This window comes from Elaeis guineensis, chromosome 15 (assembly GCF_000442705.2).
Source record: "Elaeis guineensis isolate ETL-2024a chromosome 15, EG11, whole genome shotgun sequence".
Classification (NCBI taxonomy): domain Eukaryota; kingdom Viridiplantae; phylum Streptophyta; class Magnoliopsida; order Arecales; family Arecaceae; genus Elaeis; species Elaeis guineensis.
This window is the reverse complement of record NC_026007.2, coordinates 57866536-57938624: the sequence shown is the minus strand read 5'-3', so window position 1 is coordinate 57938624 and position 72089 is coordinate 57866536. Positions and strand designations below refer to the sequence as shown.

At 40.4% G+C, this 72089-nt stretch overlaps 3 protein-coding genes and 1 pseudogene across 6 annotated transcripts; all 4 read left to right on the top strand.

Annotated features, from left to right (window-relative positions):
• Positions 1 to 26013: 26013 nt before the first annotated feature.
• On the top strand, positions 26014 to 39838 carry LOC105032239 (uncharacterized). Of its 4 annotated transcripts, XM_019846228.3 has the most exons (6): positions 26015 to 26472; positions 27216 to 27269; positions 30280 to 30464; positions 32190 to 32416; positions 32782 to 33592; positions 37542 to 39838. In XM_019846228.3, the coding sequence occupies exons 4-6, from the start codon at positions 32192 to 32194 to the stop codon at positions 39650 to 39652; spliced, it is 3147 nt and encodes a 1048-aa protein (XP_019701787.1). In that variant the 5' UTR covers positions 26015 to 26472; positions 27216 to 27269; positions 30280 to 30464; positions 32190 to 32191; the 3' UTR covers positions 39653 to 39838. The 4 variants fall into 4 exon arrangements, with proteins under 4 accessions (XP_010904923.1, XP_019701787.1, XP_010904924.1 ...); XM_010906622.4 differs by lacking the exon at positions 27216 to 27269; XM_073249142.1 differs by lacking the exons at positions 26015 to 26472; positions 27216 to 27269 and adding an exon at positions 27362 to 27382.
• Positions 39839 to 42666: 2828 nt separating this feature from the next.
• LOC105032238 (uncharacterized) lies at positions 42667 to 43485 on the top strand. The gene has a single exon (XM_010906619.4). It carries the CDS (start codon positions 42695 to 42697, stop codon positions 43208 to 43210), a length of 516 nt encoding a protein of 171 aa, XP_010904921.1. The 5' UTR covers positions 42667 to 42694; the 3' UTR covers positions 43211 to 43485.
• Positions 43392 to 45334, top strand: LOC109504894 (pentatricopeptide repeat-containing protein At1g11290, chloroplastic-like; annotated as a pseudogene).
• Positions 45335 to 67093: 21759 nt separating this feature from the next.
• On the top strand, positions 67094 to 71173 carry LOC140854085 (probable mitochondrial saccharopine dehydrogenase-like oxidoreductase At5g39410). Its single transcript, XM_073249507.1, is given in 3 exon segments — positions 67094 to 67801; positions 70261 to 70585; positions 70588 to 71173. Coding segments are annotated over 3 exon segments (1359 nt in total). The 5' UTR covers positions 67094 to 67132; the 3' UTR covers positions 70953 to 71173.
• Positions 71174 to 72089: the final 916 nt, after the last annotated feature.

The following is a 72089-nucleotide window of genomic DNA, read 5'->3' as shown; positions in this document are numbered from 1 at the left end:
CATGCATGAGAAGAAGGACGTAACGTGCAGATTCTATAAAAAAAAGAAAAGGGTTTGTCTACGAAGAGCACGTTCGCATGTGCGAATGTGCCTTTCCACCATCGAATCATCCTGACATTCGGGCTTTGGTGGAAATATGATCCGACCCTCCGCCATAAATAGATTTGGATTTAAGCTAAATGGATTTGAGTCATAAATGGATCAATCCATTTAACTCGTTTAATAAGTTGGTTGAATTTGGATTTTAGATATCTGATATGTTTAAACTATTTAACCTATTTAATATTCAAATCGAATTGAGTCAGATAATCTATTTAACCTGTTTAACATGTTTAATCTATTTCTGACCCATTTAATCCGACCTATTTAACCTGTTTAACTTATTTAAAATCCGTTTAACCTGTTCAAAACCTGTTTAACCTGTTTTTGACCCATTTAACCCGACCTGTTTAACATGTTTAATCCATTTAATTGGTTTAACCTATTTAACCTAATTTGATCTATTTAATAAATGGGTTAGATCAGATTATCTGTTTAATAAATAGGTCGGATTCAGATTTGAATTTTTGACCTATTTAATAAATAAATTAGATTTGGGTTGATGATTTTCTGATCCGATCAATTTATAACCCGACCCGCTTATGACTTGATCCGATCTGATTGCCACCCCTAAATACACGACCGATTTGATGGCAAAAGGTTCCATTCGCATATGCGAATGGGCTTTTTGAAGTCCAACCCTAAAAAAATGTCAAGATTCTTTTCTTATGAAATAAGTTTTAGGTGAAGCTAATAATTGCCATATGTTTTGGCACTATATCAAGGTTCCTATTTGGCAAAGTAATGGATTCATCACTAGTGCACCCATTGCCTTCACGAGAAGAAGTGTTGCGGCCTTTGGAGGCTCCGAGGAGCCCAGTCCAATTCGTGTTAAGAATGAGGCTCCACCTCTCTGACTAAGCTAGAAGCCCAAAAACTTCGTGGGCAGATATGACTCTTACACCTCTCTGACTGCTTCTCGATCGCAGATTCTAATGGAGATAGAAGGAGAAAGCTTCCTTCGTCGACCTCCATCAATGAAGATGAAATCTCGTGATCGGAAGCACTACTGCCACTTCCATCACAACCATAGACATGATACAGAGGAGTGCTACCAGCTGAAAAATGAAATCGAGAATCTGATAAGATCGGGATGTCTTGGGAAGTACATGCAGGAGCACCTTGCACAGCTGCCTTTTGATCTACCTCGTCCAAAATCCGAAGAGTAGACTCACGTCCAACCAACAGCAGGCATGATCAATATGATCTCGATGAGACCACGACTCTAGGGGGCAGACGACTACGAAAACACTTCTAAGTGCCAGCGTGTCGATAACGATATCATTTTTACTGAAGCAGATCTGCGAGGAGTCCAGACTTCTCATAATGATGCTATAGTCGTGTCAATGACAATTGTCAATTGTCAATTATGATGTAAAGAGATGTTTTGTCGATAATGAAAGTTTTGTTGATGTGATTTTTTTATGATTGTTTCTCCCACATGCGATAGCTTTCTGCTAAATTTCTTAAATCTATTAATGTTCCTCTAGTTGGGTTTATAGGTGACTCGATCAAAATGGATGGCGAGATCGAACTTCTCATCACGATCGAGCAACCACCTTGGCAATTGATCGTTCACCTCAATTGTTTCATATTTCGGATCCCATCCACCTACAATATCATCCTGGGGTGGCCCGGATTAAATGCATTTCGAGCGGTCGCCTCAACTTATCACCTGCTCGTACGCTTTTCGATAAAGAATGGATCCGATGAGATGCGAGGAGACCAACAGTTGGTCCGACAATACTACTTAACCACTATCAATGAAAAAAGATCAGTTGAAACTCTTCTCATCGATGATGGGCTGGATCAGAGAGAAATTAAAAATTGAAGAGAACCTATAGAACAGCTCATCTCAGTTCCGTTATTCGATGGAGACCCGGCTAAAACCAATCAAATCAGATCTTCACTGAGAAAATAATTGTAAGAGGAGCTGATTGATTTTCTAAGAAAAAATGCCAACATCTTTATCTGGTCTGCCTCCGATATATCAGGCATCCCTCTAGATGTTATTATTCACCGACTAAACATTGATCTCAACCACAAGTCAGTGAGACAAAAGAAGAGAAGCTTTGTTCCAGAGTGATAAAAGGCCATTAATAAAGAGGTTGATAAGCTATTGACAGCCGACTTCATTCATGAAGCAACTTACCTAGATTGGCTCACGAATATGGTTATGGTCAAGAAAGCAAATGATAAATGGTGCATCTGCATTGACTACACTGATTTAAACAAAGTCTATCTCAAGGATAGCTTTTCTCTCCTCCGAATAGATCAGCTGTTGATGCGATGGCCAGATATCAGCTACTCAGCTTTATGGATATTTTCTCTGACTTCAATCAGATCCGGATGGCATCTGAGAATGAGGAGAAGACAACGTTTATCATCAAAAAGGGTTTATACTACTACAAAGTTATGCCCTTTGGCCTCAAGAATGTTAAAGCAACATATCAGAGACTAGTCAATAAAGTCTTCAAAGGCCAAATCGGATGCAATATAGAGGTTTACATTGATGATATGCTCATGAAAAGTATTGAAGCTACCCTCCACACTAGCGACTGGGCCGAGGCTTTCGACGTCCTAAGAGAGCACCAGATGAAGCTAAACTCGATAAAGTGTGCCTTTGACATCATGTCGGAAAAGTTTCTCAATTTTATGGTGACAAAGAGAGGCATCAAGGTTAATTCTAAGAAGATCGAGGTGGTTCTCGACATGAAACCTCTGAATTCTCGAAAGGACATTCGGAGATTGATGGGATGAATTGCATCCTTAAGTCGATTTATCTCCAAATCTATGGAATGATGCCTCCCTTTCTTTAAAACCCTCAGGCAAATGAAAAATTTCACCTGGACGAAGGAGTGTCAAAAGTCCTTTGATGAGTTGAAGTAATACCTTAGCTCTCCTCCACTCTGATAAAGCCCAGCATTGGTGTTGAATTACTCATGTATGTGGCAATCGCTTCTGAAGCCATCAGCTCGGTATTGGTCCGAGAAGAAGACAAAGTGCAAAGGCCCGTCTACTATATTAGCCGGATGCTGTGTGACACTGAAATAAGATATTCTAGGATTGAGAAGGTTATCTTGACAATCGTGACTACTATTCGGCGGTTACGACCCTACTTCCAGGCCCATTCAATAAAAGTTCTCGCCAACCTCCCCTTAAGGTCTATATTTTACAAACCGAACATCTCGAGGAGAATGACAAAGTGGGCAGTCGAGCTCATCGGGTTTGATCTTTCTTTTGTCTCAAGAACATCAATGAAATCCCATATTCTTACCGACTTCATCATCGAGTGTATCCCAATACATAATGATCAAGTCGAAGGTAACTCCTCGGAGAGCACTCGAGAGCTCGTCTGAATTTTGCATATTGATGGAGCTTCAAATGCTCAAAGATGCGGCATGGGCCTGATCTTGACTAATATTGATGAGATGGTGACCGAATATGCTCTTTGCTTCGGCTTTAAGGCTTCAAACAATCAAATGGAATATGAGGACTTGATAGCCGGACTCAAGATTGCTAAGGATCTTGGTGTCAAGTGCCTATGGGTATTCATCGATTCACAACTCGTCGTCAGACAGTCCCGAGGAAAATATGCAATCCGAGATCCTGTTCTCTCCAGATATCTACATAGGCTTAAGCCTCTACAGTCATATTTTGATCACTTCAAAATTTCTCACATCCCTTACTTTAAGAATACCCGAGTTGACTCTCTGTCCCATCTCGCCACCTCTGGTTGTAGAGATCTTAGAAAAATCTTCATCGAGCATCTCGAGAGCCCGAACATTGACTCAGAAAAAAAAATCCATCAAATTGAAGTCGGACAAGAGCCGAGTTGGATTGACCCGTTCATCAATTTCTTAACGAACGGAGCCTTGCCAACTGATCCTACCGAGACACGCCGAGTAAAAAGATTGGCAACTCAGTACGTAATCATTGATAATCAACTTTATAGAAGGTCTGTGTCTCTACCCCTGCTCAAGTGTCTCCGACCTTCCGAGGCCGACTACACCCTCCGGGAGATGCACGAAGGCATTTGCGGCAACCACTTGGGGAGCAAGTCACTATCCTACAAAATTCTCCGTCAAAGATTTTACTGGCCAACCATGCAGAAAGATACGTATGATTTGGTATAGAAGTGTGACGAACGTCAAAGGTTCACCAACATTCAAAATCTCCCATATAGTCATCTTACGACCATCTCGGCACCCTGGCCATTTGATCAATGGGGTGTGGACCTATTCGGTCCATTCTCACCTACTAGCGGATAAAGAAAATTTCTCATAATGACCGTCGACTACTTTACTAAGTGGGTTGAAGCTGAACCGTTGGCACAAATAATGGAATAAAAGACTATCCGCTTTCTATGAAAATCCATCATCGCTCTTCGTCTTGATCTTGACTGTATGTACCTTCTCCGATGATGATACCTCATTTATCGGCAATTCCATCGTCAATTGATAGGTGCAACTCCTAGTCGACTTCTGACTGACTACCAACTATCCATCGGAGCAAGGTCGCAACAAGAAGTAATGGTGATAAACCACTGCCTCTCCTAACCCAATGACTTGGATCACTTTATGCCATGCTTTGTTGTTCTCAAAGATAATACTAATGCAACTCAAATTGGGCCGACTTACTAGGCTCCTATTGCAGTAAAAGAAAAGGATACCAAGACTAAATTGGGTCTCCCATGAGATTGCTGTAACCTGGCACTTAATACAAAAAATCAATTGAGTTGTCTATAAGGAGCTCAAGCATCACTCAGGAGAAGTTTGTTGAAGCATTCTCTTTTGATAAAAAAAAAAAAAATTAAACATCCTATTGCATTACAAAACATAGTTCAAAAATAGACCAAGCCTGACTTGCAATGGTAAGCATGTTTCAGAAATACTTACTACCTACATCTCATAATCCAAGATCGAGCAACTATGTTGGACCATGGCTCGAAAGAAGCCAAGAGCTTGAGCAATCTTGTCATATGATCAAGCTAGATAAATATTTGAACGCTTGCTTGGTTAGCTCAATCGCAACACTAACTTATAAGTAACTTGAATTAATATCGTTAGCGGTCTTTATTACCTCAGTCATTAGCTTTAGTATAGAAATTGTTATATATAAAACAATTTGGAGGACCCCTCGATATGTTGGATGTAAAAGCCAATATATCTCTATTATTTAATCATTAAATAATGACAACAATAGTAATTAATTGATTTTTTTATTATTCTATTTAATTAGCATAATATTATTTTAACTTACCACCAACCGACATTGTTCGGCGTTTCTCATCATTTAGAAGATCATATTTTTCAAAAACATATAATAAACAATTTATTTTCCTATCCATCTTAAATATCTTTGTTACTCTAATTATTGTTTATATTCTAGCCAAAAAAAAATTTAAAATAATTTATCTCATATCATTCAAAAATTTATTATAGTGATTGCAACAAATTTTTATCTCTTATTTTACGTTATCATTGTTGTCAAAGCAGCTACTATTTTTAGTATAGCAGGTTAACCTGTTCAAACTTGGGTCTTGAAAGGAAAAGTGCTTTTCCCCTGTGCGAGGGTACTTGTCACGTGATCCAATAGATTTTGCAGGCGCAGGAACATCCACAAGCGGACAAAACGTCGGAGCATTTTGATCAATTCCAGGGCTCGTAATTTCGAACGCAGACCGAGGGCTATTTAGGGAATGGACAAATGTTTGGACAGCCCAAGGATCATCGAGTGCTTTGCCTAATTAATTTAAAAAAAAATTATTTATAAAAATAACTTAATTTTTAATTTATTTATCGAATTGATACAAAAAAGATAAAACATCATTTTGAACGGCGTTTTATCATCGCCACATCACCCACCTTTTTCTCTATTTTTCATGTAGACGATGTCAAAAAAAAAAATTAAAATCACCAAATCAAATAATGTTTTTTAAAACGCCATATTATTTAGCGATTTTAATTTTTTTTCAAAAAAAATAAAAAAAATAAAAATTTTAAATTTATAAAAAAATAAAAAATTATAATTTTGATAAAATAAAAATTATTATTTCAAATTAGTATCCCTATTTCAAATTATCTTTTTAAAAAAATATCTGAAAAAAATTGGTGTAAAAAAAATTAAAAATATCATAAAAAATTTAGAAAAGAAATAGAAATTATAATTCTAAATTTTAAGGAAATAAAAATTTTAATTTTAATTCAAATAAAAATTATCATTTCAAATTACAATCTCCATTTCAAATTAATTTTTTTAAAAAAATATCATAAAAAATAAGAGAAAAATGAGAAAAAAATAAAAATTATAATTTTGAATGAATTTTAAAGAATAAAAATTTTAATTTTAATTCAAATAAAAAAGATAATTTTAAATTATTTTGTTTATTTAAAATTAATTTTTTTTAAAAAATCTAAAAAAGAAATCTTAAAAAATTAAAAAATTGAAAATACCATAAAAAAAGAAAAAATGAGAAAGAAATGAGAAAAAATAAAAATTATAATTTTAAATTTAAAAAAATAAAAACTTTAATTTTAATTCGAATAAAAAACATCATTTCAAATTACTTTCTCCATTTCAAATTAATTTTTTTAAAAAAATATGTCAAAAAAAATAAAAATTAAAAAAGAAGTGCCATAAAAAAGAAAAAAATAAAAAAAAATAAAAATTACAATTTTAAATTTAAAAAATAAAATTTTTAATTTTAATTAAAATAAAAATATAATTTCAAATTACTTTTCCCATTTCAAATTAATTTATTTAAAAAATATTTTAAACAAATAAAAAAAATATATAAAAATTTCATAAAAACAAAAAATTGTAAAAATAGGAAAAAATTAAAATTAAAATTTTAAATTATAAAAAAATTAAAATTTGAATTTGAATTCAAAAAAAATAAAAGAAAAAAATGCCATAAAAAAGTGAGAAAAAGGGAAAAAATGTGAAAAAAAATAAAAATTATAAATTAAAATTATAAAAAAAATAAAAATTTTAACTTTAATTCAAATAAAAAATATCATTTCAAATTACTTTCTTCATTTCAAATTATTTTTTTAAAAAATATCTGAAAAAAGAAAAAAAATGGTGTAAAAAAAATAAAAAATATCATAAAAAAAGAAAAAGAATTAAATTGAAAAAAATAGAAATTCTAATTCTAATTCAAAAATAAAAATTATAATTTTGAATTTAAAAAAATAAAAATTTTAATTATAATTCAAATAAAAAACATCATTTCAAATTACTAAATTAATTTAAATTTAATTTTTTAAAAAATATTTCAAATGCAGGAGAAAAATACCTAAAAAATGCCAAAAAGGGTAAAAATGGTAGAAAATTAAAATTATAATTTTAAAATATAAAAATTTTAATTTGAATTCCAAAAAATAAAAGAAAAATACCATAAAAGAAGTGAATAAAAGGAGAAAAATGGTAAAAAAATAAAAATTATAATTATAATTTTTTTAAAAAATTTAACTTTAATTTAAATAAAAATTATCATTTCAAATTACTATTCCTATTTTAAATTAATTTTATTTATTAAAAAATTATATAAAAATAACTAAAGAAAATTTAAAAATTTAAAAATACCATAAAAAAGAGAAAAAAGAAAAAAAATTGAAAGAAAATACCAAAGGGAATGGCATTTTTAAAAATGCCATTCTTTTTGGTATTTTTGAAACATAAAATCCAAAAAAAAAACCCCTCTCTCCCTCTTCTCCCACTTCTCCGGTATTTCTCCGATGTTTTCTCCTCTCTGATGGCATGGCGGCGAGCTCCCGACGGCGGCGAGCTCCCTCCTTTCTCTTCTCCCTCTTTCTCTCTCTCTCTTCCTCTTTTTCTTTGGCCCGCCAACGACAGACGACCGGCGGCGGGCCTGCACAGCCTCGTCGGTTGGTCCGTCGGTGGGCCGCCGGTGGCCGCCCCTCCCCTTCCCTTGGTCGGCCCCCTCTTCTCTCCCTCTTCCTCTTCCTCTCTACCTCTTCCTCTCTCTCTCTCCCTCTTTTTCCTTGGCCCGCCAGCGACAAACGGCCGGCGACAGGCCCGCGCACCCCCGTCGGTTGGTTCGCTAGTGGGCGCCCCACCCCTCCCCTTCCCTTGGCCGGCCCCCTCTTCTCTCCCTCTTCCTCTCTATCTCCCTCTTCTCTCCCTCTTCCTCTCTCTCTCTCCCTCTTTTTCCTTGGCCCGCCGGTGACAGACGACCGGCGGCGGGCCCGCGCGCCGTGGCAGCAGCCCCCCATGACGGGCCCCGACGGTGGCCCCCCTGCGGCAGGCCCCGGCGGCAGCCCCACAGCGGCCCCCCGCGGCGGGCCTCGACGGCGGCCCTGCGGTGATGGACCGTGGTGGGCCCCAGCGGCGGCCCCCCCGGTGACGGGCCGCGGCGGGCCCCGACGGCGGCCCCCCGACGGCGGGCCCCGGCAGCGGCCCCGTGGCTGCCCCCCGATGGCGGCCTCGTGACGGCCCTCCGGTGGCGGGCCCGTGCAGTCCTGCGGTGCCTTTCTATTTCGATCTTTTTTTTTTATCTCATTATTTTTTATTTTTTATTTTTATCTCATTAGATTCAGATTAGATTCAGATTTATTTTAAAATTTGATTCATCCTAACTTAAAAATTTTAAAATATATTGTATTTCATAAAAATATAGATCTATCAGTTGACCAATATAGGATATTCTACGATATCCATATAAAATATATATTTGATTATATATTTTTGTACGAGTACCATAAAATATATACATTGATCAATTGATTGTCCAGTTTGGACAGTTTGGGAATTACATTTAATTCTATAGGTAATTACATTATTCAATGATATGCGGAGGGTTCGAGAGAAATTTCGGACAGTATTTTTCCTTAGTTCTCCTCACACATTTTTAGTCGTGTGGAGAGAACTAAGGAAAAATGCTGCCAAAATTTTTTTTGATCCCTTTTGCGTATCGTTTGATTAATGTAATTAACCTATAGAATTAATACAATTTCTGAATGGGATAGGACCTATCTGTACCTATTTGTTGATGATATGATGCATTTATCATGTAAATCTTTTGAAACGATAAAATAATTAGTAATACTAAATATTTTGATTTTGATTTTGTTATAGATTTCTCTGAGAAAATGACCAGTACTCGAATTCGTGTACTATTGTATTATGATAGCATGATACAGAATAATGAAACTGGTGTGCAGTACAGTCACCCTGCAAATCGGATGATTAGAGTATCTTCATCATTATCACGTCAAGAATTATTGAACCATATATACAGCAGTATTCCTGTAGACAAAAAAAAATATGAAATAAAATTGAAATAAAAATCTCTTAATCTGTCGGGACAGTTAATGCAAAGTAATTATATCTTAATTCCAATTGATGACGATGAAGATGTTGAAGAAATGCTGATCTTTCCTTTGAAATATTCAGAATGTCGATTTTTAGAATTATATATTAAAAAAGAAGATATACCGAGCTTTGGATACTATAGTCGGCTTTTAACTCAAGCGGACAATAATGTTGGGCCTTCTTCACCTTTCGTTACTCCTATGGTGCAAACCGATAATGTTGAGGCCGTATTTACAGAATAATATTCCACTGCTACCGGCCCTAGTTGTCTAATTATTCAGAGTCCTATGGTGACTTCGCCTGTGTCTTTTGCTATGGTGACTTCTCCTTTGCTAGAAGTAGTGGTAAGTGCGAGAGACGACACTCATATAGGGAACGATGACTGGGTAGTCAGTGAAATAAATTCTGATAATCTAGGTTTTGAGTCAGATGAAAGCGGAGATGAAGACTATTGGATGGATGAGGACAGTAGCGATAATGATAATGATGGTGAAGATGAGAATAATGATGAAGATGTTCAGGCTAATATTAATGTGGGAGAACCTCAATCTCGTTTGCATGAACCTCCATAATTTTTTAACGATATAAATTTAGATGATGGTGGTTGTGTTAGTGCTGGTCGAAGATTGAACTCTGACTATCAATTTTGGGATTCTTCGATAACTGAATTTTTTAAAGGTCTAATGTTTGAGAGTAAAGATTATGTAAGAAGAGCTGTTGATCTTTATCACATTATGAAGCATCGGACATACAATGTAGTTCAGTCACATTCGAAATTATGATCCGTACGATGCGCATCATCAGATAATATTCAAAATTGTAAATAGAGGCTTCGTGCTGCATTATTGAAAAAATATGGATATTTTCAAATCATAAAATATGAGGGTCCTCATACTTGTTTGTTTATGGGATTGAGTTGAGACTATAAACATATCAGTGGAAGGATGATTGGCACACTAGTCCGACATATTGTTGAAAAAAATTTTGTTGTTAAAGTTGAAGCTATTGTGGCAACCGTTAATAATCAATTTCAATATACAGTATCATATAGAAAAGTATGGTGTGAAAAGTAGAAGGCATTAGTTGATATTTATGAAAAATAGGAGCCGTCTTATGCTAAATTATCCTATTATATGGCTGCACTTCAACATGCAAATTTTGGTACAGTTGTTTCATAGAATTTTTTTTAAATTATGAATTCCAATGTCCGAGTTTTAAATTATATTTTCTGAGCTTTCAAACCATCTATCCAGGGTTTTACGTACTGTCGTTCTGTAATCAGCATTGATGGCATGCACTTGTATGGAAAGTTTAAAGGTAAGATGTTAATTGCAACAGAAATTGATGTAGAGAATGGGATATTTTTATTAGCATATGTAATTATGGATGAGGAGACGACTGCAAGTTGGAGTTAGTTTCTTTTCAGCTCAAAACACATATCGTTAAAGATAGAAATGAAATATGCTTAATTTCTGACAGGTATCCAGATATATTAAATGCCATCGCAGATGAGTCTATTGGATGGAGTCTATCACGTGCCTATCACCGATACTGCTTAAGACATATCTGCAGTAATTTCAACATTCATTTTAAAAATGTGCAGTTGAAAAGAACAGTATAGCAAGCAGGAAGCACTCATCAAGTTCGCAAGTTCAACTTTATCATGGGTAGGAACAGAACAATGAATGAAGAGGCTTGGAGTTAGTTGTCCAAGATAGAAAAGGAGAAGTGGACGTTGGTACATGATGATGGCCTGCGCTATGGTGTCTTAACTATAAATTTGTCAGAGATTTTTAATAGTGTTTTATGAGGAGCTAGAAATGTGCCAATTATAGCTTGTGTTCAAATGACATTTTATCATCTTGTGAAATACTTCAATACGAGGCATGCCCAAGCCTTGAGATATGTAGAGAAGAATTCAAATAATCTTTTTACTCCTCATGTTGCAATTAAGATTGCTGAAGATCAAGTTAAAGCTAACCAGCACCGAGTAACAGCATTCAACCTTCAAAGAGGCATATATGAAGTGCTTACGAGGAGAGCAAGAGCAGGGTTATGAGGTGGAAGAAATCTCATACTGTTACTTTAGCTGAAAGAAAATATTTTTGTGAAAAATGAAGCATGTACAAATATCCATGTTCACACGTTTTAGCTGTGTGTCAAGAAATTACTATGTATTTTAGTGATTTTGTGGATGATGCATATACAATTACGACATATATGAATGCTTGGAGCGGTGACTTTAATCCATTACCACATGAAAATTATTGGATGCATACACGTATGTTCAAATATATTCCTGATCATCATCGTTTGAGATCCAAGCAAAAAAGAAGATCAAAGTCAACAAGACTACGAAATGAGATAGATGATAGGCAAATAAGAAGTAAGAATCACTATGGCATTTGTAAGGAACAGGGTCATGATCGTCGCCGCTATCCTAGGATACTTCAACACACTTCAACTTCAAGTAGTAGAAGAAATTAAAGGCTTCGAAGATATATTTTTGTCATTGTTTTATATATTTCTATGAGATTATATTTGAATATATGTGTTTAATATCCAGAAATGAACTGAATTTTGTGTTTAAGTTGTATTGTATGACAATATTGTGTTTAAAATATATTTTTCATAAAATGAATGGCTATCATATTTCTTATTTTTTAATACACTTGTGATAATATCATTATTTTAGATTCATTAGCGTATTATGGCTTACGATCTGCGGTATTTCGGTCCTCGAGACAGTAGTATTCTTACGTTGCAGGAGCACCATCGATCACAGACTATTTTAGATGGCGACGTAAGCATTCCAATCCTATTTACTATTTAAATTTTTTTTTAAAAAGTCATATACATTATCTAATTATTATATTTTATTGCATGAGCCCAGATACCTTCATCTACGACGATCCGATGCTGACTTCTGGAGGACAGAGGACATCCCATATTGAATGCTGGATTATTTACGATATCTTGAATTTTATGGAGTATATTGGATTGGTCATATACAGATGGACATTGGTCTTATTACTGCTTTGCTTAAGAGATGGCGTCCAGAGACACATATTTTATTTTTCATTTGGTGAGGCGACCATCACTTTACAGGATGTCAGCATCCTCACTGGACTACCAGTTGATGGTGATCCAGTTACCGGAGTTGATCTCATGCTTACCATTCCGGAGTGGCAGGCTTTGTGCTTGCGATTGCTAGGGTTTGAGCTCGACGCATACTTTTTCGATCATTCACAACTCAGAATTGAGTGTTTGGATGATCGTTATCGATATTTTTATATTGCGGATGATGCATTAGAGGAGATGGTGCAGCAGTATGTTAGGGGTCAGGTGCTGCGGTTGTTAGGTGGTATCCTATTACCCGATACTTCATCGAATAAGATGAAGTTGATATTTTTGCCATTATTAGAAGATTTAGACTTCGCTCGTAGACTCAGTTGGGGCAGTACAGTACTAGCTTGTCTGTACAGAGCTATGTGTCAGGGTTCTTATGCTGATCAGAGCGAGATTGATGGTTATCTTGTATTATTACAGGTATATGAATTAAAAATTTTTATTTTTAATATTCAATTATATTTCACATTGGGTATATCATGTATGATTTTTTTGAAATTTGCAGATTTGGATATGGGAGCGTATGCCGACTATCAGTCAATTACGACGATAGTTGCTCGAGATGCCATCTGAGCAGCATGATCCTGATGTTCTATTCAGACTAGATGGACCATTGGGATATAGGTATAAAAATATTACTTTTTTTATTTGAAACTTACTGTTTTAAATCTGATAAAATTTATTTAACATGAGTAGATTGTGAAACAGATGGAACGTTGCATTCAACGTTCATCACGTATCGACGAGAGTGGCACGGGTTTATAGGTGCCAGTTGGATACATTAGTTGATACATATAGACGGATAAATTTTAAATTTTTTACAAATATTATTTTACAGTATTCATAATCTATTAAAATTTTAGCTTACTAATTTTTTTTTATTTTAACTCTATCAATTTTTGTGGGAGCCATATACAGATGAGATATTGGCTATATTGCCGCAGATGTGTACAGTTGGACATGACATATGGACTGCTAGGGTGCCACTTATTTATTTTGATATGGTAGAGTGGCATCTTTCCGATCGTGTCTTGCAGCAGTTTGGTCAGATTCAGAGCATCCCAGAGCAGTTTGATACCAGCTAGGAACTTCATCGTATTGATCGACGAGGGAGAGCTCGTATTGACTGACGTATCAGACATGCAGAGTACATCAATATTTGGAATACACGACGAGATCACATTATTCATGGTGATCTCATTTTGAGAGGTCGTTCATATATCGAAGACTACATGACTTGATTTTTTAGCATTACAGTGCGAGTCATTGGACAGCCTCGGTATGCAGTTTTCGGATACGAGGGCGAGAGTTCTGCTGTGCGTCTTTTGGTAAGACTATGAAAATTAGTTTATGTTGTTTGTGTTATATTTTTATTTTATATTTTACAGTATATTGATTATTTTATTTTTATTTTGTAGATTGATTCTATGTCGGGTCTTGTGTTGAACGCTCGTCGTGCTGTATCTACGACTGATGAGGACGAACGGATTTGGATACTGCGTGAGACAGAGAGAACAAGTTTCAAAACATTGGTGGCGATTGGTGTTGATCCATATAGCTGTGTGCCTTGGTATGGAGCAGCCGATGCGTCAGATATAAGATATACGCCGTCACCATATATTCCATATATGCCATCACTACATATTCCGCAGATGTCATTACTAGATGCTGCACAGATGCCACTGCCTTTTGATCCACAGATGGCAGTGTCTTCTTCTTCCTACATCCCCCAGATGACATCATCGGGTATCAGTTGGCTATATGAGTATGATACTTTCTTTTCAGGCCCATCCGTGTATCTAAATCAGAGGGTTGAGCGGGTCGCTCAGTCTGTAGATGATCCGACAGCATCAGTTATTCCTGAGCAGCATGACCAACAGACCTCCTCCACTGATATAGGGGAGGAGCCATCACAGCAGGAGTAGGAGCAGCCATTGAGGACCTTTCTGAGAAGGTCCAAGCGACCACGGGCAACACGACGTCCTTGTGGGACTTAATCTTTTTTAGATTTGTACTTAGTATTTTTAAAATTTTTATTATACTATTTTTTGTATGCTTGATATTTTTATTCTATTTAATATTATTAATTATTAATTTTATTTTATATTATTTAATTTCAAGTGATCGGATATTATACTTTGTGGATATGGATACACATACTCTAATGTGTCTCAGAATATTAGGAGAGAAAAAGTTATGCTAAAAGGGCTATAGAAATTATAACGTAAATAATAATAATAATATATCGAATAATTTAATTATGAGATGAATCGGACCGTACTGGTACATCTCGATCTAGTACGGGTACGAACAGCTACGTACGGTGCGGTATGGAAAAAAAATTAATTAATTTGAAATAAAAAAAATAATTTGAAATGATGTTTCATATTTGAATTAAAATTAAAATTTTTATTTTTTAAATTTTAAATTATAATTTTTATTTTTTTCTCATTTTTTTCTCTTTTTTTATGGTATTTTTTATTTTTTTTAATTCTTTAAGATTTTTTGGGATATTTATTTAAAAAAATTAATTTTAAATAGAGAAAATAATTTAAAATTATATTTTTTATTTGAACTAACATTTGAATTTTTATTTTTTAAAATTTAAAATTATAATTTTTATTTTTTTCATTTTTTTTATTTTTTTCTTCTTTGTTTGGAATATTTTTTTAAAAAAATAATTTGAAATGGAGAAAATAATTTGAAATGATATTTTTTATTTTAATTAAAATTAAAAATTTTAATTCTTCTAAATTTAAAATTATAATTTTTATTTTTTCTCATTTTTTTAAATTTTTTGCTTCTTTATGGCACTTTTTAATTTTTTTAATTTTTTATTTTTTTGACATATTTTTAAAAAAAAATTAATTTTAAATGGGGAAAGTAATTGAAATGATGTTCTTATTTGAATTAAAATCAAAATTTTTATTTTTTTAAATTTAAAATTATAACTTTTATTTTTTTCTCATTTCTTTCTCATTTTTTCTTTTTTTATGGTATACTTTATTTTTTTAATTTTTTAAGATTTTCTTTTTAATTTTTTTAAAAAAATTAATTTTAAATGGAGAAAATAATTTTAAATTATCTTTTTTATTTTAATTAAAATTAAAATTTTTATTTTTTAAAATTTAAAATTATAATTTTTTATTTTTTCTCATTTTTTTCTTTTTTGTTTGGAATATTTTTAAAAAAAACAATTTAAAATGAGGAAAGTAATTTGAAATGATATTTTTTATTTTAATTAAAATTAAAAGTTTTATTTTTTTAAATTTAAAATTATAATTTTTATTTTTTCTCATTTCTTTAAATTTTTTTCTTCTTTATGGCACTTTTTATTTTTTTGACATATTTTTTTAAAAAAATTAATTTTAAATAGATAAAGTAATTTGAAATAATATTTTTTATTTGAATGAAAATTAAAATTTTTATTTTTTTTTAAATTCAAAATTGTAACATTTATTTTTTTTCATTTCTTTCTCAATTTTTTAAGATTTTCTTTGGGATATTTTTTTAAAAAAATTAATTTTAAATAGAAAAAATAATTTAAAATTATATCTTTTATTTAAATTAAAATTAAAATTTTGATTTTTAAAAATTTAAAATTATAATTTTTATTTTTTTCATTTTTTTCTTCTTTATTTGAAATATTTTTTTTAAAAAATAATTTGAAATGGAAAAATTAATTTGAAATGGTATTTTTTATTTTAATTAAAATTAAAAATTTTATTTTTTTAAAAATTAAAATTAAAATTTTTAATTTTTTTCTCATTTTTATCATTTTTTGCTTTTTTATATCATTTTTTTTAAATTTTTTATTTTTTTTACATATTTTTTTAAAAAAATTTATTTGAAATGAGGAAAGTAATTTGAAATGATATTTTTTATTTGAATTAAAATTAAAATTTTTATGTTTTTAAATTTAAAATTATAATTTTTATTTTTTTCTCATTTCTTTCTCATTTTTTTATTGTATTTTTTATTTTTTTAAGTTTTTTTTGAGATTTTTTTAAAAAATTTAATTTTAAATGGATAAAATAATTTAAAATTATATTTTTTATTTGAATTAAAATTAAAATTTTTATTCTTTAAAATTCATTCAAAATTATAATTTTAATTTTTTTCTCATTTTTTTAAGATATTTTTTTAAAAAAATTAATTTGAAAAAGAGATTGTAATTTGAAATGATGATTTTTATTTGAATTAAAATTAAAATTTTTATTTTTTTAAAATTTAGAATTATAATTTTTATTTTTTTTTAATTTTTTTTATGGTATTTTTATTTTTTTTTCATCAAGTTTTTTTCAGATATTTTTTTAAAAAGATAATTTGAAATGAGGATACTAATTTGAAATGATATTTTTTATTTTTATCAAAATTATAATTTTTATTTTTTTAAAAATTTAAAATTTTTATTTTTATTTTTTTATTTATTATTTTTTTTTTATTTTTTTGAAAAAAAAATTAAAATCGTCAAAATAAATGATGTTTTAAAAAATATCATTTGTTTTGATGATTTTAATTTTTTTTTTAACGCCGTCTATGTGAAAAATGGAGGATGATGTGGCGATGATAAAACATCATTTAATAAGTTAAAAATTGACGTTTTATCTTTTTACATTGATCTGATAAATAAGTTAAAAATTATATTATTTTTATAAATAATTTTTTTTAAAATTAATTAGGTAAGGTACTCAAGATTCATAGGCACAGATCGACCTCGGGATGAGGAGAGAGAAAGGAGGAATTTCTCGCAGCCAAGGCTCCGGTATCCTACCGTACGGACAACCAAAACATTGCACTTGTTATCTCTCAAAACTACAAAAGTGGCCTCCTCTATTACCGCGATAATTTAATTACCTTGTGGAATCTATTACAAAGCTGCCGCCGGGGAAGGGAATCTGATAGAGGATTGACCATTGTGTTTGGAACCCTCCAATACATTTTATTTATTTATTTAACGAGATTGGCAAGTGAATATTAGAGAAATTATGCTTCACATAATATATATCACATGATTATACACCATATCAATCATCTCTTTTTTTTTCATAAATTTTATTCATCATATACTCATTTCAATGATTGACCCTCAGCAAGAAAATGAGGTAATTGACATAATGCACGGTCATATTAGTGCATATGGTATAGGATAATTTTTTTGAAATGGTGGTACCAAATCTACGGTGTGTATGGAACCAAGATTTTTTTTCTCCTAAAAAATCATAAGGCAGGAAAGGGGTCAAAATCTTGAGAGATAATATTATTTCAAGACTTTAACTCTACTTAGGCAGGAAAGTGTACCATTGAATTCATGCTAAGATCTGACTAGTAAAATTTTGATTATATAAAACATAAAAATACTCAAATTTTAACTCAAGTACAGTCCTGAGTTTGGACCATGATCCAATATAATTTAGATCAATATATGGACCGTGCTAAATATTTGTGGCTTTTGATCAATTCTGAAACAAGAGTGGGTGAAGTGGTTCCTTGTGGAAATAAAAAGTGTTGTTAGGATAGTTTACATTGTTCCCTACCCTGGCACTAGAGATGAGATAAGTATCCAAAGCCCACGGTAGTATGCTTATTGGCCAACATGTGTCAGGGTACGTAGTGCGCCTGCATCAAGTGCCTTTTATTATCGGTTAGATATCTTTTGTTATTTATCTGCAACTTGGTCATGGAACTCAAAATGCCGTCGCATCTATTGGATCCTTGTTAAGGTTGCATGGAATGAATATTTTATATAACAATAGATTTATAATCTCATCTATGTTAAACATAGCTCCTTTTATAATCCATCTAATAAGGATATTGATAGAATTTTGTGTCTAAACTTATTTCATATAACAATCATACCTTCATAGGTCCTTACTAAGATGGACGGCTAGGTCATCTTGTAACCAAAACCTAAATTCTGTGGCCTAACTGAAAAAGTTAGAATTTTTGGAGTGCTGCTACAAATTAATCAAAAAAATTAAATAAGTGTCACTGTAATTTTTTATAAATAAAATTATAAATTGAGTGAAAAATTTTGCAAAAAAATTTATTTATTTTTTTCATGCTAGATTATTTTCTTTCATGGTTTCATAAATTGTTATGGTGTAGCATCATGGATGGCAAATGTTCAACTCTATCATTTACGTTCCCAACATAAACAAATAAATTGGTGAACTAGCAATCCTAATGGGTTTTTTCTATCATTTTCATCAAAAGAAAAATAGTGAACTAGTATGAAATCTTTCTAAAGCATTAATTATATATTATAGAAACAAAAGATTGAGTATGTTCCCAAAAGTAAATTTTGACAAAATATCATACTATCAATATTGTTATTTATGGCTTCATGTGATTATATTATTAGCAAAGAATACCTAAACAATATTTTTGGAAACTTAGTGAAGCTAAATAAGGTATTCCCAAGATCTCAAAATAGATATTTTATGATTGATCATCAAGGATAAGTACAATTAAATAATTGCTTCAATGAAAACTTATCAATTCTAAGCTATATATGGTGATTAGCAACTTAGACTACTAAATCATGCATCAAGTTCATCAATGCAAATCCTTGACCTATGTAAGGGGAGGGAGGACAATAGATATATAATTTACATCCATTTACAAAAGAAGACACCCAAGCTATTAAATAATCAAACTCTGAGAAGGGTATGGCATATCTTATAGATTTAAATGCATGAAATGAATTAGGAGTACTGAAATTGATTTTCTCAACCTATGCATTTTCTATGCATGCAGGCAAATTCAAATATGCATTTGGCAAAGCGAGTTATATTACACGCATGAGATGTATATTGGTAATTGTAACTATGTGAAGCATCAAATATGATTAGGTGTGTATCCTCCATTTCAATAACAGTATGGAATTTGATTAGGCAAGAGGCTGCTAATTTGATAGCACACAAAATGACTAATCATGTGTTAGACTTCCGATTAAATAGTATCTTGTATACATAGTTTTTTTTGGGTCTTATAATGATGCAATCTAGACTTACCTAGGCTCCAAACTAGGAAAACAACTTCGAATGAACTTATCCCTTCTTCTTCAAAAGATGGTGTGCCATCAATCTTAGAAAAATTGAAAGAATTATCCATATCAAATACTTGGAGAAATACGTGAGACTAGAACTTGACATCAATGGAAAAGAGATGCAACCAGTAGGCTATATATTGCCGTGCTTATGGAATAATGAATCATGTTAAAACATGAGTTGGACAAGAAATCAGGTATGATATCAATCCAAACAAGGCACATGATATTGGCTTAAAACCTAATCATAGAGAATATAATATTTTGAAGAAAAAGTTTGTGAGATGATAAACAAGTTAGGTCTGAATGGATGGGACAAACTTACAAACAGTAGTCTACTGTTACTTGTATTACATGTAGCACAAGATGTGAATATGGGCAAAGGAGATAGAGGCTCTTAAAAAACATAGAAACTTAATCAAGATTGCACTGAATGATAATTTGATGGTCACTGAAGATGCAGGAGTTGGGTAATGAATTTGATGCACGGATAATAATTCTAAATGAATAGTAAATAAAGAGAAAATCTCTAGATTATAAATGATGGATCTAATTGCCATTATGTATTTCAAAGTTGATATGCAATTTCATTTATTTTATTAATTTTTAAATAAAATAATATATATTATATAGAATTCTCTGCTTGCAATGTATAGGGCACTTCCAACAAGATGCAGAATTTTCTTGTTAACTGAAACAGCACAAAGGGTGCCAGGACAGAGTTTGGTTGCTTTCACTGCAAGGGTACTAGAGATACACCTCATGATCTAATAGGCCCTAGTGTACGAAAAGGAATCATAAATAGAGCTTTTTTCCCTGGCCCGTGTAATCAATACATAGTGACTCTACTTTGCTTTCTGCTTCCCATGGAGTCAAATCTATTGAAGTTCTGCATTCTTCTTACAGGTAAATTATGACAAATCCTTGCTCATATGCTCGTACCCATCCATGTGACAAACACAACAAATATGGCATCATCTAGCCATCCCCAGCCCCAACCACGAACTCCCTTAACCCCCACATTGGCTTCAAGGCCTCATGTCTCATGCGTTCTTCACCAGCATGGCTGAGCCATGGATCCTCTTCAAGGCCTTATTGGCCAAGTAATCTGGCGTGTGTTTAGTTGGTGTTCCTATCGGGGATTCGATCCGGCTCGGATTGATAAGATCTTTCGATGCTGTGAAAGCAAATAAAAAAATCTAAGATTTTAGAGCAGATTATGCAGGGAGATCGAGTATACAGTGGAATAAGTTATTATGAGAGAATAGAGAGTGGTAGCTTAGAAGATGCCATATGGAAAGCGGAGTTCAAAGACAGAGTCAGAATTGCTCGGAGTTATATGGAGGAGATGATTTCAGTTCATATGAGATCTATCTTAGAGAGAAGGCAGGTAGAGTAAGTGTTCACTTACCTCTCTCTTATCTGGAGGGTTTTAAAGAGTTAAATTTTATAGATAGAGGTCGGTATTTGCCGTCTTCGAGAATGCGCCCCATTTACTTGAGAGTAGAGGTCATGGGCATGTGCTCTGGTTGTTTATAAAGGCTTCGCATGTTTCAAAGTATGTTGAGATTACAGATTCACTAATGTTGCACAGGATCCGGTACCACAAGATGCAGCAGAAAGAAAAAAGAAACAAAACAAAAAACACAATACAAATACGTGGATTGGCCTCAAGCCTATCTCCATGGGGCGTGCAAGCTTCCCTATGAGAGAATAAAACAAAATTAATATAAGAAGAACTCACCATTCAACCCTTATACAAGAGTCTCTCAATAAAAAAATCTCAAAATCCTCACAAAAGCTTTCTGAAATCTCTTTTGAAGCCTTTCTACACCTTCAGGACGTCACCAGCTCTACAATACAACTGACGGCTCGTCAATCAGAGTTATATAGACTCTAGAAACTCTAAAACACTGTTACACTAAGAAACAGAGTCCCAATCAAGTCTAGAACCATCCGTGGCTGTCTGATTATGGTCGGCTCGTACCAGAGCCATCCGATCGTGCATATCAGGACCATCGATCATCTGATCAAATCTGAAATCAACCTTAGTTATTCGATCATGATTGGCCACGATCTGGATCATCGGATCGTGCAAAAAATCTCCTGGATCACGTGTGGACCGCGTGTTCGGTCCATGCAGCCCCATGGACTGCCTAGTGCCTCGCGGTCCACGATGGACCACGCAGAGGCGTTGGGCCTGGGCGCTTGCGTGTGCTGGGTCGGTCCGCACGCATGCCTGTGCTAGGCCCGCCTACGCACTGGGCTGCGTGTGCGCGTCTCCGTCGAATCCGGCTATACTGTCGTTGGCCTCCACCAACCCACCATCAACCGCCACCGCCTCGTGCGCCATGCCACCGCTTTGAGCCTTCTTTCGCGCATATCTTCACCGTCTGAACTCTGTTTGGATTATTTTTAGACTCGTTGGACTCCGTTCGTCGTTCTGGACCTCGTTGTGGGCTCAATGTGGATCGAATTTTAAAAAATTTTTCTAACAATCTCTATCTCGACTCAATATTCGACCTTCATCTATCTCTGAGAGCCTGTGATCCATCTCACCCCCATCTCCTGGGGCATGCCTGCTGTCTCATGGATGGGCAAATGTGGGAGTCGAGTCAGGCCGCTCAATCCCATCTCCATCATAGACTGTGTCCACTCTGACGAAAAATCTATTCGAGGTATCATCCTACGGCAATAGAAATCTCACCTTGTGATGTCATCTCTCGTCCTTTCGAGTCTCCCGTCTCGTGCTCGATCCATCTTTATCTGGAGCTCCATCTCGCTTTGAGCTCCTTCTGGCTTCTAAAGCTCCACCTCGCACCGGACTCCCCGCTCGATAGTAATGTCCTTTCGTCCTCTTCTTCCCCTCTAGAATAATCCTATCACCGTGCAACACCTTCAGAATTCCTCCACTAACTACCATCCTTAGCCTCTCGAATCCAGTCTGCTTAGTGAGATAAGATTCCGTCTGAAATCGAGTATGTATCGGACCTTTCTCAATTTTTTCACTGCACCATCATGTGTCCTCCAGCTAACCATTCCGATGCCTCTAATCGCATAGCTCGATCTATCCGAAAGATAAACAGTATCCTCACTGCTCTCTAGAGAGTCAAACTGCTCCTCTCTGCAACATACATGATAGGTGCATGTAAAATCTAAAATCTACTATTGGGAAGAAGTAAATACCTTATCAGATATCTTCAGGGTATCACCCTTTGAGTTACTATTGGCCGTTGCTGCAGTAGCCCTTGTCCAATCACTGAGTTGAGGGCAATCTCTGGCTAGGTGCCCCAACTCGTCACACCGATAATATCTGGTCTTGCTCAAGTCTCTAATCCTAGACTTAGACTGCCTTCGTCGCGATCTCCTGTCATTCTGTTTGCCGCCTCCTACTCCTTTAGAAACTACCAAAACTGAGCTATCACCATTTGAGCTCGAAGCTAGATTCTCCCTCTTGAGAACCTCATTTTGAAGAATCACCATGGTAACCTCGTTCATCTTGATGGTGCTCTTCCCCACTAGAATAGCAATCATCAAGGACTCATACGAAGGAAAAAGCGATGCTAGCAAGACCAATGCCCTGATCTTCTCTTCAACTTTTTCGCCAACATTGAGGAGGTCGGTGAGGATCTTCTGGAAGTGGCTGAGATGCTCCTGTATGCTCTGTCCCTCAGTTATCCACAGCTGGTAGAACTGCCTTCAGAGAAAGAGGATGTTGGTAAGAGACTTTGCCATATACAACTCCTCGAGCTTCGACTACGGCATTGTCGGAGAAATCTCGTCAAGCACATGGATCACCACCTCATCCACTAGGTACAAGCGGATCATACTCACCGCCTGCATATGGAGCTGCCTCCAATCCTACACCTCCATGGTGGTTGACTTCTCTTCGTACAAGAAAGCATCGATTAACCCTTGCTGGATAAGCACGTCCTTCACCTTTGCCTGTTACAAAAAAAAATTACTCTTTTCATCAAATCTTTTGATCTCCATATTGATTGTGCTTATCTTCTCCATCTGCTATCTCGATCACCACCACTGCAACTTATGCTCTGGTACCACCTTGCTCTGATACCAATTATTATGCAGGATCCGATACCACACGGTGCAGTAGAAAGAAAAAAAAACACCATACAAATACGTGGATCGGCCTCAAGCCTATCTCTACGGGATATGCAAGCTTCACTATGAGAGAATAAAACAAAATCAATACAAGAGGAACTCACCACTCAACTCTTGTATAAGAGTCTCTCAACAAAAAATTTTAAAATCCTCACAAAAGCTCTCTAAAACTTCTTTTGAAGCTTTTTTGTACCTTCAGGACGTTACCAGCTCTCTAATACAACTGACGGCTCGTCAATCAGAGTTATATAGACTCCAGAAATTCTAAAATACTATTACACTAGGAAACAGAGTCCCAATCAAGCTTAGAACCATCCGTGACCATCCGATCGTGACTGGCTCACACCAGAGCCATCCGATCGCACATATCAGTGCCATCGATCACCTGATTAAATTCGAAATCAACATCAATTGTCTGATTGCGACCGACTGTGATTTGGACCATTGGATCGTGCAAAAAACCCCCCTGGACCGCACGTACCGCGTGTTCGGTCCACGCAACCCCATGGACTGCCCAGTGCCTCACGGTCCATAGTGGACCACGCAGGGGCACTGGGCCTGGGCGCCCAAGCATGCTGGGGCTGGCCCATGCACACGCTCGCACTAGGCCTGCCTGCGTGCTGGGCCACGTGCGCCTACGCGCGCATGCATCTCTGCCGGGCTCGACCGTGCTGTCGCTGGCCTCCACCGGCCGTCGCCGCCTCATGTGCTGTGTTACCGCTTCGAATCTTCTTTCGTACATATCTTCATTGTCTGGACTCCGTTTGAGCTGTTCTTGGACTCATTGGACTCCGTTCGTCATCCTGAACCTCACGTGGGCTCAATGTGGATCAAATCTTGAGATATATTTTCTAACAACTAAATAGAGGAAGAAGTAGAGCAGCAGAATGGTTGGCCACTTGTCATCTAGTGAGTGAAAGATTCTGGAGCTCTCTAGTATGGTTGTAAAAGTTTGCGTAGCAGAGGTTAAATCGACACTTCGTCACCTTCTACCAAAGACATGTGTCGGATTGTGATTAGGTCGCCAATGCCATGATAGATAGTCCACTTCAAGGTATATTAGTTAGAATCGGAATGAATTAGAATATAAATTGAAATAGCCATATCCTCTGGGTTTGTGGACAAAATCGGAATTGAAATGAAAATAAAATTTGAATCATAAAAGAGAGTAGAAATTAGATTTTTGAGGATTGACGTATCCTCATCTCTCTTAGAATCAGAATAAATATAGGCTTCTCTAACCAAATAATTAGAATGAGAGTTACTTACTTCTATTTTCATTCTAAAGTCCAACTATTACTAATAAAATAAGCCCTTGATTTCGAAATGAAGTTTGGAAAGCAAAATCTAAACCACATGAGATACGATCAAGTTCCTTTGATCAATTCAACCTTTCGTGTGCACCTACTTTTGAGAAATAACTAGACAGTTTACTTCCGAGAGGAACCAAATTTTATTGTTATGCAACATTGATATGTCATTATCTATGGAAAGCCCACTCAACAACAAATTTCTTCTCTTTGATTAAGCAATCTCCTCTCTCAAGCACACCTAATCTTTCTCACCAATTCAAACTTAACAACGAGACTTCTTCACGAGTTGTCTAATATTTCGCCGAATCTTGGTGATAAATCTAAGATCTGTGGAAGGATAGCACAAAGGCATAGGTCACATACCATTCCTAATCTAGTAATAATGCCCAAATACAGTGGCATTCGGACCAACTTCCTTTCAACATCTTAAATGCACTATATCTCCTCGGTGGACCCCACACCTGCCTACTATTCTAATCCGTCCAAACTCCACACACCCCACTATTTTTCACATGTAAAATTGTAAATAATATAAATTAAAATTATTTATTCATCAAAACAAAATAAGATACAGTAAAAATAAAAAAGAAAAGCCTGCTGGTATTGTGGAATTGGGGAATCTGTTGCTGCCCTTGCACTGCAGTGGGCAAAGTAGTCGTCTTTTTTTATTTCTTTCTTTTTTATTCTTTTTCTGTACCAAAAGCAAGAAAGTTAGGGGTGATGGCAGCTAGAGAATCTCAATCTCCGAAACCATTTATTAAAAATTTAAAAAACAAAAATATAAGTGGAATATTAGAGAGAGGGCAGGTCACTTTTTAAATTTATATTCTAGAAAAATTAAAGGGGAAAGTCCAATTGCAATTGCATGAAGGCTCACAAATTCCAGAAAAAGCCGGCGGAAAAATCGAAATAAAATTAAGAAGAGAGAGAAAGAGGGGAGAGAAAGAGAGAGAATAAAAAGACCAGATGTTGACAAGTTTCCTGTCACTGTTATTGGAAGGTCGTTTGTTCTTGTGGAGATTTTCTTATCTGGGATCTCCCTCTCCTCCTCCCCATCTCTCTCTCTCTCTCTCTCTGTGGCCCAGCGGATCGAAATCTCTCAGTCTGATGACGATCTGTAGTCCTTCCTCCCTCCCATGGCCCTGCAGGGACTCCCAGTTCTCCTTTACTGCCCCTTAGTTTCCTTTCCCCTTCCTCTGTCCTCTACTCTCTTCCTCTCTCTCCACTTCTCTATCTTTCTCATCCTTCATTACAACGATTTGTGTTGGTTTGGCTTCTTCTTGTGATTGCGCTGGAGAATTTTAATGCAGGAGGGGCCTTGGGGCTTCAGGGTCCCGTCCAAGTTCCCATCTTTGATGTAGAGTGGAGTCCTCTGAAGAATTTTTAGAAGAGGAATGATAAAAAGGGGTTATGGTCGAGGTAATTTGCGTTTCTCTGCGCTTTTTGTTTCTTTTCCTGTCTGAATGGCTTGTTAATTTGGTGGTTTGTTGTATTTTTTTTCTTGGTTTGATTATTGAATATGGATGCTTCTTTTTCGAATTTTTGTGGAAAGGAGCGATTTTGTCAGCCTGGTTTGGGTTTTGTTTTGATTATCTGTTGCGGTTTCTAAGTTTGGGGAATGTTAAGTTTCTTTTTTTTGATGTCGTGAGGGATTCCTGATGTTTCCTGTCTATGATCTTGTATGTTTGATAGTTACTTCGGATGACAGTACAATGATTGGGTTTTAGGGTGGTCTGGATTCATAATCTACAGATTGAGGATTTGCATTTTGTTATTGTTCTTTTAACTTGACATTGGGAGCTTTGTCTTTCATTTTCTCTGGAGATTCTGTTTCGGATTCTGTTTGTTTATTTTCTCATTTAGGAATGCTTCAATTATAGTCAGAAAAGAGTTTCACGTGATGTTTCGTTTTAGATTTGCATTTGACTTTGTTTTGTGATTAGATTTATTCTATTCTGGATAGTATTCTGTAACAAGAATGCAGGGTTGTGGAATTTGTATTTCATCACACTTACTTGCGAATCCTCTCTCACGTGAAGTTCGTCAGATGTTATCTCTCTTCGCTGTAGTTTTTTTAATTGTCACCCCTGTTGTCATATACTCAGAAACGTCTAGGTTGAATACCTGCCAAAATCTGACTCCTACATTGCTGATCTATGTAGCTCGTAATGAAAGAGGATCTCATCTAGGTGATTTGCGAAGCTTCATGATTAGATGTATGTGAGTTGGCCTGTTCTGATTTTCCCACAAGTTTGATAAAAATGATATCCTACAGTCATTTGTACAGGATTTGGTTGTTAATGCAAGGGTTCAATTCTTTTCTGAGCTGGTAAAAGTTTCTTCTTTCTTCACCACATTGTATAATGTTGTCTGCCATGTTTTTGGATGTTCTTTCAAATGACATTGGAGAAATTTTGGGTTCTAAGTTCTTGTTAAATCTCATTTTGTTTGTTCTTTTTGATTATATATAGCTTTCCACTAACTTTCACGTCATCATAAGATTTTTAAACTACACTGAACATATAGCATATTTTTCCATTTCCTTATGAAATATGGGTGCCATAAATGTTTCATTTGAGGGATTGATCATGTGATGTCTCCATGATGATGATACTGTGTCACAGTTGACAGTGTTACTAGACTTGCAGATGATGCAGAGCTTGGTTAAAGCATCTATTTTCATCCTGTTATAGATTTGATATGTATATTGTGTTAAGCTTAGACATAGATATCAGGTGTTGGATAAGTTTTAGCTGACAAAAATCTATGCATTGACTTGTGTACTACAATTGATTGATATGTTATATCTGCCTAACTTCTTAGTAGCAATTTGTATTTGGTCCATTAAAATTCGTGACATTTTTTAAAAAAATTGATTCTTGAAAATCTATAAACTTCATAGAAATTCTACTTGCTTACAGTTTAGAAGAATAATCTGAGCACTTGCAGAGATATCATTATCATCATGATATTTGTTTTCATCGGCATCTGATGATACAGGGTATCTGCAAGATAATGAACACTCTTTTCATAGGTCCTATATAGAAGTGCTAAGATTTTCTAATTAGATTCTTAGTCTTATGGTTCTAATCTCAAATTTTCTCTTACTCAAATTCCTTGGATTTGATAATCTGATGTTGCAAGCATAGACGCCAAAGAAAGCTGGAAAAACATTATGCATATCGCCTTGCATGTTCAGATGATCAATTTTTATTTTGTGGATCAAGAAAAGTTTTATCTTGAAATGACATTATCTTCTTATGTTGAGGCTCAATCCTACCAGTAAAATCAATGATGGGCATTATTGAGAATCCACATGATTTGCCATTGTCTTCAATTTTGAAAATGCCTATCATTGATTTTGTACCAGTAGGATTGGAGCCTCAATTGTACTAACATTTCTAAATTGTGTGGGTGTTTCTTTCTCTAATCAAACGGATGTGTCCAATCTACTCTTGGGTTCCATGGTTGATTTGTCTTACATTTATCTATTGTGCTGAGTCAAGCTTATTTCTTAGTTTATGGTAGCTTCTTCTGTTGTTGCTCAATTCATGCCGATCATGATCTAAGCATGCAGGGGTGGCATGTAGGAAGCTGCATGACATGTTTGACACCCTCTAGAGCACTTTGCTTTGAGTTATGACCTTAATCAATTCTTGATTTTCTTTCTCTGGGTGTATATTGAAAAATGTCAGCATGTCGTACATAAAAAAACTTTGCCTTTATATCATTTTCAGCAAATGGAGGTGGTTGAGGTGGAGGGGACTTGCTAAAGGGACATAAGGCTGTTCTGTAGAAGATAAATGCCTCTGTAATAACCAAAACAACAAACTTTTAGCTTGCTCAGAGAACCACTATAATTTATGGTGGTCTTCATTAGAATGATCTTCTAACTTCTGATCTCTACGTTATGATTTTCCTGTATATGGCTTTCATGTCTTTTCTGGAACTACTATTTGGAATATCACTATGATTGGCAAGGAGTCAACCTTTAAATTGCCCTGAGATTTGATAAGAACCAATATTGTGCTCTATGGAGGAGTCTATGTAATTGTATGACTTGTTAAAGATTTTCATAATGGAGAGTTAAGAAGAGAAAAAGAAGGATAAGAAGATTACAGGAATCTGGGGAAAAATCAATCAAAATATGTAAGTCTAAAATTATTTAGTAAAATTGCAAAGGTAATCCTTTTATTGCTTCTTGATATTAGTAATATAGTAATAACTAGTTCATATTTATTAAATTATAAGAAAGATAAGACCATCTGTATGCACCTGCTAAGTTGCAAAGGTTGACCAATAAAAGAAAGAAACTCTAAAAAATTTATGACTATGAGCTTTTGTGCCTCTATCAGTATTAAATGTGTTATTGCAGCTTACGGTTGTGTAATTTTTGCGTATTTCATAACCATGAGCTGATTTTATGATTTTACAGAGTTTTCATTTGAGATTTTTTTTTTGGGGTGCTTTCTTTGATCTTGTTGTAGTCATGACTGATTTGTCTTTTTATTGTGTCTTTTTGCTCTTTTGCCTTGCATCGGTTGCATCATTCTAACTGGTTATGATGGATTTTACTCTTGGACAAGCCAAGTCTTTCATAATGTACTGGAAACATAATCTTCAGAAATGTAGTTCAAACTAGGTAAGCCGTGCAATCAAGCACACTGTACTTGGCACCCCATAAATAGACTGTTATCATAATGTAAAGTTGAAGTACTGTCATTAATCTCAGTATTATGGAGTATTCTGTTAGGGAATTCTTTATAAATGTTGGCACCTAAACATTAATGAGTAAATACTAAAATTATTCATGGGATTCTAGCTGTTTTAGCGTAGTGTCACTCTAATGAATCATTTAATTATTAAAGTCATCCTGTTCTATAATGTATTTTTTTGTTTGAGGCAATATTAAATGCTCAAATGTTAATTAACAACATTTAATCAACTGATTGTTTCAAAAAAAAAAAAAAGGGAAAAAAGAAACACAATACCAGGAAGGACCAAGTTATCAACAGCATGAATACAATAAAATAAGATGCCCTCATTGTCATGTAAAATTTACTGATCAGTATCTATTTGATATATTCAAAAGCAGCCGAGTTCTTGAACTTTATAATGCGTTATATGCAGTTGATGTTTCTTTTACTTATCAAATTTTCACTTCATTCAATACATCTGTATTTATATATAGTATTCTCTTTTTCAATGAAAATTCTCATGTGATAGGTCTTCTGGAAATAGAGTGTCAAAGAGCCAGGGTTGTGGTCTTCTTAAGTCTCAGTTTTATACTATGTTTAGCTGAGCCTTGGACTGAGGGAAAAAATGATATGCTAGTTTCAGGCCTAACCATTTATACCCTTATTTGCAAGCTGCTGTGCTGGACACTTGCATATCAAGTGTCACCATAACTGGTACTTTCATCTTGCTCTTCTACATACTAATTAATGTATATACTTGATGGTTATAAAATATGTTATGTGCTTGTGTTTGATAATCTAATATGCTTCTTTAGTAATAGTGGTTAAGCAATGTTTGAAAACTTATTTATCCTATTCCATAAATTTTACTTTGTAGAGGACTTTTTTTTTTTTTTGTAAAGATAAATAATCTTTAATACTTTAGTACTAGATTAGAGACATATGCTCATGTCAATTTTGCTATAAGATACTATAATTGAGTCTCAAACTCAAAAATCTTGAGAAGTATGATTTACTGCGAGTTGCGACAACTATATTTGGTTCTATATTGTGTTTGCATATATCCATATCTTCAAAGTTTGTTTTAGTTAAGTCAAATTAATTAATTTATGACTTTATCGATGATTATGATGATGAGAGTTAACATAGAAATGACATACGAACTCATAAAAGAAGCATATCATATAGATGAAATTGGTTCATAAATATATATTCCAATATGAGTCTTGTTTCAAGGCCTTCCATGTTAGATAGCCACATTCAGAATTTAGTACACATTTAGGGGCTGTTTGGATGTTGGAAAAATCTTATCAGTTCGATAAGATCTTCTGGTGGGAGGCTTAATCTTTAACATAGTGGACAGAAGGGAAGCATTTTAATCCATCGGGGAAGTCCCCAGATCATGCAAGCCAAAAAAAATGGGCTACAGCTTCCTCTGAAAAGGCAATTTGTATTGTCCTTGTTTATTTGACTTAAAATTCCCGATCTGAAAACTCTCCCTGCCATCACATGTCTCCTTTTCAAACTCTCAAATTTTTAGCCATATCTGGTTTATTCCATGGACAACTTGTTGGAGAATACAAACAGGGCCTTAATGTTTTAATATGTACTTAGGGGTTCAAAAATCCACATGCATGTTTAGATGATTTCTATCTATATATGGCATGAACCACAAGCCAAAACCTCTGTAAACCGTGCTAGGTACTCCACATGGAACCTATGAATGTGATTCAGACAGCAAGTAGGGTGACCTTCATCAACAGATATGCACGGCAACATCTCTAATGTATTTAAGAATCTAGTTGGTTTCATAAAACACAGTGCCAGTTCTGTTAGGACTTGGTTTTAGAGTCCCATAAGACAGAAGATGTATGCAAGAATCTGTTCCATAACAGATGTAGATATTATTTCCATCATTGCACCCTCAACCAAGTAAAAGAATTTAAGTAACATAAGATTTAAAATTGCTATAACAGAAATGATCTAAATACTATTTTTTTAGTATGATTCGATAATCTTGGATTTATCACTTCAAGAATATGCCTGTAATCCTGCGGCTTATTCCTATTGCTAATTCTGTTTCATATTTCTTGCTGAGGATGATGTAGAAAGTGACAAGGTTAGTCATTGTCATTAACATCATAGTTTTTCAACTTCTCCTCTATCCTGCCTCTTGAAATCCTCCTAATAAATAGGCATTTTGTACTCCTATCTTGAGCAGCTTGCTTTCTTTTCAGTAAGCACAACTGAATTGTGTTTTTTTTGAAGTGTTATAATATGCATGGGCATAATATTCCTGGTGGCTTTCAGTGTTTACAATTGCAGAGTAATAAATTATAATTATGCTATGGTGATTGGAATTAAAGAATCTTTTGTAGTATTCTTTCTCCTGACTTCTTTAATAATTTCATGTTCTCCTTTAACTCTGGAATTTTACAGGAATGGGAGCAAAAGTGCAGTGTAAAAGCTACATTCCAGGATACCATTCAATGAAGGATTTGAACAATGACTCAAACAGTAGTTACTCTCTTTATTATGAACATAAAATATTTAACGGGCAGATCTACAATGGTTTCAAGATGAGGCCAGTGAATGAATATTCAGAATACGATAAAGAAATGTTGAAGAGAACAATGCTTGAACATGAAGCAGTGTTTAGGAAGCAGGTAGGTTTTCATATTTCCACATTTTTTTGTCATAAAAATAATATGACACTAACCTGGTCATGGGGCATTTATTTTTCTCGGGTTTTTCATTACTAACTTTTAGATGTGCAGCTTGCTTAGCATCTTTTTTTGGATGCTTAGCGATTTGGAACCTTATTGAATTTTGATGTGGCTGGTTATTTTTATTCAGAAACTTTTGGATCAGAAAATCTTGCCTTTCATTTTATGATGCATATGAGACAATGATGTACTTGCTTATGTGTTTCATGTATTCTAAGGATGAAAAATCAGTGTCTTCCATTTGTCTTGCTAATGTTTTGGATTCTTTTCACAATTGTAAATTGTAATTCTTTGTTCAAATCCAGGTTTTTGAACTTCACCGTCTTTATAGAGTACAAAAGTACTTGATGGATGAGCTAAAGAGAAAACAGTCATGCAGATATTCTGCACCAGCATGGGCATCCCACTCAAATACACTTTCATCTCAAATGCCACATGAAATTTGTGGGAAGACATGGCAGATGCCTCATCAATCTTTAGCGAACACCAGTTACAGAAGGGCAACCGTGCCAGACACTGATAATAAGAAGCCCACTCTGAATTTTCTGAAGGAAAATGAATTTTCACCTGAAAATGGAGGATCTCTGGATAAAAGACCGTTGGACCCTGAACTCAAAAGGTTTCCAAAAAAAATGTTTGATCTTCATCTCCCTGCTGAAGTGTATATTGATAGTGAAGATGCTGAAAGAACAGAAAAGGAAATTGTTGCTGATTCACATGTTAGGGTTGCTGATACCCTTAACAAGGTTCATGGTGTTGACCCTGAGAGCAATGTGAAGCTAACTCTTGTCACTGGTGATGATGATAGTTCCAGGGAAGGTAGCTGGAAGTCATATTTACATTCACGTGGTGGTCATTCTATTCACTGTTTGGCTGATTTAAATGAACCCATCAAAGATCTAGATGGCAAGGGAGCTGCAGGTACAGTTTCTAATGGTTTGAGAACCCAGCATAAAGAAGTTCAAGGGCATCTGTTACCAATGAAATTGAGAACAAATTTTGTACGTGGGGATTTTTTCATGGATGGATATAGAAATGAAGGAAGTTGCTCAAACTCTCTTAACACAGATAAGCAGGAAAGTAGACAAGAATGGCAACCTTTAGATGATGATGCTGGTAAGAGTTTTATGGCAACATTAGTTAATAGTGATACTTATCATTATCATGTCTATAAGTGATACTTTTTCAAAGTTGAACTGATATCTTACATTTTCTACATTAGCATATCATTTATGTCTGTTGTTTTGATACCTTGCATTTATTCATTTTCTCAAAAGTCCAAGCTCCGTGTGCAGCTGAGCTGAGCCAAGTCAAGCAGTTAGAGGCTCGAGCTCAACTCGATTCAAAATAGTTGGGCTTGAAACTCAACTCGAGATCAAATGAGCCTTAATGTCCCAAGCTCGAGCTCAACTGGATGAAAAAAATGCAATACTCAAGATCAACGTTACTTGGCTCGAATGCCAACCGAGCCATACTTGAGCTCGAATTTGATCCTTAGCCTGCTCATATAATATATATATATATGTGTGTGTGTGTGTGTGTGTGTGTGTGTGTGATAAATAAAAATTATACACACACACACATATGTATATATGTGTGTGTGTGTATGTATGTATGTATATGTATATATTCTATGTAAGTATATATATGTACCTACATATATCTATATATGTCTATATATATATATATGTTTATACGTATACATCTATATGTATATGTATGTATGTGTATATATATATATATATACACACACACAACATACATACATATACACATACATACATACATATACGTGTGTGTGTACATACATACATATATGTATATATACATACATATGCATGTATACATACGTACATATATGTATGTATGCATATATACATACATACATACATATACGTATGTATGTATATATATAAACTTGAATAACCTCACGAGCAGTGTTCTGAGCCATACCGACCACAAATTGTCTCGAATCGGAGGGTTCAGGGCTTTTCAACCCATACCAATCGTAAACTGAGATGGTTCGGCCAAACAAATTTGAACACAGGACGAGAAAGAAGAAAAGAGAGGAAGAGAGAGGGAGGAGGGGAGAGGAGGGAAAGAGGGGATGATGCCGTCGGAGGGCTACGGAGGTTTCCATGGCTCAGTGTCATCCGATAGGATGTTTAATTGAAAGAGAAAGAGAGGGTGATAGTACTGGAGGGATGTGCAGCCAGTGGAGGGCGTTGGATGACCACCATAGCCATCGAACGGCAGAAAAGGTGTGGATAGAGCCATGGCCGTGGAACAAGGGTGATCGTCCCTGTTTATCGTCTTTTCTTAAACATGATAATGAATAGTGAAGCCAGCAATGGGTTTGTCTGTTTCATTTAAGTGAAGCCGACAATGGATTTGCCAGCTTCATTATTTCAAAGATTTTTTAAAAAAATCAGAGAAACACTGAAGCCAGCAATGGGTGTGCTTGCTTCACTTAGAAAATCCCATGAAGCAGAGGCCAGCTTCATTATGGTCGGGATTTTCTTAAAAATTCCTATGAAATAGGGGCAATCATCCCTGTTTCACGTCCGTGGAGCCGCAGGCTGCAATTTCGCTGTCCGACAGCTACAACGGTCAGTCGGAGGCCCTTCAGTGGCCTCTTCACCAGCTTTCTCTCCCTCTTTTTCTTTCTTCCCCCCTCTCTCTCTATATCTCTCTCTTGATCGAGATTTGGCGAAAAAAGCGGAGGCTTTGGTGGCCCTTCGAGAGCATCCGTGGCGTACCTGTGGCCACCACCGGCATCTCTTCCGGTCACCCTCTCTCTCCCTTCCCCTCCCCTCTCTCTCTTTTCCTCCTCCCTGGTTCGTTTTTTCTCTTATATGTCAGTTTGCACTGGTCCAGTTTGATTTGGACTTGTGTGGACTCGTACCGCCAGCTGGCTGGCATGGATCTTGGTTTCGATTCTGCGGACTTTGCTTATAAACCTTTGAGCAGAGTATTTTGCTACTTAAGCTCGATGGTAGTCGAGTCGAGCTTGGACGTGAGTCAAACTAGAGTAGCTTGCGAGCATCTTGACTCTTTTGTACCCCTAATCCAAACTTTACATGTTTTGGGCACCAAACTAATAATAATGATTTTGTCCACTCGAGCATGTATATGATGATTACCTTTTGTCAACAGCATGTAGTTGTTTCACTTTTGCCAAGTTGTAGGTTACCTCAATTATATATATGGAGAGCAAATGATCATGACCATAACCACAACCATCAAGCCCTTTCCCAACTTTTTGGAGCCAGCTTTAAGGATCCTCATTCGGCATGCATTCCTATTTAGGAATACTGTTGTCCTAGTTCGACGTGCTTTCTACAACTGGACATCAACCTAGCTTCAACACTACCTTTTCATCTGGGTTTGGACTAGCATTGATGGTGTTATATAGCACATCAAACTCTAAATAGAGATTCAGTTCATGATCATCTAGTAGTTTTAGGACTGATGGCAAAATTGTTGATCATAGGTAGTGGAGGAATATGAAGTTGCTTTGATAAATGGTCACCAATGGTCTATTACCCCCATGAAACAAAGTAGCTAGTCGATTTGCCAACTCATAAGCATTTTGATGTGCATGAACAAAGTTGTTGCCTCAATCTTGAAATATCTTTTATTGGTTAGAATGATGGTTTCCAACTAACTCTTTTTTAGGAATTATTTTCACATTTGTCTTGTTCTGCTTATCCTCTGGAGGCACTTCCTTAGCCACCCATTTCCTTAGATGGCACGGTACTCATGGAAGACAAGAGTCCCCCTTTTGACTGCCTTTTGTACTTCTAGTGTGACATTGTTGCTTCGTTCAACATCCTATGGACCACTTGACCGAAAAAAGAAAGAATAATTAATCCAATTCTTGATATTAAAATTATCTTGATCAAACTTGAGCTTTACTCGATAGGTTCTGGGATAATTAATCTGATCATGCTTCTAATTCTTGCTGTCTTGAATATACATTTTAAAAGCTTGAATTGGTATTTCTAAGCTTTAATTTGATAGATTTTTGACCTTCTATTGTCTCAATGGACCTGGGCTTGATCAAATGATGACATATGTTTCATATCATGGGATGCCATACCGGGCCAAACTGCTCGATACATCCCCTATTTGTACCGTACTGGTCTTATAGTGGTATGGTGTCTCGTAGCATACCGACACTCGGTACACTATCTTGTATCATACCGAATCGCATACCAACATTGTAATAGGATAGTACCAGTATAGAATCCGGTATCGAGATGGCGAACCTTATTTCATATTATACTTAATGACATTATCAAGATAATTTTTTTCTCAAGATTGCTTCCTGGATTTAAACATTTATCAAATTAAAGAGGTAATTGAAGAATGGTTCAAGTTGAATTGAAATTATATTGGCTTTATGAAGTGCTAAAATGGTTAAAGAATTGGAAAGATGTTGCTGTTTGGAGCTTCAAATTTACTGTAGAATTAATTGTAAGCTTTAAGTTTGTTAGGTTCTTCATGTGGTGATTCTTGGAGGTTTTGGTGACGAGTCAAGTTTTTTTTCATCATAGTTCATATTAGCAGTGGTGAATGTTTTTGCTGAAGGATCTGGGATGGATGCTGAACAACACTGGTTCTTGATGTCATGCTGCTAGGTTACTATGGCATTGACCCATTTATAATTTTATATGTTTGCAATTTAGTCAAAAAAGTTGCAAAAAGAAACAAAAAGAAAATGAGAGGATCAGCTGAAGGCATGATCGCATTTGTTCTTTACATCTAAGATATTTGTTTGGTTGCTTTAGAATATTCTATGTTGTAGAATATTGTCTCAGCTTGCGTGAATCTGTGTTGACTTTAGGAACTTAATTGATTAAAATTACTACTTCCATACTGCAGTGAGGACTTGCTAGTCCACTATCCAAAGCTTAGGATTATTGCTTCCCCACTTTCATTGCATTATATTCTACAGCATATTCTAAATTTTAGCCTTTTTTCAGTCTTCTGTTAAGATCTTAGGTTCAGGTTGGTGGTACCACGAGAATTGACTCTCTTTTGTGGCTTTTACTTGTTATAGGCCGAAGTAGAAGCAATTTGAATTCTTTTAATTCTGGTTCACGCAATGAGAAATACCCAATGTCATCTGAGTCAATTCAATTGAAGCTTAAGAAAGCTCATGAAACTCATTTACCTGATCAGAATAAAACAAATAGGTGGTTCAGGGAGAAAACATCACAATCTATTGAAATCTCTGGAAGAATTCCACACCTTGTTTGCTCAAATCAATCAGCTGTGACATACCCTCAACTGACCGGTCCACTCTCAGTTGTTTCTCAATCAGCCTGTTCTACTGCCGCATCTCCACAAGCTTCATCTTGGAGAAAGCCAGGCCATAGTATAAGGCACATCCCAATTGCAGTTCAAGCACTTCCATGCTTCAATGGATCTGTAATGATGAATTCACAGAAGAGTTCTAATGCTCAACAGCCTAGTAATGCTTCTGGCAAACTGCAGTGCAATGGGAAATTGACGTCACACTCGCACGTGGGGAGTAAATCCTCCTTTCCAAATGGCCTTCGCCATGGTTTGCAATTGGATTCTGAATCTTCAACATATTCACTGCTCCCATCGGTCATCCTTGATCAGCCAGACCCCAATAGCAATGGTGATATTTCAGCATGTCAGAGCTCCGGGAGTCTGGAAGTGCGAAAGCGCTTCAAGGAGGGCATAGACAATAAATCTGGAAGGGATGTGAATTTGAATCGGAGTATTATGAATGGAATTCTAGATGACCTCACTGCCAAACAAGATTTAGCAGGGAAACATGATGGATCATCAGAGGGGTTACCTTGGCTCAAAACAAAGTCAGCCTGTAATGGATCTTCTGATAAAGAACTGTGTGCCCCTCAAATGGAGTTAGGCTTCAAAAAGGATTATTCCCAGCTGATTTCTAGATGTGAAAACATGACTCCAGAATTTGCAAGTAGAACAGACAGGGAGAAAGGTTCTTCTCTGTGTGTTCCACAGCATTCTCTATCGCCATTTCAGATCAAGGAGACCAAAATTAATAGGCATGAGGCGTTTGATGGCCCGAATAGCAAAAGAATTCCTGTCTTTCCTCTTCTTGATAAGAGCCAACAGAGTACTAACTACTCGCCTGTCTCATGTTACAGACAATCTTTAGCTGATGATGTGAAGTTCAGTGAAAAAGGAAAGGGTACTAGAAATCATAGTCTAGGTAAAGGAGGCATCATTAATTTGAACTGTGCTACAGGTGGGGAAGAGGCTCCATCATCACTTTCCCTTACAGGTGTGGCTGCAAAACTTGCTTGCAACATTGACTTGGAAACACCAATCGGTGCATGGGAAGAAGGTAGTGTATGTTCTCAGGGTAAAATCACATGGATGAATCACCTCGAGAAGCCTGTTGAAATGTCTTTGAGCAAAGATGGTTCACAGGAAACAGAATTCTCTCATGACATCCCTCGTGGAGTGGCAGCAGAGATTATCATTTCCATGTCATTAGATGTCTCTGCCCATTCAGATGGCATCGCATTTTGCTTATCGGCCCCAGCATCATGTGATTCCTTGCGATGGTTTGCAGATGTAGTTTTATCCAGTGCAGGGAGTGGAGTGCCAAAAGGAAGAGATGGTGGCTCTGAACATTCAGATGATGGGATGGATTCATTCGAGTCCTTGACGTTGAAGCTTGAGGCGATGAAGGAAGATGAATACATGTGCAGATCATGGGTGCAAGAGAAACCAAAGAATGAGGAAGCAGGCACTGCTCCACTGCTTCTAACAAAGCCTCGGAGGGGCCAGGCGCGAAAAAGAAGGCAAAGGAAGGATTTCCAGAAAGATATTCTACCAGGCCTTGCATCATTGTCAAGGCTTGAAGTAGCAGAAGATCTTCAGATTCTTGGAGGGCTGATGAGAGCATCAGGCAAGCCTTGGCAGACTGGTTCAGCTAGACAGAGCACAGGTCGCAATGGGCAAACAAGGGGAAGGAAGCGGCCAAGAAGCTTGGCCGTTACTGTGGAAGAGGTTCATGTCAGTCATCTCCCAACACAGCCTACTTATACTGAACTACAGCTTGGAGGGACAAGCATGATGGGGTGGGGAAGGACCACAAGACGATGTCGTAGGCAGCGATTTCCCTTAGCAAATGCCTCTGCTCCTCAGAAGTAGAGCTTAGAGGGCTGCATATATGATCATAATTTTATAGAGTCATCAGAATGGCAATTTTCTGAGTGTTTGGTTGTTAGAGACGGAATGTCTTGTACATGTTGGCGCTAATTTGGGCCCTTGATCAAGTGTTTTGGAGTTAAAACAGCTTGTACATTTCATACTAATAAATGCTGAATTATTTTGATAGGACTTAGAGCATATAACTTATGTGAAATTTATGCTCAGAACATATTTTATGAAGGCTGTGAAGGCAAGGGTCTGGGTGAATAGAGATGACCCTGATAAACTTAGAGCAAGGGTCTGGGGACCCTATACTATTTTTCTATGCATGCTCATGATTCTAGCATTACAGTTTGGCTTATCTGTCACATCAGAGTGATGATTAATTCATATTAGTGCATAAATATAAGGAAATCTATTATATATTTCTAAATGTAGAGCACTCTATTCACAGTGGATGTCAATATTAATGATATTGATGTTCATGTGGTCATCATCATTGAAGTTCGTTATTTAATATGCACTGGATATTAATAATGTTGATGTTAATGTACTCAATCATTATTAAAATTTGATATTCAATGTACAATAAAAAATTAATTATTTGAATTTTTTATTTATTATAATTAATTATATTGCTATATTGTAATAAGAATTTGAAAAAAGATAAAAAATATAGTACCTCATGCGTCATGCGAGGTCATTATTCATGATGGGGGTTTTCGGATGGAAGCTCTACTTGTGCATAGTTTTTTATTTGTTATGTAAATGCCAATATCAATCGTACCAATATTAATGATGGGGGTGTCTGCTCAATTATTTGTTTGAAGTTCTTCGCCTATTATGTGCATACTGATATAGTCATTATTAAAATTAATTATTTAATATAATATTTATTAATGATGCCGCTTTTGATATGCCCAATCACTATTACAGTTTATTTTTAATGTGTATAAAAAAAAATTGATTATTAAATTTTTTTATTCATTATTATATTAAAATTTAAAAATAATTAAAATAAAAAAATAGGATCACACTTGCACATTGTGTGAGGCTGATATTAATAATAAGAGTTTCTAATGAGATTCAATTTGTGCAACATTCACAATGTAGATGTTAGTATTGACGGTGTCAATATGAATGAGAAAAATTTTTGTTCGATCATCATTAAAATTTATTACTTAATATATAATAAAAATTTAGTCATTAAAATCTTCTATTTATTATAATTATTAAATTATTAAATTTTATTTTTAAAATAATTTAAAAAATCAAAAAAAAATGTACTATGTGCATCATGTGGGTTAAATGAAATTGTAATTTTATGATGGTCTAAAAATATACAATCTTAGTTGATACTTTTATTGTAAATATTCTATATATTTTTTTTGATTTATTGTTCTGATTACTTGATTTATCATGTTTCGAGTTGCCAAGACTATAATAAAATTAAAATTCATTATTATAAATTATTAAAAAAAATCTAAGGCTCTTTTCCATGGTCACCATCATCGATGGAGCAAGGAGGCACTATTGATGGTGATGTTGTTGGGTCTACTATGGTTGGAGCATGATTAGGTGAACTACTACCTTTTTCTCCTCTTTCTCCACGATCTTAAGATCAATGCCCATAAGCACCCTCTCTTCCCAATCCTAAATAGGATGGGAGAAGAAGGACATTATTGGGCATACAAGATAGATCCTCTTTTCATTTCTTTTGGACCTATCTTTGTCCCAAACCTACCATTGAAGGAGATGTCATTCTATTATTGCCTCATGACCAAAATCAAATTATGCACATGGAGGTCTTTCCTATGAACTTCCTTAGCAACAATGGAAGCATTTTAAAATTAAATTTAGTTTTAGGGGCTTTCACTTAATAACCATATAAAAGCAACAACCATAGAATGAAAAATTGTGATATACATATCAACATTGACTAGAAAAAAGCTACAAACTTCCTATAATTATGATCATGCCAATACAGTAGCATTGCAACAATGAACATAGGCAAGTACCCACTACGGCAACTAAGACCCCATCCGAAGTTATTAAAACTATCGTCATAGAGTAATAAAATAAATCTGTCATAATTCCAGTGTCTCACAGATAAAGCATCATGCGTCTTTTCTTCACTCTTTTGTTCTCTCTCTGTTTGTGTTACAGAACAAGCTACTCATCCCGTGTATATTCCTCCTTCCTTCTATGCCTCTTTTTTGTATATTTATTTCACAGGTTGCTGCTGTAATTAAACAGTTAATTATTCTATTTGTTTAAAGAAGTTTACTTTTACACCAAAAAAAAAAAAAAAAAAATCTGTCATAGAGGTGTGCGACACACTCCTATTGCATACTTTTGAGTGAAGGTGGTAAGCAAATCTCCAAGGATGGGGATGGTGACCAGAGGTGATGGACCAAGAGGAAGAGAGGGTTCTCGTGAGAGGTAATAGCAACACAAATATAGAGACACCCCAACCAATGTGATGAGTGTAAGCGAAGCCCCTCATGCTCGTTTTCCTAGCAATAAGAAGACTTGTTTTTTTTTTTTCTTTTGTGGGTATTGTGATATTGTTGTTCCCGCTTTACAATGTTTGCAAGGGTAAAAAAAAAAAAAAAATGTTACACAAACTTGAAAGATCAATTGGGCAAACTTATTGGAAATTAATTCTAAATTTAAATTAACTAATTTTAAAAGATATATATTGTTTGCATAAATTTTAGATATGAGTTGCTAACCGTTGGATAGAAAAGATGGGTAGAGGATGAATATCTTGCAATGGGAAAAAAAAAAAAATGAAATAACAAAACTAATCATATTGTTGTTGCAAAATCCTCTAACTAACTTAAAAATGGATATCAAATTAGAGGTTGCCCTTAATACCAGTGAAAGGTGGAAGGAGAATTTCTAAATCAGACATCGATGCTTAATTAAGTCGAGGTCATATTATTTTGTTTAAAATATTTTAATATATTTTCTGATAAATTATAAATAGCATCTAATATTTATTTTTTTAATATATTTTCTAATGCCTCTGGAATTCTAATGTCTTATGGAAGCGGTATGGGCTCCGACAACCGGTTCTCCGACTCGCCTTCGCCTCCACCGCCTCTGAGGCCGAAACACCGCCACCACTCCTCGTTCTGCCTCTCCGCGTGCTTCGGTGCCGTCGGCGACGGTGGGGCACCGGACTCTCCCAGTGGCGTCGGCGAGCGGCAGGAGGCGTCGCTGCTCCGCTCCCCCACCACGTGGCTCCGCTTAAAGACTCACGAGCTGCCGGAGCTCCGGGGGAAGTACCGCGCCCTCATCTCCTCCCACGCCACCGGAAAGCACCACCGCCGCCACCACTCGTCGGACTTCAGCTACGACCCACTCAGCTACGCCCTCAATTTCGACGAGGGGTCGGAGAGCGAGTGCACTGCCAATGCCGAGGACCTCCGGTACCGGTGCTTCTCGTCCCGTCTCCCGGCGTCGCCCCCTCGGACAGTCGGGGTCCCTTTCGATAAGGCCAGGGAGGGCAAGGGGATCAAGGGGATTAAGGGGAGGGAGGCTCCGCTGTGACTCCCTACCATTGTCATCCCGAATTCTCCGGGTTTTTCGACCTCATTTGGTCGGCAATCTTGGATTTCCTTGTCGTAACAACTGGATAAAAAATTAGGGTTTCTACATTTTCTAGGCTTCTAATTTGTCCGTTTTAATAAAAAATGTTGCTCCTTTCTGTGCAATTGATTTTTCTTTTTCAATGGAATTTGGTGCAATTGATATTAGATGCATTCTTCTTTCATCTGATTTCCAGTTGTGTTCCAAAAACGATTTTTTTTTTTTTTTTGAGATACTGTATAAATCCTTGTTAAGAAATCCAGATTGCAGTTGCGGAAGCTAGAATTTCGTATAGTTGTTGAGAAATCCAGTTCATTCCTCAAGGAAAGATGGCTTTTTTCCATCTGGGTTTTGATTGCCAATGAAAAAGATGTTTCCTTTGGTGCCCTGTAGATTTCGTCCAAGGTTATGCGGATGTCATGGAGTGGAGTCAGCATTCCAAGAACTCTATACTGCAGAGAGGTTTGCTTGTTGTATGCAATCATGTTTAGATATCAGATCCCTACAGAGGCTTCATACTTGCATCATAGTGCATGGATTTGGAGATAGCATCTATCTGGGGTCCAAGCTGTTGAATTTGTGTGGTAGTTTTTGTGGTTTACCTGAATTCAAATTGGTGTTTCGTTAGCAGAAACCTTTCTCTTTTCAATTCAGCCATCGTTGGATATTTTGAAGCTAGTTATTTCAAGGAAGTTCTTTGTTTTCTATTTAAATTTAAAGTCTCAGGGGATGAGTTGATAGTTCAGCTGTTACATTTGGTTTTAAGAAGTGTATTGAGCTCAGAATGTAGATTTTGGAAGAGGAGTTCATGTGGATGGTTTCAAGATTGATCTAATGAATACTAATTTATGGGTTTTCTCTTGTGGGATTCTACTCCAGCTTGTGGAATATGGAGGACGCACGGCAAGCATTTGAAGCGATCCTAGATAAGGATGTTGTTGCTTATACAGCGGTTATTACTGGGTACACACAAATGTCTGATTCCCAATGCATGCAAGGCAGTTGGAATGGCTTGTGACATGTCGAGAGAAGGATTGCATGCCAACCGGCCAATCGGGTGATGTTGGTGAGCTTGATGCAGGCAGCAGGGAAGTCGGAAGCAGTGAAAGAGGGTTGATCAGTCCATTGTTATGCCCTCAGGAGAGAAGTAGGTCTTTCAGATGAAGTTCTTCAGACCATTCTTGTGGATCTGTGTACTAGATTGTGCCAGGGCCTCTGCTGCTTCTGTATTGTGGCAAATGGAAAGGAATGTGATGATTGCTGGACTCATTCATTGTGGGCAGAGTTCTGAGGCTCTCAAACTTTTTTCTTACTCATGCAACAAGAAGTGAACATATCCCCTGATTCAATCACTTTAGCAAATGCCCTTTCAGCTTGTTCTGGCTTAAATTATGCCCATCATGTCACAAGCATCAAGAGAAGAGACATTCCTCTGGATATAGTTTTGACTAATGCTCTTATTTGAAATGTATGCAGAAAGTAATAAAACAAGTAGAGCCAGGGAATTGTTTGATCATCTAATTAAAAGAGATGTGATCTTATATAATTTAGTGATTTCTGGTTATCTACAAAACAATATGATCATTAAATCTACCATTATGTTCAGTGCAATGGTCAAAGCAGGTATCAGACCAAACTCTGCGACTGTGCTGAGTCTGCTGTCGGCATTTGCTGATGGTGCAGACATGAAAAAACAGCAGGTGGATCCATGGTTTTATGGTCCGGTACAGTCTCCAAACAGATATTTATGTTTCCATTCAAATTCTACACATGAATGCAAAAAATGTGGAGGCATTGACATTGCAAGGACAACTTTCAACTCAGTAGCAGATAAAGACTTGGTGTTGTGAACTACAATGATGATGGGCCATGTAGATTTTGGTCATGCAGATGAAGATCTAGCACTGTTTCAGCTAATGTGACAAATAGGTAAAAAGCCTGATAGAGTGACTCTAAAAACATTGCTTCAAGTGATTTCTCAGCTTGGGTATTGAGGTGGAAGTAACTCATGGGTACATCTATAGCACTTTTTTGGACAAAGTTACTGCCACCATGAATTCAATAATAAAACACACTAGCATATAATCCACGGGATGCAGCTTTTTTTTTTTGTTTATCTATTTTTAAAATGCAATGTAGAATAAATATAATAGAAAAGATAGCAAAAATAAGATATAATATAATAGATAAAATAGCTTAGTTATTTTCTAAAATAATTTTTTATATTAATATTTATGATATACTATCATTATACAAAATTCTAACCAGGGTTCGCCGTACTGGGCCGAACCACCCTGTACGGTGCGTATCGAGCCGAACCGGTGCTCAAATGGTCCGGTTCGGATCTTTTTTTCGAGAAACATCTCGAACTGGTACCGAACCAAGCGGTTCGGTCCAGTTCGCTTCCATACCGTCCAAAATCGGACGGTATGGTCCGGTTCGGTCCGGTTCGACGTGAATCGAACCGTACCGACACTCCATATGCCAAAAGTGACTATGGGGGAGGGAGGGTCGGAGATCACATGCATAAAAGAACCTTTACCTGCTTTGGAGTTCTCTGAGATGTCTCAGAGAACTCCCGAGGGTCCGAAGATCTTAACGAAACCGTTGAGACCTCCAAAAAATTAGAAAAAAAGAAAAAAATTTCATCAAATTACAGAAGTGGTTCGAGGAGAGGCTGATCTTTGGCCGGAGGTAAGATAATGTGTTATTTTCTTAGTAAATATTTTTTTTTTAAATTTTGTTGTTAAAAATAGGATAAGAATGAGAAAGAATGAAAATAAGAGAAAATCATACCAAAATCTTGTGATTTTGGGATGATTTAATTATATGTGATAGATTTTTGGAAGATCTACACGATGATACCAAAATTATTAATTTTCATTAATTATATATTTTTTAAATATTTTTAAATATTTATTTATTTAAAAATTAAAAAATTTAAATTTTAGAAAAAAAATCAGAGTTTGAGAATCATGTTTAGAATGATTCAAACTACTTAAATCTAATTTCTAATTTTCTTCAAATATTTGAAATTAAAAAAAAATATTTTTTAATTATTTAAATTTAAAAATTTAATTATAAAATAAAAAAATATAAAAATAATGTTATATTTTAGTTAATTTAAAAATATTATTTGAAGCATATAACATATTTATTTTGAATTTATAAGTTTTAAAATAATTATTAAAATTATTTTAAAATTATATATAATTATTTTAATTATCGTTAAACTATCGTGTTTTGTTATACTTGCATATATTTATAAAAAAAAAATTTAGAGCATGATGTTCGTTCACTTTAATTAATCAACTATTTTATAGTATATATTTATTTATATAAAAATTATTAAAAAAATAAAAAAATAAAAAAATCAGTGTTAGTTTTGAAATTGAGAATAATGTTAAGAATGATTCAAAACAATTGAAATATTTGAATCTAACTTGAGATTTTTTTGAAATTTTTTTTGTAAATATTTAAATAGTAAAAAATATTATCAAATAAAAAATATATGTAATTAGTGTTATATTACAGGTAATTCAAAATAATTAGTATTTTATTATATCTGCAGAAATGAGTAAGAAGAAAGATCAAGAGCGTGACATCGGTTGGGATCATGGCGAGATGCTCTCGACTCGGCATCATTGGAGATGCAAATGGTGCAACACAGAGTTTAAGGGAGGAGGAGTGACTAGGTTGAAGCAGCATCTAGCTGGTGGTTATCCTGATATGTCGATGTGTCGAAAATATCCGCAAGAGGTCCGACAATTGATGAAAAAGTACTTTGCTGATTCGAAAGCAGCGAAGGAAAGGGCAAAACAGAAAAAGATCAAAGTAGACCGTCGAGCTGTAGAGCCATCTTCTTATCACTCTAGAGAGTCAGAGAAGACTTCTGCTCCAGATAATGAGGAGGCACAGATTGAGGCTGCCATTCATGCAAGCTTGACGGATCAGTACCAGCAGGAGGAGATAGCCCGGTACAGAGACCGATTCGGACCATCATGCTACGAATCAGGATCTGGATCAGCGACTGATAGGGGAGAATTCGAGTTCAGGAGGACTACCTCAGTCAGAGAGTAGTGGAGTCACGCAGCACCTGCCGCAGGGAGTGGAGCAGAATCGTGGCCGTTGACACAGCCTGTCAGAGAGTAATGGGTCCGCCGCAGGGGGTGATGGAGCCGCGCGAAATCCGCTACAGGAAGTGGAACAGGATCATGGTTGTTATTGTGACCTGCAAGGGGGTGCGGACCTGTTGATTGAAGCTTGGCAGCGGTCGGAGTCCGGCCTCTGTAGAAGTCCGGGAGGGGTCCTCCTGTCGGTTGGGGTCGTGGGTGGAGCCCGACTTCCGTGGGAGTCCGGGCGGAACCCTCTCAGAGCTGAGGCTGCGGGCGGGGTCCGACTCCCGTAGGAGTCCGGGCGGAGTCCTCTACAATCAAAGTTAAAGGTGAAGTCCGGCTCCCGTAGGAGTCCGGACGGAGCTTACCAGCAATTGATACCGAGGCGGAGCTCGGCTCCCGTAGGAGTCCGGGCGGAGCTGTTCTGTAGCTGATGTCGGAGGCGGAGCCCGGCTCCCGTAGGAGTCCGGGCGGAGCCGTTCTGTGTCTGATGTCGGAGGCGGAGCCCGGCTCCCGTAGGAGTCCGGGCGGAGCCGTTCTGCGGCTGATGTCGGAGGCGGAGCCCGGCTCCCGTAGGAGTCCGGGCGGAGCCGTTCTGTAGCTGATGTCGGAGGCGGAGCGCCCGGCTCCCGTAGGAGTCCGGGCGGAGCCGTTCTGCGTCTGATGTCGGAGGCGGAGCCCGGCTCCCGTAGGAGTCCGGGCGGAGCCGTTCTGCGGCTGATGTCGGAGGCGGAGCCCGGCTCCCGTAGGAGTCCGGACGGAGCCGTTCTGTAGTTGATTCCGCTGAGGGTTCCGGCTGTGGGTATTTTATACCCAACATGAATAAATCTGAAAAATAATTGACCTTTTGTGAAAATATTTATCCAATTTCAAATTAATTTTTTTGAATATTTTATATTTAATTTTTTTAAATTAAAATGTATTTTAAATATACAAATAATATAAAATTTTGAAAATTAGTTATTATGTATGGATAATTTAGATGTATTTCTTGAAGTAGAAAACTGATTTTTTTCATTATAGTAAAATTTCACTATTTTTTGGATAATTAATTAAATATTGATAAATAAGATAAAAATATATCTAGCATCTTTGGTAGGATTCTACATTATTTTGGATTATCATAAATTTTCTAAATATTTTCTAATTAAATATCAATTTATTATATAAAAATTAATCAAAAAAATTAACAAAATCTAAAATTACTAAAAATCTGTATTATACATAGATAATGTAAAAGTATTTTTTGTTTAATTTGATGATTTTTTAATTACAATATGATTTCACTAATTTTCAAATCATTAATTAGGTAATTAGCAATTGATGTAAAATATTTGATATGTCTTTCGTAAACTTGTAGTATTGGTTTCAACAAGGAAGAAGCCAGAGCATGATATTGGTTAGGATTATGGGATCATGCTCTGAAGTCTGCACCATTGGTGGTGTAAGTGGTATGACATAGAGTTCAAAAGAGAAGGGATAACTTGGTTGAAGTGGCATCTAGCTAATGATTGCCTTGACATGTCTATCTGCTAAAAATATTCATAAAAGATCTGTCAGTTTATGAAGAAGCACTTCACTAATTTCAAGGCGACCAAGTGGATAGCAATTGAGAAGAGGATAATGGTGGAGCATCAAGCAGCATAGCCTTTGTCATATCACACTAGGGATCCAAAGAGCTCTAAGAAGTTTGTACCAAATGATGAGGAGTCACAGATTCAGGCTGCCATCCAAGCAAGCCTGCATGACCAGTGATAGATCGATGAGATTTTCATGCATAGGGCTCAATTTGGATCACTGGCTATACTCTTTCTAAGATATGGTAAACTGAGAGGTCCTAAGCACCTAGCTTTACTAGCTAAGAAATTTGACTGATCTTAAAGCCATAAGTAGGTCTGCTTTCTCCAAGAGATGAAGGGGATCAGGTTGAGAAGAAAACCTTAGCTTTCTAGTTTCCTCTCTCATATCGTGTGAAAATGTTGCTTGTTTTTGGTGGCACTTACTCCTTTGGTCGGCAAAGACAAAAAGAGTCGGGATCTGGGCAGAAAAAAGAGAATCGTAACATTATCTTTCTATGTCTACATCTCGGAATCTTTAGTTAGTGGAAGAGTTGATTAAGACTTGCGTTCCGCCACTGAACTTGAAGAGAGGGCTGACGAGTGTGTCATTACTCATCTTGCAAATCCTACATGAAATCAATCAATACAATGCCAAGAAGAATGTGATTGGAGGATGAGGTTCACGAGAGGATAGAGATTTTGTTCCTCTAAAGGAAAGAGAAACTTTAGAATCATGTCCCAAAAGCCCTAAACAAGAGATTTCATCTGAGAATGATTCATTAGAAAAAGAGTCGGAACCAGAAGCCTTACCAAAAGATGAATCGTCGCATGAGGAGTCGGAAGCAGAAGATGTCTTAACACGAATCTTTGGGCAAGTGGCCATAGTAGACCAAGTCCCCAAAGAGGTTGCCGAGGTCAAAGATGCTCCCCCAGAGCTGGAAGATGGAGGGCAAGCCACTGTCGATGAACTAGTGGAAGTGAACCTAGAGATTAAGAACCCAGGCCAACCTATGCTTTTTCCTCATCCTCACTGCCTTCTCACTTGGGATGGATTTCATTTTTTTTTTGTCAGCGTAAGAGTTGGTACAGTGTTGGATTTTGAAAGATGTTCTGTTCACATACTCGTTTTCACATATAGATAGGAAATAGTACACTTTCTAGAAGGAAGGGGCCCTATTTTATTATCAATTTTTCACTGACCTCTTATTCACAGCAGACTAGGAGGACATATCCTATTCATTCTTCCTGTTATCAAGTTTCTTGATAACCAAATCTCAGATGTACTCTTATAAGGAACTGGCTTTCCCAATAGCACAACAAAGGGTAGTATGCTGGGAAAGCCACCGAAGATGCTGGTTCAATTCCAGCTTGTGAATCAAAGAAAACAAAAAGGGGAGGGGCACCGATCGGAAGTGGGGGAAAGCTACCTAGCCCTATGATCAGAGGTTTTAATATATGTGAAAGGAGAGTTTGTTGTTCCTTTTCTAACAAAGATGATCAGCAACAATGACATGAATTCAATACTAATAAGAAAGGTAAGCCTGCCGCTAAAAGAGACCGAAGAAGGTTCAACTAGTGCTTAGAGTTCGGTGTGAGGATCAACTCTGTACCCTTCCTTCAGATAGTTATCGCTTTGCACAAGTTGATAGTATAGAAGACTTAGGGAACACCTGGCATTTCCACTGATTCTCAAGGACTATTAACTAACTTTACATGACAAACTCTAATTGATAATTTTCTTATTATCTGGTGCTTCGAAACAATAGAGAAAGCCAGGATTTGTGTTTGACTACTATGAATGGAATGATCGATTCAACTACTTTTTGATGATGCATCGCCTTCCCCCAAACCTTCCACTCTATTTTCTAGACTGACTGATCTTACCTCAAAAGAGCTTGTTGAGGATAGATACAAGTCTAGTGAATTAACAGAGGATGGATTCTCTCCAAAATTAAAGGAGACTACAATAGCACAATAGCCATGTGATCAACAAGGAGAAAGAATGATGACTTGGATCATCACTCATTTTGCTTAGAAAGCCATCTCTTTGAGTACCTTACCTTTTCCATCGAGTGATAGCGGAATCGAAGATTTTTCGGGAGGGGCGTAAATATACAAGAGATCAGGAAGTTGATCAGTAGGGCTACTAGATCGTTGGCTGATTGGTCGTTGAGATCGCGCCTTCATCTGTTTGAAGCAAGATGCCCAATCCTTGGGAGCTTTTAGCACAACATACCGCTATCTAAATGCAGCAATGACTTTCTCGAGCCATCCTCATCAGTCTGAGAAAAGTCTATCTTCCCCCACCGATATTACAATTTGACGGTGCTATCTATTTTATATGGATAGAATAGAATCATTATGCAAAATGTATCCAATTATGGTGTTTCAAATTCCAATGCAAGCCCATCTCACCAGTTATAGCTATAGAGGTTAAAGAGGGGAAGGAGGGCTCCTAGCTTGAAGCTTTCATCGGATTAAATGAACCATCAGAAGGAGATCTTTTCGATAAAGACCAGTGGTTCCAGACTTTCCATTCCGAATTAACATCCAAGAAAGAAGAGCCTCATAAACCAGTGAGAGAGGTGGGGCTCACATATATTAAAACATCTGATGATACGGTTAGGTGGTTTTCCTCCACTTTCGGTTGGTGCATCTCTCCTTTTTGTTTTCTTTGATTCACAAGCTATAATTGAATCAGCATCTCTGATGGCTTTCCTGGTGCACTTCCTTTTATTGTGCTATTAGGAAAGCTAGTTCCTCGTGAGAATACATTTGGGATTTGGTTATCGAGGTAAAAGAAAGATGATTGTGGGAAATTGTCAAAGGTTCGCTACTAGAAAAAAAAAGGATTCAATCCTATGCTTATGCGGATGTTATTCGGATTATGATAAATTTGTTATTTATGCTTAGCCCCAATCTCATACTTAAGATTTATAAACTCATTCCCAAGCGTAGGATTTTTCTTTAAAACTCCTGCAACTCAATGATAAGTAGGGCCTACACTGCACATCTAGGTTTTCACAGTTGAATGTACATTTGCACCTCATTCTACTTTCGATAAATCATTAGATGCTCATAACCTCATCCCCATACTATGTGATGGAGTCCTCGAAAATTCCTTATATGGATAGAATTTTTCTATTTAAAAAGAGGAATGATATTGTTTACCAAAAAAAAGAAAGGAGGAATGATACTTTTTGAAAACATCTTATTCCGAAGTTAGTCCATAAACAACTCAAGTTCAAAAAAAAAAAAAAAGCAGCTCATCTGTGCTTGTGCTTGCCTTTTAAAGATGCAACGAAGCTCAAGCCTCTCTTAAGTTTTGGTTTGTTTGTAAACAAGGCAATTCCAAAAAGTTATATTTTCATTTGCAAAGATAAGCAAAGGCCCCTACTCCACTTGATAACAGGATCGTTTGGGTTTCAACAAGTGTAGTCTAGCTGAATTGCAAAGTGATACAAGTTTGAATAAGTCACGCTCCGAGTTCAACACCTGAGTTGGATACGTGATGGCCGCACATTTTTTAAAACAAACCCTAAAAAATATGCAAGACCTAAAGAATTTCTTACAATCTTAACATCCATAACCATCTAATTTTTATAACAACTGATAAAACTTGCATAATTACAAAATTCAATTCTTTCAATCATCGGATCAAGTATCATTGATGCTTTATCTATTTATCTGCTTATCTGTAAATCAAAACTATAGCCAATTATGAGTATCTTGCATCTCTAAGAAGAAAAGAGAGAAACAGAGGAGGTGAGCTTACAGCCCAATAAGAATTTTCACATACTAATATTAATATAATAATAATAAATAAAAAAATAATAATAATTATTACTCATATCAATCTCATATGAAAAGATACTACAATTCACAAAACATGCACTTTAGCAAATGTCTTTTTATATAATGAGTCATATTATATAATTATTTCAAACCAATATACATCGGATTCGATCATACCAAGGTGCTCGGCTCTGGACTACCACAGCCACAATTCTAATCCATAATAGAGCATCAATACTGTAGCTAGTCCTGTGGACTACTACAACTACGTTTATAGCCTATGGCGGGGCATCAATACCGTGGCTAGCCTAGAGGACACAAGCGCTCAAACCCCAACTACCACAATCATATTTACAGCCTATGGCAAGGCACTAATAGTGGCTAGTCTGGGGACCACAGGTATTCAACTCATACCACAGCCATGTTTTCAGCCTATGGTAAGGTATCAACCATGGTTAAATTCTATGGACTACCACAACCACATATTTAGTCTGTGGCAGGGTATTAATAACGTGGCTAGTTCAGAGCATCACAACCCCATATACAGTCATACAATGCAATTTCAAGCTTGTTAGGTATTGTAATTCAAGATCATATTTTTTTGTAAATCTCGATATATATAATTATCAAAATCCATCCAACTCAGTATCAGTGATATGTAATAAATAATATCGCATAAGTCATAAATATGTACTTCACAACTAAGTATATAACATATCACTATAAAAATTCATGAATCGAAACCACTGATGTACAAAATAGATTTTATATAAATAGACGAATAATGTCCAAAAATTTTAATCTTTATCCGTGACTAACTCAAACACAATAATCGATGAACTTCTTGATCTACGAACTTGAAATTAAGACATTTTACTTGACATCTCTTGTACAATCAGTTGTATTTTTACATAATCACGGACAAACCTAAAAAGTATATGCGATTAAGGATAGAAAAATTATGAATATTCTTCTAAACATCATAAGTCCAGGACCTCTCCTAGGACCAACCAAAATCTGGATGTGTCTAAATATCTGGACCCTCCATTGATCCATAAGATTTTAGAGAGAGAAAATCCTGAAGAGAGAGAAAACTCTAGAGAGAGAAGGTAGAGAGAAACTCATGGAGAGAATGTGGAGAGATAAGATAGAGAGAGGAGAGAGGGGGGAGAGAGAGAAACTTTCTCTCTCTTTTGTTTTGTTTCGTTTTCTATTTTTTTTTCCTTTCCTTTTCTTTTTTCTTTTTTTCCTTTTCTTTTCTTTTTCTTTTCTAGTTTTCTTCTTCCGTTGAAGCAGGGGAGAGAAAAATAAATTTTATGCCGGCCATCCCTACGATGGCGATCCCAGATGGTAACCACCACTCGCAGTGGCAGACCCCAATGACCTCGGCTTTCAGTAGTCGCACATGGCCGACATCGATGATTGCTTCGGTGGAAAGAAAGAAGGAAGTAAAAAACAAGGGAACGGGCATTCACCATGAAATTCGGCAATCTCCAGCCTTAATCATGAGCAATAGTGACCACCTAGAGATTAAAGAGGAGAGAAGAGGAGGAAGAAGTGATCCTTACCTCATCTCTGACAAGAAATTGACGTTGAACCGTTAAGGGATGTCGATGAAACTCAAAAAAAATCAAAGCATTCTCGCCGGTGATGAATGAAGTTTTGGGATGTAGTGAATAGAGGAAGGAGAAGCTTTTTTATAGATCAAACCCTCAGCCCCTAAGTTCTCCCTTTCCAATCGAAATCGGAGAGGAAGAAGAAGGCTCCCATCGGGAGTCTTTCTTCTCTCTGTCTCACCTGCATAGCGCATGTGGTTTGAAATTTTTTTTTTACTTTCAATGCTTTGAGATTTGTGCAGAAAATGTTCGATATGATTAAGGATCGGATTATTACAAACTAACTTGCCTTGCAATCTAAGCATGGAGTATTTAGCATCCAAATCTTAACCAACTTGTTTAGATGTTTTAGTTAGGAGGATCCACATTAGTGCAGAAGGGACCTAAAAGGAATGCAATATGAGGATTTTTCAGCACTTTCAGTATTTTTTTCACTTAAGTATGTTTAACTGCAAAATTCTGATAAAATTTGATATATTATGTTGGGAGATACCCACCGACCGACCGATCGATTGGCGGTCCGACCGACCGACCGACGGCCCGACCGACCAATTGGCGGTCGGAGCGACCGACTGACGGCCCGACCGACCAACGGCCCGACCGATCGACCGACGGCCGGACCGACCGATTGGCGGTCGGAGCGACCGACTGACGGATGCCATCACCGGCTAATTATCGGCTCACGACCGACTGAGGATATGTCGGGCGCACCTTTCCCGATCGACCGAACCCAGAGGTCCGATGGCCGACTCACGAAAGACTCACTGACCAACGGAGGGGCCCGACGTCACTCAGCTGGCCACCGACTTTGAGTCGGTCGGCTCCTCCAATCGTCGTACAGCCGCCAGACCTTGTCAGCTCTGACAGCGACATGCGGCACGGCTATCTAGGGGCATTGTCCCGCCGAGGGTATTGTCAACCCTGGTGATTTGACGGCCACACGGCGACGTGACACTTTCACGGCGACTCTGACAGTCTACAGTGAGTTGACAGTTCCTCACTTGTCTGCGCCATTAATGACGGTGCCATACCGTGCTCCACTATATAAACCGGGGAAGGCAACAGTGCAGGGGATCCGCTCCGTCTCTCCCACTTCTCGACTCCCAAAACCACAGGCTCGCTCCCTCTCTCCCTCTCTTTCTCTTCGATCGAGCTCTCTGTCTTTATTTTCACTGTTGCCCAGTCACCTCTCTGACTTGACCGTCGGAGGGTCCCCGCCGGAGCCGCCTCCGGTCAGTGTGGACTTCTCATTTTTGCAGGTGCCCGCTCCCCGGTGATCGGACGACGAGGCGATTGACCGCAACAGATTGGCGCGCCAGGTAGGGGACAGCATGACAAAGATAAGAGCTCAACGATCGAGAATCACTGGGTCGGCAAGGCGCTCTTCCCGTCGGGAAGAGGCCTCCCCGCCACCACCGACGGCGGAGCCCAGCTCTCCGCGCCCTGCAGTGACCACGGAGGCGCAGATTGCGGCCATCGTACGGCAGATGACCGTACTGACGGACGCAATCAAAAGCCTCCAGCAGCAACCGGCGGCCCGACCGATGCCCTCCAGGAGCAGCCGCCGCCGACCGCGCCGATCCCTGTCGCCTCCATGCGAGCGCCCCCAATAGCACTCCCACGGAGAAGAGGAGGGACGACCATGGCGCGACGACCGACAGTCCCAGCGGCCCTCTCCTTCTCCGTTGGAACGGGCAAGGAAGGAGAAACGGCCGCGCACGCCGTCGGCCTCCCTCTCAGAATCTTCCGGAGACTCCACTCCTGGGGTCTCCCAGCATCGACGAGCGGACGACTACGAGCGCCGGTTCGAGGAAATCGACCGCCGACTCGCCCAGTTGCAGATGGACGACCAGAAGTCTTCGAATGACGTCGACTTCCAGACCGCCCAACCTCTCTCCCGACTGGTCCTCGACGAGCCGATTCTCAGTCGGTTCAAAATGCCGCATGTGGAGCCATACGACGGCTCCACCGACCCAGTCGACCACCTCGAGAGCTATAAAGCTCTCATGACGATCCAAGGAGCAACCGACGCTCTTTTTTGCATCGGCTTCCCCGCCACACTCTGCAAGACTGCCAGGGCCTGGTACTCCAGTCTCCGATCGAGAAGTATCCACTCTTCAGGCAGCTCGAGCACTCGTTCGTGGCCCATTTCAGCACCAGCCGAAAGCCGCCGCGAACGTCGGACAGCCTTTTCTCCCTCAAGCAGGGGAAAAACGAGACGCTCCGACACTTCGTGGCGCGATTCAACGCGGCCACGCTTGAGGTCCGGGACCTCAACGAAGACATGGCTGTCTCAGCCATGAAGCGGGGCCTGAGGGCGTCCCGATTCACCTATTCTCTGGACAAGACCCTCCCCCGGACTTATGCCGAGCTACTGGAGCGCGCATACAAGTATATGCGCGCGGACGAAGGAGCGTCCGACCGACACTTGGCCGAGCCCAGAGGCCCGAAAGAGAAGCGGAGAAAAGGTCGGGAGCCCGCCGAACCAAGCAGGCCCCCGACCAATAGTCGGGTCTCGCCACCCCGACGAATCCAAAAGTCACCCCGACAACAGACTCCGAGGCCGGCACGCCCCAGGTATGACTCCTACACTCCTCTCTCCGCTCCCCGTGCGCAGATCCTGATGGAGATCGAGGGAGAGGAATACCTGCGACGGCCTCCGCCTCTGAAGGCAAAAGGCCTCGACCGTCGGAAGTACTGTCGATTTCATCGAAGCCACGGCCACGACACCGAGCGGTGCATCCAGCTGAAGGATGAGATCGAAGCTCTCATCCGCCGGGGGTATCTCGGCAAATTTCGGAAGGGTCCGCCGACCCAACCAATTGCCGACCGACGATCCCAGCCGACTGAAGAAGCGGCGAACAATCAGCCGACGGCCGGAGTCATCAACGTGATCTCCAAGCGGCTGGGCCCGGGGACGTCCACGGGAGGGGAGCCGATGAAAAAGCCGCGCCCGGACGACGTCATCACCTTCACGGAGGATGACGTTCGGGGCATCCAAACTCCCCACGACGATGCTGTTGTTGTGTCGGCGACAATAGCAAATTATGATGTAAAACAAATTTTTGTTGATAATGGAAGTTCGATAAATATTTTGTTTTACTCGACCTTCTCTCGAATGCGACTGTCAACTGACCGACTTAAGAGGGTCTCTGTGCCCCTGATCGGCTTTGTCGGAGATGCTGTCACGACAGAGGGAGAAATTACCCTGCCCGTGACGGCCGGCACCGAACTTCGGCAAAGCACGGTCCACCTCACTTTCGCGGTCGTCCAGGTTTCTTCGGCTTACAACGCCATACTTGGACGATCCGGATTGAACGCCCTCAAGGCGATCATCTCGACGTACCATCTCTTTGTTCGGTTTCCGACCAAAAATGGAATCGGAGAGATGCACGGAGATCAACAGCTCGCCCGACGATGCTTCCAAATCTCCGCTCAAAGCGACGAGTCGAGGGGTTCTCTGACGATCGACAAGCTGGACCAACGGGAGGAGGAAGAACGAGGTTTACCGGCCGAGCAGCTCGAGGCGATCCCGATAGGAGAAAATCCCGATAGAAAAGTTTGGGTCGGGTCTCAATTGCCCGACACCGAACGACGCCGACTGACGGAGCTGCTGACGGCCAATGCCGACATATTTGCTTGGTCGGCAGCAGATATGTCGGGCATCCCCCCAGAAACAATAACCCACCGACTCAACATCGACCCGACGATGAGGCCGGTGAGGCAGAAGAAAAGGTCCTTCACTCCAGAAAGGCAGAGGGCCATCGACGAAGAAGTGGACAAGCTACTCGAAGCAGGCTTCATCCGAGAATCCACGTATCCCGATTGGCTCGCCAATGTTGTCATGGTCAAAAAAGCCAACGGGAAGTGGAGGATCTGCATCGACTACACCGACCTCAACCGAGCCTGCCCAAAAGATAGCTTCCTGCTTCCCAAGATCGACCAGCTAGTGGATGCGACGTCCGGATTTCGATTGCTCAGCTTCATGGACGCCTTCGCCGGGTACAATCAGATCTGGATGGCGCCTGAAGATGAGGAGCACACCGCGTTCGTGACTCCCAAGGGCCTCTACTGTTATCGGGTGATGCCCTTCGGACTGAAGAACGCCGGCGCCACCTACCAGCGACTCGTCAATAAGGTCTTCAAAGACCAGATCGGGCGCAACATGGAGGTATACGTGGACGACATGCTGGTGAAAAGTGCGCAGATCCTGGACCATGTTCAGGATCTCGAGGAGACCTTCCGCACCCTTCGACGACACCGAATGAAGCTCAACCCGACCAAGTGTGCTTTTGGGGTGACCTCAGAGAAGTTTCTCGGATTCCTCATTTCTCAGAGAGGGATTGAGGCCAACCCTGAGAAAATAAAGGCAATTCTCGACATGCGTCATCCGAACACCAAGAGGGAGGTCCAACAGCTAAATGGGAGAATTGTCACGCTTAGCCGATTCATCTCTCGATCAGCTGAAAGGTGCCTCCCGTTCTTCAAAACTCTGCGCCACGCGAATGGTTTTTCTTGGTCGGATGAGTGCCAACAGGCCTTCGAAGATCTGAAAAGGTACCTGGCTTCCCCACCGCTGCTCGTAAAGCCGCAGGTCGGGGAAACCTTGTATCTCTACTTGGCCACATCTCCTGAGGCGATCAGTTCGGTACTCATCCGAGAAAACGAGTGCCGAACCCATCAGCCTATCTACTACACCAGCAAGGTGCTCCACGGGGCCGAAGCAAGGTATTCGAAGATGGAAAAGATGATTTTCGCCCTGACCGTCTCCGCGCAATGACTCCGTCCATACTTCCAGGCCCACACCATAGTGGTGCTCACCAACCAGCCCCTGAGGGCGATACTACGCCGACCCGACACGTCTGGACGACTCGCGAAGTGGGCGATGAAGCTTAGCGAGTTCGACATTCAGTACCGACCAAGGCCTGCCCTGAAAGCTCAGGTCTTGGCCGACTTCATCGCCGAATGCCCGACAACCGACCAAGGGTCGGGAGCTGAAGACCCAGGGCGAGATGCGGTCTCTGAGCCAGACTCGATCTCCACCTGGGTGCTCCACATCGACGGAGCCTCAAACGCTCAGGGAAGCGGGGCCGGGCTCCTGCTCACGAATTCGGATGGGGTGGTCACCGAGTACGCCCTCCGGTTCGACTTCAAGGCCTCCAACAATCAAGCCGAATACGAGGCACTCCTCGCTGGCTTGAGGATGGCGAAGGAGCTGGGCATCGACAGCCTCCGGACATTCTCCGACTCTCAGCTGATCGTGGGGCAGGTCAAGGGCGAATTCGAGGTGCGAGATCCGACCATGATCAAGTACCTTCAGAAAGTGAAGGACCTCGTGGCGCGTCTCGAGTATTTCAAAATTTCCCACATCCCTAGGTCGGAGAACGCCCGTGCCGACGCACTCTCCAGATTGGCAACGTCGGCCTACGACTCTTTGGGTCGGACGTTCGTGGAGAACCTCCAGCAGCCGAGCATCGATCGGGTTGAAGAAGTACAGTAGCTAACGTCCGAACCAAGTTGGATGGACCCGATCGTCCGGTACCTGACCGACGGGATCAGTCTCGAAGATCCTGCGGAGGCCAAGCGACTTCGATGGTCGGCCTCGCAATATGTCATCATCGACGGCCGACTCTACAAGAGGTCGTTCTCCCTTCCCCTGCTTAGGTGTTTGGGACCGACCGACGCCGACTACGCTCTTCGAGAGGTTCACGAAGGAATTTGCGGGAACCACTTGGGGGGCAAGTCCCTGGCCTACAAGGTCCTGCGACAAGGTTATTACTGGCCAACCATGAAGAGGGATGCGGCAGAGTTGGTCCGGAGGTGCGAGCCATGTCAAAAGTATGCCAATATTCAACACCAACCGGCCAGCCAAATTGCTCCTATTGTCGCTCCGTGGCCCTTCGCCCAGTGGGGAGTCGACATTCTCGGTCCATTCCCACCAGCGTCGGGCCAGAGAAAGTTCATCGTTGTCGCCATCGACTACTTCACCAAATGGGTGGAGGCTGAGCCATTGGCGCAGATCACCGAGCGAAAGATGGAAGACTTTATCCAGAAGTCCATCATCTTCAGGTTCGGATTGCCACACACCATCATCACCGACAACGGAAGGCAATTCGACAACCAGGACTTCAGAGATTTCTGCACCAGGTTCCACATCAGGCACTGACTGACTTCGGTCGGGCACCCCCAGTCCAACGGCGAGGTCGAGGTGACCAACCGAACCTTGCTCTATGGACTCAAGACCCGACTAAACGAAGCCAAAGGTCTCTGGATCGACGAGCTGGGCTCCGTTCTGTGGGCTTACCGAACGACACCCCGCGTTCCGATCGGAGATCGCCTTTCAGTTTGGCCTATGGAACGGAGGCCATGATCCCGCTCGAGATTGGCCTCCCATCTTCAAGGGTCGAGCGGTATCTGGAGCCGGACAACTCCGAGGGTCGGAGGGCCGACCTGGACCTCCTCCCCGAATTACGAGACGAGGCTCAAATCTGAATGGCTTCATACCGACAGAGGGTCGTCCGGTATTACAACGCCAAGGTCAGACCAAAGCTCTTCAGGCCTGGTGACTTGGTCTTGAGGAAGGCGGAGGTCTCGAAGCCCTTGGATCAGGGGAAGTTGGCTCCAAACTGGGAAGGACCCTACAAGGTTGCAGACATCTACGGGCCGAGAGCCTATCGGCTGGAGACCCTTGAAGGGAAGCCCATTCCCCGGACTTGGAACGCCGACAACTTGAAGTTGTATTACCCATGAGCTTTGTAATTGTTCAGTCGGAAAACAAACTCGGTTTGAAATCTCGGAGTCTTAACTCTTCGACTAATGATCGGCGCTCGCCAAAGCCCCAACGTATTGACGTGGACCTAGCATCCACCTAAAACTGACGACCTCATTGTCGGTAATGCATCGGACCCTTACAAGAACCGATGCATCTACAATGACGGGAGTGGACACTCCTTCGACAGTCGACGAGACATCGGACCCTTACAAGGATCGATGCATCTACAATGACGGGAGTCGGCACTCCTTCGACAGTCGACGAGACATCAGACCCTTACGAGGACCGATGCATCTACAATGACGGGAGCTGGCGCTCCTTCTACGGTCAAACTCTCGGGCCAGACTATCGGCTAACACGCCGATCGGGCCCCGACCAAGAAAAGCGAAATGCCTACGCGACCGACGTCGCGACTCCCGACCGAGCCACGGCCGGTCGAAGGATATTCGGCTTACCACCGTCTATCACACGACACGACCTTAGTCGCATCTACGACTTGCCGATCGAGCCACAGTCGGCTGGAGGATATGCGGCTTACCACCGTATATCACGAGGTGCGGAGGTGTACCCGACACAAGGGTATCGGGGCCCGACTTATCGGCGCTCCCCCGACTGAATGCGCCGGACGACTTTCAACTGAACAAGTCAGAGGACCCGACTGCCGAACCGTAATCACGGTCGGTGGATCCCGGCTCAACGGGCGCCCGACCGAAGATCTCGACCATCAAAGTCCGATCTGAAATCGGGACTTACTCTACCTTCGTGGCTCCCGACTTAACATACGCGCCCGATGATCAGCATTGACTATCAGAAGCCGATCTAAAGGCGGGACCTACCTTACCTTCGGGTCGGTACAAGTTGCCAAACGTCCTAACCGACCTATGGCAGTTAGCGACTTATTTTAAGTTAGCGACTCACATGGGCATGCGACATTACAGATACATTCGACGTTACAAACAAAAGGAGAGAGGAAAAAGTTTCATTCAAAACTGAAAGAGAATTACAAAGTCGGGTCGAAGCCCGATTACAGGTACTTCAGGAAAAAAGAAAAACAAAAACAGAGGTAGTCGGCAGGGCCCGATCATCTGTCTTAGTCGATCTCCTCGACCGACGAAGGATCGGGGATGACCGGCGTGTCGGCCATAAGCGGTGCTGGGTCGGCGGCTGAAGGAGGGGCTTCGATCGGCGAGGGGATATCGGTCGGCGCCACCTGCTCCGGGACGGCTTCCTCCGCCATGACGACGCCTCCCGACGGCTGGTCGGCCATCTCCTCGGTTCCTTCCTCCTCGGCTACCGGCGGGACGACGCTGCTGACGTCCAGCTCCGGGTACAAGGCATGGACGGCATCCCGACCGTCCTCGAACCCCACCCGGTACGAGGCGAAGCCCGACTCGAGCATCTCCTCCCGGTATTGGTCGGAGGCCCGGAAGTCTTCCACCGCCCGATCGGCCGACTCTTTCGCCGACCTTGCCTCGTCCTCCGCACGGGCGAGCGACTCCCTCGCCGACTCCGCCTCAGCCTTCGCCATTTCGGCATCGATCTGGGCGATTGATAGCTCCTCTTCGGCTTCGGGAGCTTCTCCAGGCTGACCCAAAGCTGCTCGCGCTCGCTTTGGAGTTCGGCGGTAGCGCCGTCCCGTCGTGCCGAAGACGACGCATGGCCCGACCCTTATGTCTGGCCTCCTTCTTGGCCGACCGAAGTTCGGACCCAAGCGGGAGACCTCGTCTACTAACTTGGCCTCCCGGTCGGCCGATTGCTGAAGGTGGTCGGCCAACATCGCCCTCTCGGCTTCGCCGCCGCCGACCTCTCCTTATAAGCGGCCCGGACGTTGCCGAACCTTCGGTACCCGCCTCCAGTTCCGACATTGTATAGATCAGCTGCCGATGAAAAGGCTTCGTCAGGATCACATAACAAGAAAAATTTCTAAGGAAAGAGAAGATGATGTGAAGCTTACCTCGATCATGGTCGGATAGAACCGCGACAGCATCTCGGTCACCTGCCGAGATCTCAGCGACTCTACGTCGGCTGGGAGGAGGATCCCCTGACACAACCTCCTCGCAAGGTTGTGGTCGGCCAACGCCGACGCTCCCTCGGGGAACTGTGCGCTCGGCGGCACAGAGCGGCTCCCCGATCTTGCCTCCTCCGCGGGATCCATCGGGGCTTTCCCCCGATCGGCTGCCCCGACCGACGGAACCGGTAGCGAGGGGACGCTTGAGTTCGACCCGGCGCCCCCCGTTGCGCCAACGGACGCCGCCGGACGATGTTCGGTTTCCCGAACGTCATCCGGCTCCACCCGCACCGGCGAAGCCGCCGATGTTCCCTCGGCCGCCTCCTCAGCCGGCCTCTCCTCCGTGTGAGCCGTCGGAGCCGCGAGGGCTATTACAGGCTCCGACTGGTCGGTCGCCGACGCCTCGACGGTCGGCGCCGCTGGAGCAGGTTTCTTCGGGGGGCGCGAAGGACCGGCCCCCGATGCTGGCCTCTTCCTTGTCGCGAACCGCCGAATCTCGGCGTCTGTCGGCCGCATCCTTGGAGGTGTCCCTGCAATACCGACAAAAATGTTAAAGACCGGACCAAGAGCCGAATGAAAGGAAAGACCGGGGATCGGGCGATACCTAGTCGGGGGACCAGACTCAAGCCGGCATCATAGAGAGCTTGTTCGGTAACAAGCTCCCTCTGCTTCGGGACCGACATGTCTTTCAGTCGGTGGAAGTCCTCCCGGTCGTCCGCCTCCACCCGGCTGTTGTCGTTGGCTTCGGTTCGGGGCACACCCCAGCGGGAAGGGAAGCCCCAAGGAGATGAGGAGGAAACGAAGAAAAACTGGTTCTTCCACCCATGAATGGACGATGGAAGACCAGTGATGAAGGCAAGACCCTTCCGGGGGTTGAAGAGCCACCACCCTCGGGCTTTAGGGTGGGGTCGGAGCACAAAGAATGCCCGGAAGAGTGAAACGCGAGGGTTGGTCAGCAAGAGCTGACACAACAACGCAAAGGAGATGATGAGACGGACGGAGTTCGGCGCCAGTTGCGCCGGACAGAGTCCGTAATAATCTAATAAATTCCGGACGAACTCCGGAATCGGAAGCCGAAGACCCGTGCGAAGGTCTTCGACATACAGCGCCAGATCGCGGCGGAGGGCTGTTAACCCGACCGCCGGCTCCCTGGAGCGGAGAGCCGAAACTGCTCCGGGATGCGATATTGCTCCCGAAGCCGATCGACATTCGGCCCCGAAAGGAGGAGACCTCTACTTCCGGAGTCGACCGGGAGTCGTCAGTCGGGTTTCCCGACCGACCTCCCTGAGTCGGATTTCTGGCCATTGCACCGGAACCGAACAAGAAGGAGGAGAGGAAGGAAGAAGAAGATGGGAAAGGAGGACCACGAACCAGATGATTCCTCTGGAAGCAAGAAAGCTCTGCCCGCGACGACTGAGAAATCGCCCGGACAGAGTTTTCCAGCAAAATGGCAAGTGTGGGGTCATGGGTCCAGGAGGTCCTATATATATAGGGCCGACCGACGGCCGAGATGCTTCCGCACCGACCGAAGGCCCACAGATGCATGACGCGTGGCGGCCTCCGGGTGGCTGAGGATTCGCGCGCCCCGTCCCGGGACGGCCGCACCGTCCACATTAAATGCGGGGGGCGCCGGCCAACCACCTTCGACACGCGGCACGCGGGGGCGCGGTTCCGCATTTATGCGCCCGCACCGATTCCGTTCCCGATGGGACGCCTGACAGCGCCCCACACTCCCGCGATCGGCGCCGAATATCCGGCCGTCTGACGCCGTATCGTCCGGCGCTCGATCTTCTGACACCGACGTAACGTCTGACGACGACAAGATGCGACGTCTGACACCTGACGCCGACGTGACTTCTGACACCGACTAGACGTCCAGATCGCTTGGCATTTATGAGCGTCTGACATCGATCAGCCGACGGTACGGTCGGATCTATGCAACGACAAATCCACTCCCAGTCGTCCGGATTGCTGCCCGAATGAAGCATCGGCCAGCTCACCATCCGACTTAGGAGTGGAGGGGGGCAACTGTTGGGAGATACCCACCGACCGACCGACCGATGGCGGCCCCGACCGACCGACGCCCGACCGACCGACCGACGGCCGGACCGACCGACCTGATGGCCGGACCGAACCGATTGGCGGTCGGCGACCGACTGACGGCCGACCGACGACGGTCCGACCGACCGACCGACGGCCGGACCGACCGATTGGCGGTCGACGACCGACTGACGGATGCCATCACCGGCTAATTATCGGCTCACGACCGATTGAGGATATGTCGGGCGTACCTTTCCCGACCGACCGAACCCAGAGGTCCGATGGCCGACTCACGAAAGACTCGCCGACCAACGGAGGGGCCCGACGCCACTCAGCTGGCCACCGACTTTGGGTCGGTCGGCTCCTCCAATCGCCGTACAGCCGCCAGACCTTGTCAGCTCTGACAGCGACATGCGGCACGGCTATCTAGGGGCATTGTCCCGCTGAGGGCATTGTCAACCCTGGTGATTTGACGGCCCGACAGCGACGTGACACTTTCACGCGACTCTGACAGTCTACAGTGAGTTGACAGTTCCTCACTTGTCTGCGCCATTAATGACGGTGCCCATACCGTGCTCCACTATATAAACCGGGGAAGGCAACAGTGCAGGGGATCCGCTCCGTCTCTCCCACTTCTCGACTCCCAAAAACCATAGGCTCGCTCCCTCTCTCCCTCTCTTTCTCTTCGATCGAGCTCTCTGTCTTCATTTTCACTGTTGCCCAGTCACCTCTCTGACTTGACCGTCGGAGGGTCCCCGCCGGAGCCGCCTCCGGTCAGTGTGGACTTCTCGTTTTTGCAGGTGCCCGCTCCCCGGCGATCGGACGACGAGGCGATTGGCCGCAACAGATTTGGGAGCGACCGACTGACGGATGCCATCACCGACTAATTATCGGCTCACGACCGACTGAGGATATGTCGGGCGCACCTTTCCCCGACCGACCGAACCCAGAGGTCCGATGGCCGGACTCACGAAAGACTCGCCGACCAACGGAGGGGCCCGACGCCACTCAGCTGGCCACCGACTTTGGGTCGGTCGGCTCCTCCAATCGCCGTACAGCCGCCAGACTTGTCAGCTTTGACAGCGACATGCGGCACGGCTATCTAGGGGCATTGTCCCGCCGAGGGCATTGTCAACCCTGGTGATTTGACGGCCACACGGTGACGTGACACTTTCACGGCGACTCTGACAGTCTACAGTGAGTTGACAGTTCCTCACTTGTCTGCGCCATTAATGACGGCGCCATAACCGTGCTCCACTATATAAATCGGGGAAGGCAACAGTGCAGGGGATCCGCTCCGTCTCTCCCACTTCTCGACTCCCAAAAACCACAGGCTCGCTCCCTCTCTCCCTCTCTTTCTCTTTGATCGAGCTCTCTGTCTTCATTTTTACTGTTGCCCGCAGTCACCTCTCTGACTTGACCGTCGGAGGGTCCCCGTCGGAGCTGCCTCCGATCAGTGTGGACTTCTCATTTTTGTAGGTGTCCGTTCCCCCGACGATCGGACGATGAAGCGATTGACCGCAACATATTAATACTGATATGATTGCATCCACCTCATTTTTGTACGAAGAAAAGAAAAGTTATCTTTATGTTTTGGATCTACGATATCTAGAATATAATCGGGCAATTTTATCATCTCTGAGACTCCGTAGTTGCGGTGTGCACTGATAAACTCCACTAACCCAAACTTTTATTAGCAGTTCGCCCTTGAAACCCCACCACGTTGTTTGCAGTTAACTCATCAAAACCCCACTTCTCTGGTAGCACGACCCCACCGCACACACCTCAACGTTACTCCACGCTGACACCTGTATCCAAAAATCCCCACGCGTCACATCTCTATTGTTTCACAAGAAGCCTGTCCGCTGTTTCCTCCTAACACCTGTCCACCCCTTCCCCCTCCCCCAGGCACCCCACCGCCGATATAACCGAGGCCGAACCCTTGCTTTCTTTTCTCCGAGCTCTCACTACTCCATTCATGGCTAACGATGACCCCCAAACCCAAGCGTTCGATCTCGTAATCCTTGGCGCCTCCGGCTTCACCGGAAAATACGTCGTCCGGGAAGCCCTCAAGTTCCTCGGCACTCCAAATTCCCCTCTCAAAACCCTCGCCCTCGCTGGCCGCAACTCCTCCAAGCTAGCCCAATCCCTAGCCTGGGCCGCCGCTCCCTCCCCTCCTCCCCCCATCCCCCTCATCTCCGCCGACGTCTCTGACCCCTCCTCCCTACTCGCTCTCTGCCGCCGCACCAAGCTCCTTCTCAACTGCGTCGGCCCCTTCCGCGTCTATGGCGACCCCGTCGTCGCCGCCTGCGTCGAGGCCGGCATCGACTACCTCGACATCTCCGGCGAGCCGGAATTCATGGAGAGGATGGAGGCTAAATACCACGAGAAGGCCGTAAAGGTGGGATCTTTGGTGGTTTCGGCCTGCGGGTTCGACTCGGTGCCAGCGGAGATGGGGCTGATGTTCAATTCGAGGCAATGGGTCTCGCCGGCGGTGCCGAATCGGGCGGAGGCGTACCTGAGCTTGGAGTCGGAGACGAGGATTGTTGGGAATGTGGGGACTTACGAGTCGGCGGTGCTCGGAGTGGCCAATGCTGGGCAATTGCAGGAGCTTAGAAGGTCTAGGCCTAAAAGAGCTAGGCCTGCGGTGAGACAATTTTTCTTCACATCTATCAGTTTTAAACCCACACTGAAATTTGGATTGGTGTTATAACTAATGAATATTATAAGTAGGAAGAAGTGGAGAAGTCTGACCACCTTTTTGAAGCTTACATCTTTGTATCTGCTTCTTTGTGTCATGCTGGGAAATGGTCTCATTTTTGCGGAAGATAGGAGAATGGTGTCTGTAAGCAGCTATTTCATCATCATTATTACATGGCTTTATACAAATCCTCTACTTCTTATCCACTGTAATCTAGACAGAGTTACATAGCAGTGATTAGCATACCCAGATCATTTCTTTCTCTCATGTCCTCAAAGTCCATTTCCATGTTTCTTCATACATGAAACAAAATACATCTTTGCAATCACCCAGTAATCTCTATATTTATTCATCCTATGCAATATGGCTGGTACAACCATGACTCTCCTCCATTGATAGAATCAATTAAAATCATTCTTTTTCTTATTGTTTTCTCTGCTATAGGAGCCCAAACTTCTATATTGCCTATTTTAGGTTTTTTCGAACAAGGCTTTTCAGAAGCAAACAAGCACACTGTTAACTCCTTTTGCTGTCAACTTTCTGTCTGGACATTTGAAGACCTACATGACTCCAAGTCGAAACTTCTGCTGGACAGTGAAGACCTTGAACGACGAGGCTTGGATTTCTCCGTTGAGGAATTAAATCTTAGAAGCAATCTCAATCATCTGGTGAACGATATATTATGCAAGAAGGGAACTCTACTGGGAAACAAATATCCTGGTCCCAGACTCCCAGTGGCTAAGGAAGGCGATGGAAAGACTTTGTATCTCCATAAGGTTTCATTAGCTAGGAAGTCTGGGATCCATATCTCGTCATTGTTGGTGGATGGTGTTGAATATTCCAATTAAGAGGGGGATCTCTCAGAATTTCGGGTCCTACTTCAAACACTTGTCTGTGGACCAGAACAAACCTGCCTGTTTCTCTAACTAAGAGCAGCTTCTTGGGCTTAGCTACATGACCTTGATCCTTTCACCTTTGAAGAAAATAAAAGTGTCATCGTTGGATTTGGTGGCATGAAGGTGCAGGAACCTGAAGGCTATTCTTCTAGGATTATTGGATGTGGTTAAGGATGATTTGTTGATTTTTTGGCATTTTTATAATGACAGCTTCAAGGTCTCTCCTTTCAACTTTGCATTCTTGTCCCTTATACCTTAGAAGGAAAGTGCTGTCTCTGTTAAGGATTTTTGACCCATTAGTTTGCTTAGTGGTTATATAAGATAATCGCAAAATGGCAGGGAGGTTGTCTAAATCCATATTTTCTTTCTCTTGTTGATGAAGCCTAGTCTGACTCCATCAAGGAGAGACCCATCCTTGTGAACTTCTTGTTTGCACATGAAGTCATCTCATGCTTAAAAAGGGCAGGTACCAAAGGTGCTGTTTGCAAGCTTGATTTCAAAAAGTATTTGATAACCTCAAACTGGAACTTTCTCTTTTCCCTTCTCCAAGCTTGCAGCTTTCTTGACACTTGGATCTAGTAGGTTAAATCCTTATCTCCTCCTCCATTTGTCTTGGTAAATAGATGCCTGAGTAACTGGTTCATGGCGCAAGGAGACCCATTGTCCCCAAGCCTCTTCATCCTAACCATTGACGTCCTCACCAAGCTCTTCAAACAAGTTGGGCCATTTAGGAATTGTTCCAGGTTTGATTGTTGGTGAACTCTTCAATAACTTCTTAAGCCTACACTTTATTGATGATTCTCTCCTTTTCTGCAGTGCCACACCCTCCAGCTTGTCTGCTGTAAAATCTTTATTGTTGAATTTTGGGATTATTTCCGGCCTTAAATGTATCCTGTATAAGAGCTTTCTTGTGCTTATTAACCTGGAACCATTTGAAGCTAATTTTTTGTCTAGGATTATGAATTCCAAGACTAGATTGTTCCCATTCTCCTAGGCTTGCATCTTAGTGACAAAAGACCCAGAAAAACATTATCGGTTACTTAGAAAAGATGGTGGAGGGTTACCTTGTGTAAGCACTGTACTCTTCCACATTATTTACATGATCTGCATAAATTTTCAGGCATTTGTAAATCTTGTTTCTCCAATTCCATAAAAAAGATACATTAGACGCCTTACAGACTATATGCTCCAAATAGTTCCTTTTGGTCGTGTCCATGTATTGATTTAAATTGACAAAAGCTTTATGCAATGTCTGCAAAATTATTTCTGTTATGGATCATATATAAGAAAGAAGGGAAATTTAACTCACAAGATCTTAAATTTATTGATGAAACACTATCCATAAGTACTTCAATGTCTGCAAAATTATGTTTGTTTTCGATGCTATAATATTTTAACTTTTAACATGCATGCACTAGATTTTAAGTTAATAGAACAGAGAGCAGGAAAAAAATAAATGAAATGAGAAACTTTGCAATATCTATTTCTGAGACACTAGTCTTATTGCAGATTCCAGGCCCCCCACCTCCTAAAGGACCATTAATAGAGCACCAGAAGTCAGTTGGACTTTGGGCAATCAAGCTACCCTCTGCTGATGCCATTGTTGTCCGTAGAACACTTGCTACTCTAACAGAGAACCCACATGGTCTCCAGGGTGTTGATGAAACTGAAGAGCATATTGAGAAGAGGAAGAATTTCTGGTCAACAGTGAAGCCGGCCCATTTTGGTGTGAAGATTGGCACAAAATCTCTGTTGGGCATCATGCGGCTCATTGTAACTGGATTGTTCATCGGTCTCTTCGGTCAATTTGCTTTTGGGAGATCGCTGCTTCTAAAATTCCTGAAATATTCTCTCTCGGTTGGTTTAGAAAGACAGGACCGACGGAGGAAGAGGTGAGAAGTGCTTCTTTCAAGATGTGGTTCATTGGAAGTGGCTACAGCAATGGCAGCCTTGCATTACAAGGTGGTGGAAAACCAGATGCCGAAATAATCACCAGAATATCAGGCCCTGAGATCGGATACCTGACCACTCCAATTATTCTAGTTCAATGTGCTCTTATTGTGCTGGGCCAACGTGCTAACTTGCCCAAAGGAGGTGTTTATCCTCCAGGGATTGTCTTTGGTCCAACTGATCTCCAAGAACGGCTCCAAGAAAATGGGATATCTTTTGAAGTCATCTCAAAGAAGACTCTCTCACGTTGACCTCGTGTTTCAGAGTTTAAACATAAGTCTCTTGCATTGTTGTTTTCGTTTCTGTTTATGCTGGTAGCTCGTTATAATAATCTAGGTAAAGATTTTGCAAGATGACTTCATCAAAAAATAAATTAGGGATGTGATGTTATATCATGCAACGGGATGCTACTGTTGATGCTATCACCATATATGAACTGCTGCAGGGCCATGAGGTCCATAATGTTGTTAAATCTCATGTGTTATCTAATGAATGAGGAGGTAAACTGTTTCATGGCCATAATGGTGACCATGGAAAGGCAGAGTGTCAATGCTAAAGATGGATAAGTGGCTCTTGCATGCTACAACGAGGACATGGAAGCAAGAGCAGGGGATCTAGCGGAGGATAAACTTGTTTATAGGTCTCTAGAAAATTTTTAAGGACTGCAGGAATGGGACTGTGTGAATGGTACAGCACTATTCTGGCAGGTTTGTGATGCTGATACATGGTGTTAGAGTTTTATTTTTTTTAAAAAATTAAAATTTTATCTCTTAAATCTTAGTTGATTGCTGTGTTTTAAAATATTTTTTTATCCGACACCTCTTTCCGAGTAGATATGATTTTTGGGAAGAAAATATTGATTTCCAAAAAAGATATAGTGTTTCTGAAATATCACGTATTTTTTGGAACCATTACATCTCAGTCATCCAGAGTCTATAAATAGACTCCTCTACTAACATGTTTTTTAACAAAACCTCTTGAAACTTATGCTTGACATGGCAGGTGTTGCCGTCGGAGAGGAGAGTGGGCTTTAGACTATTTAGCTGGAGTTGGAAAAGAATGACGGTCGTAGGACAGCTGGCCGATATCCTCAGAGCTGGGCATTGGTGCTGGGCTTTCAATCAATCCTATGGGCAAGACCATTAAAGATAGAAAAGTTTTTTTGTCCGAGAGATTTTCAACAGTGGATCCTCTGATATCTAAGTTCGTATCCTGTGAAAGCAAATGGAAGAGCTTTTGAGTGGTGGATGGAGAGAAGAGATGGTGTTGAGTATGAAGCATGGAAGGTTAGTAATGGAGAATGGAAGGTGGAGAATGAAGAATTTAGAGCTCTATGGAGGAGCTGAATTCTAGTGCATATGGAGTACGTTTCCGAAAGAGGGCATGCA

What these genes read in the sequence shown, in the direction of transcription:
- LOC105032239 (XM_010906621.4), top strand. Translation starts at nt 26,448, where the DNA reads ATGATAAAAAGGGGTTATGGTCGAG. An exon ending in AAAAAGGGGTTATGGTCGAG is followed by an intron (nt 26,473 to 32,189) that starts GTAATTTGCGTT and finishes GGAATTTTACAG; the next exon opens with GAATGGGAGCAAAAGTGCAG. An exon ending in ACCTTTAGATGATGATGCTG is followed by an intron (nt 33,593 to 37,541) that starts GTAAGAGTTTTA and finishes TACTTGTTATAG; the next exon opens with GCCGAAGTAGAAGCAATTTG.
- LOC105032238 (XM_010906619.4), top strand. Translation starts at nt 42,695, where the DNA reads ATGTCTTATGGAAGCGGTATGGGCTCCGACAACCGGTTCTCCGACTCG.